This window comes from Oncorhynchus tshawytscha, linkage group LG22 (assembly GCF_018296145.1).
Source record: "Oncorhynchus tshawytscha isolate Ot180627B linkage group LG22, Otsh_v2.0, whole genome shotgun sequence".
NCBI lineage: Eukaryota > Metazoa > Chordata > Actinopteri > Salmoniformes > Salmonidae > Oncorhynchus > Oncorhynchus tshawytscha.
In genome coordinates, this window is record NC_056450.1 from 582,629 (window position 1) to 650,608 (window position 67,980).

Consider the following 67,980-nt stretch of genomic DNA (forward strand, 5'->3'; position numbering starts at 1 on the left):
ATTAACCGCTCCAGGATCCTCCCATCTAGATCAACCCCTTCAGGATCCTCCATGGTGCTCCAATCTACATCAACCACTCCAGCCTAATTCAATGGTGTTCCCATCTAGGTCAACCCCTCTAGGATCCTCCCATCTAGCGCAACCCTTCCAGCCTCTTCCATGGTACTCCCATCTAGCTCAACCACTCCAGGCTCCTCCCATCTAGCTCAACCTCTCCAGGCTTCTCCCATCTAGCTCAACCTCTCCAGGCTTCTCCATAGTGCTCCCATCTACATCAACCACTCCCGCCTCCTCCATGGTGCTCCCATCTAGATCAACAACTACAGCCTCCTCCATGGTGCTCCAATCTAGATAAACCACTACAGCCTCCTCAATGGTGCTCCCATTTAGCTCAATGTCTCCAAGCTCCTCCCATCTAGCTCAACCCCCCCAGGATCCTCCATGGTACTCCCATCTAGCTCAACCCCTCCAGGATTCTCCATGGTGCTCCCATCTAGCTCAACCTGTCCAGCCTCCTCCACGATGCTCCCATTTAGCTCAACCCCTCCAGGATCCTCCATGGTGTTCCCATTTGGCTCAACCCCTCCAGGCTCCTCCATGATGCTCCCATCTAGTTCAACCCTTCCAGGATCCTCCATGGTGCTCCCATCTAGCTCAACCCGTCCAGCCTCCTCCACGATGCTCCCATCTAGCTCAACCCCTCCAGGCTCCTCCCATCTCGCTCAACCCCTCCAGGTTCCTCCCATCTAGTTCAACCCCTCCAGGCTCCTCCACGATGCTCCCATCTAGCTCAACCCCTCCAGGCTCCTCCCATCTAGCTTAACCCCTCCAGCCTCCTCCATGGTGCTCCCATCTAGCTCAACACCTCCAGGTTCCTCCCATCTAGTTCAACCCCCAACCTCCTCCATAGTGCTCCCATCTAGCTCAACCCCTCCAGGCTCCTCCCATCTCGCTCAACCACGCCAGGATCCTCCATGTTGCTCCCATCTAGCGCAACCACTCCAGGATCCTCCCATCTAGCCTCCTCCATGGTGTTCCCATCTAGCTCAACCCTTCCAGCCTCCTCCATGGTGCTCCCATCTAGCTCAACCCCTCCAGCCTCCTCCACGATGTTCCCATCAAGCTCAACCCCTCCAGGAACCTCCAGGCTCCTCCCATCTAGCTCAACCCCTCCAGCCTCCTCCATGGTGCTCCCATCTATATCAACCACTTCAGGCTCCTCCATGGTGCTCCCATCTATATCAACCACTTCAGGCTCCTCCATGGTGCTCCCATCTAGCTCAACCCCTCCAGGCTCCTCCATGGTGCTCCCATCTAGCACAACCCCTCCAGCCTCCTCCACGATGCTCCCATCTAGCTCAACGCCTCCAGCCTCCTCCATGGTACTCCCATCTAGCTCAACCCCTCCAACCTCCTCCATGGTAGTCCCATCTATCTCAACCACTTCAGGATCCTCCACGATGCTCCCATCTAGCTCAACCTCTCCAGGCTCCTACATGGTGCTCCCATCTAGCTCAACCCCCCAGCCTCCTCCATGGTACTCCCATCTAGATCAACCCCTCCAGGCTCCTCCATGGTGCTCCCATCTAGCTCAACCCCTCCAGGCTCCTCCATGGTGCTCCCATCTAGCTCAACCCCTCCAGGCTCCTCCATGGTGCTCCCATCTAGCTCACCCCTCCAGGATCCTCAATGGTGCTCCCATCTAGCTCAACCCCTCCAGGATCCTCAATGGTGCTCCCATCTAGCTCAACCCCTCCAGGATCCTCCCATCTAGCTCAACCATTCCAGGCTCCTTCAGAAACTCATCCCCTAAAGAAAAAGACAGTCACGTGCTCTTTGCTATCTGACAGTGTGGTGCTCCGATCTAGCTCAACCCCTCCAGGCTCCTCCATGGTGCTCCCATCTAGCACAACCCCTCCAGGATACCCCATGGTGCTCCCATCTAGCTCAACCACTTCAGGATCCTCCATGGTGCTCCCATCTAGCTCAACCCCTCCAGCCTCCTCCATGGTGCTCCCATCTAGCTCAACCCCTCCAGGCTCCTCCATGGTGCTCCCATCCCATCTCCAGGCTCCTCCATGGTGCTCCCATCTAGCTCCTGCCTCCTCCATGGTGCTCCCATCTAGCTCAACTCCTCCATGCTCCTCCATTCTAGCTCAACCCCTCCAGCCTCCTCCACGATGCTCCCATCTAGCTCAACCTCTCCAGGCTCCTACATGGTGCTCCCATCTAGCTCAACCCCCCAGCCTCCTCCATGGTACTCCCATCTAGCTCAACCCCTACAGGCTCCTCCATGGTGCTCCCATCCATCAACCCCTCCAGGCTCCTCCCATCTAGCTCAACCCCCAGCCTCCTCCATGGTACTCCCATCTAGCTCAACCCCTCCAGGCTCCTCCATGGTGCTCCCATCTAGCTCAACCCCTCCAGGCTCCTCCCATCTAGCTCAACCCCCAGCCTCCCATGGTACTCCCATCTAGCTCAACCCCTCCAGGATCCTCCATGGTGCTCCCATCTTGCTCACCCCTCCAGGATCCTCAATGGTGCTCAAATCTATCTCAACCCCTCCTGCCTCCTCCATGGTACTCCCATCTAGCTCAACCCCTCCAGCCTCTTCCATGGTGCTCCCATCTAGCTCAACCCCTCCAGGCTCCTCCCATCTAGCTCAACCACTCCAGGATCCTCCCATCTAGCTCAACCACTCCAGGTTCCTTCAGAAACTCATCCCCTAAAGAAAAAGACAGTCACGTGCTCTTTGCTATCTGACAGTGTGGTGCTCCCATCTAGCTCAACCCCTCCAGGCTCCTCCATGGTGCTCCCATCTAGCACAACCCCTCCAGGCTCCTCCCATCTAGCACAACCCCTCCAGGCTCCTCCCATCTTGCACAACCCCTCCAGGATACTCCATGGTGCTCCCATCTAGCTATCTGACAGTGTGGTGCTGGATGCCACTCCAATGCTTGATAAAGCAGGCAGAGGTAACACTTCCCTTAGAGTGGATTGTGGTGGGGCCTTTTCATAACTAGAAGATGAGAAATTACATTTTTATTTCACGCATATCCCATTATTATATCACATATCTAGTTGCTAATGTATGTCACAAAACCTAGCTAGTGAGCTTATTTGTCAGCTCTCTACCAAGCTACAAAATGTTAACTAGCTAGCTAATATTGTTTCAGTAATGTTCTGTAATAACGTTAGTTACTTGTAAGTCTCAAAAATGTGAGGCAACTATACTGCCGAGCACCATTACAGCTGCTAACGTTACAGCAGAGCGCCATTACAGTTCTATCACTCTCAAACAGAGAAATGCACAAGAAACGTTAGCTAGCCACCCCAAGAAAACAATGTGTCATGTAAAATGTAAGTAGGTTCTAAATTATCGTAACTCTCAAAATACACATATTTATGTCTATATCTTCACTGGTTTTAGATCATAAATACCATGTACACCTTAGTTATTTATCAAGACAGCCATATAATTTAGATAGCATAAAGCTAACCCAGATTCTCCATTTACAACCATCACAGCTAACATTAGCTAGCTAGCTAGCTACTGTGTAGCTTCCGCAACATCTTGGTAACATTACTTGTCAAGCAGAAAACAGGTAATCCCTGCATTAGACTTCAGCCCTTTTAGGGCCATAACTTCTCTCCAACGATAAAAAATGTTACCTATGTTTACTCTGGTTTTCCCCCGAGCCTTATCATTTAGTCGCTTGGCTAAACCTCTCCTTGTTTTGGCCCTGTATCCGCAACCAGTGGGACTGGACACTTGTCTAAGAAATCCGCCTCTGTTGATTGCGCTCTGAAGAAGAGGACCATGCTTCCGAGTGACGCTGCTCAAAGAGGGAGGGTGCAGTCCTCCAATTCAAAAACAAGAGATGCGAGGCCTTTTGTTGACCAATAGGAAAACTGAAATTCTGAAAGCAATTTTTTAAAGGGCCCAAAGCATTGTTTTTGTATATTTGCTTTGTGAAACACTATCATTCCACTATTAGTGCAGATATATTTAGAGACATTTTATTACATTATAATGCAAGAAAATCTACATAATGCTCCTTTAATGTGCTGGAAATTCCAAACTTTTTCATAGTCAATTTACACACAGAGCTGACATACCCTTACCCCATCAAACATGCCACCTGGGGTCTTTTCACAGTCCCCAGGTCCAGAAATGTACAGTATTATACAGAGCCATGAGTGCATGGAACTCCCTTCCATCTCACATGGCGCAAGTGAACTGCAAACCTGTTTACAAAAAATTCATAAAGCAAAGGCACAACCCCTGTCCCCCATGTGACCTACTTGTGTGTATGTACAGTATTTGTAACTGATAGATGAACACACACACTTCATGTTAATGTTTTTAAACACATGTCAATTGTAAGGTATTTTGTCCATATTGTCATGTGTAGGACCCCAGTAAGACTAGTTGTTGCCATGGTTGACAGCTAATTGGGATCCTAAAACATCTCAATCAAATCAAACATTATGTTCAGCATTTTTCAACACGTGACATTCGAACGCTAGTGTAGATTTACAGTTACATTGTTTACGAACAATTGAGTAATTTTTTGGGGGGGGCGTTCTGATGCTGTACGACAGCTGAACTAAAGTCATTAGGCATTTATAAGTAAAATTCTTCAAGAATCAATGGGTATATATCATTCATTTCACAGGATGTACCAATCGCAGATTGGCCCTTTGAAGTGGTTGTATGCATGATTTGAGAATCATGGCAAGTGGGCGGGGTAGGTCTATTCATTTATTTATTTAATACATATTCTCAATAGTTCACTATCTGTCCATTGTTTTCTAAGCCATACACACATTTGTCCCAGGACAATTTTGGCAATACAGAGAAAAAAGATAGAGAGAATGAGCAATTGGGTTATTTGAGGTTCATTGAAGGCTACATGACAAATGCAAGGGACATTTCATATAAAAAGCACACAGGTTTTATTGCATATCAATTTCATGTATAAATTCTTCATAACATTGGAAAGATTACATTTGGTATACATTTCTATCATCAGAATCATATCATTTCAATAACATTTCTTCAATAATCACAAGCATTAAAAAAACTGCAATTTCAGAATTGATCCATGTTATTCTACAATCCTTTCATTTTTTTTATTACATCTCTCTGCCACAAGCTTTTTTATAGTCATTTAAGAACCACCTGCACAATACATTTGTATTGTATTGATTTGAAGTCAAACCTACTAACCCAACCACGTACAATAAGTGCATCTACAGATTCATTTCTTTTTAAAATTTCACTTTTAAATTTAAGATGCACATTTCACAAATGGACATCATTATGACTGCTAAACACATCATGCACAATATATATTTTTTATAAACATTAACAGAGGTGATACAACTCAGATTCAAATGAAACGAGCACCATCCATTTAACCCATTTCTTTTCATTGAATGTTTTGGACATAATGCAACATTGTTTGTGAAAATACTATACCCTGGTTAGCTGAAAACATAATGAAAACGATGAGCGCGCTTCAATGGGGCAGACGTCTTGTGTGTTGTGATTCTGGATGGCCACATAGCTAGCTAGCAACAATGACAAGAAGCTGACATGTGAATCGTGGGTAACTCGTTTCAGCTAGTTTTACCTTGTTCTTGATACCATGTCTTTGTTTTGAGGTGTTTTGATTGATGACACTTCTATGTTAATATGGCAAAAAAAATGCTAGCTAGCTAAGCAACAACTGTAACTATGTATTTGAGAGACAACAATGTGATCTTTGACTTCAATGTGGATCCATAACAGCGCACACTTATTACAGTAGTACATTTCCACAAACTTCAAAGTGTTTCCTTTCAAATAGTACCAAGAATATGCATATCCTTGCTTCAGGTCCTGAGCAACAGGCAGTTAGATTTGGGTATGTTATTTTAGGAAAACATTTTTAAAAAGGGGCGGATCCTTAAGAGGATTTATGCAGCAAAACTAGTATCACCCTGCCACCTGCTGACAAAAGAAATGATTACAGTGCTTCAATTAGATGTAGATTTTTTTTCCCAAGGTCATCATTATTTTAAGTGAGGCCAGTCAGGTTTACTCCTCACAGTACAGTAAATGTGTTATGCTGGGTGTTAAAACCCCTTACAGACAATAAATACATCTCAGACACAGCTGAAGTAAGGGGTGAATTATCAAGCTATTTTTTCATTTTTTATTTAACTAGGCAAGTCACTAGAGTCAATACAACTTACAGAACCATTTGACCCTGAGAGTAAAGCTACTTCAAGTAAGGTGGGTTAGCCTCGTGGTTAGAGTGTTGGACTAGTAACTGGAAGGTTGCAAGTTCAAACCCCTGAGCTGACAAGGTACAAATCTGTTGTTCTGCCCCTGAACAGGCAGTTAACCCACTGTTCCTAGGCCAGCATTGAAAATAAGAATTTGTTCTTAACTGACTTGCCTGGTTAAATAAAGGTAAAAAAAAAAAGTCAGTGCTATCCGGGATCCTTACCTTAGCCATTTTACATTTCAATGGGGTCCCAAGGATTCCGGATAGCACAGACCCTTCAACTAAAGAGTGGAAATATGATGGCATGGTACACTGTAGTTGGACACTATCTGACAAACAACGTCTATTTCATCTATGATGGGGCTGAGATGTTCTTTTCTACAACCACATGGTCACATTTAAAAATAAGAATTCCTACAAAATGGAAACCATTCACGCAGAATCGGAGCACTGATAAACTGGTTAAGTTAACATGTTGATGGGATTTATTGTAGAGTAAAAGTGATTTGCTCAAACTTAGGATAAATTACAAGCTAACAATACAATGCCCTGGCATCCAAATCACCTGACAATCATAGTAAAGGCTGCAATTTCCAAAATAGCCAATGTAAGAATTCAACCACCTTGAACACAAAACACTCAGCATACTGGTTGCATTTGTTCAACTGAAGCGAGAATCATCAAACCACACGATAGACACAACATTGCAAACATGATCTAAATCAGTGGTTCCCAACCTTTTCCAGTTATTGTACCACCAACTGAATTTTGCTCTGCCCGTAGTACCCCTGAAGTACCCCTTCATGTGCATTTTACCAGTAGGCCCATAGTCTCCTCAAGTACCCCCTGTGGATAGACCAAGTACCCCACAGGGGTTCTAGTACCCCTGGTTGGGAACCACTGATCTAAACAACCTAGAACTACCATGTCACTATAAATAAAAGCATCCGATTGGCACACTGGTCTTTACACAAAAAAGCATTGAAACCGAGACTCACAATCTCACTTGCGTTTCGATTCAATTTCATTCCTTCAGCAACAAGTAAAAGAGAGAGAGAAAAAAAACACTTTTTCAGTTGTCACTTGTCTCCAATCGTGACCCCAAAATGTTTACCCAAATAAATAGAATCCACCCAGTCTTTAAATGAAATATAGAAGAAAGTAATCACATCATCTTTGACAGCTATGAAAACCCTTGGAAAAGAAATGCTTGTCAGGGAACAAATCCTTTTCTACGGGTTATTTGGCACATACCACTCTTGCCATGAACGTCCAGGTTATTTTGTACATCATACAACAATATCACACAATTTTGGCCCTTCACTATTTATATATTTATATTAACATTTGAGCACGGAGGTGCCTAAAAAGAGACAATACTGTTTATCAAAAAGCAAAACACAAAATGGAATCAAGTTAACAAATGAGCAAAAGAGGGGAAAATACATTATCCCCTACTCTAACCAATGGTTGTCAATGTAAAATCTCTTGCTCACCAGGCGAGACTTTGTCCTCTGTAATGCACATTATATGTTGGGGGTGGGTCAACCTCCATGATATCATCGTCCTGTACTTTCTTTATAAACCAGAGTGCCGTTTCCTGCTGTAACACTCAGCATTGTGGTATTACTGATTTCAAACAGGAATGGAGAGTGTGAAGTCATTTGATAAGATGAGGAGGATGGGGGGAGTTCTTTGGGTGAATGAGCTAGTACTCCCCCATTATGTGTTGATACTTTTGCTCCTCCCACCGAGTGAGAAGAGCGCCCCCCTATGGACATGCAATGCACATATTCCAGACCTACTGTCACTGTATATGAAGCTATTGAGAAATTGCTGTTGTAGACTGTGTCTAGATAAACGTTTTGCTCCCCTAGTAATGCAGTGGCATACTGAAACGTGACTGTCTCTGAGAGTTCAACTAGAGGGCTTCGCTGGAATGGAGTGGGGTGGTCCTTCCTGGGACGTCCTTCACCCCTCTACACGGGTGGAGCAGTGCTACTTTGATCTCTGCCTGTGAGTGTCTATCTTAGAGGCCCCCCCGTACACACTCACACACACACAGAAGGGCAGGAGCCACAAATCCTCTCTCTTCTCAGGCCAGGACTATGTGTTGTTGAGTTCTCCTCCGCAGTAGGCTTCATCCCTCCTCCTAACTCTCTTAGATGTGTCTGAGTGGGTAAAAACTGCTCGTCTCGGACGGCCCCCCTCCCATGCTCAGCCAGGCATCCAGTGAGTTCTGGGAGGATGCGTGCAAAGGGTTGTTCTCCGACAGAGAAAGCATCATTACATAAGCCTGGAGGAGACAGAGAAACAACAAAAAGACACCACCGTTGTTCAGAAACCACTTTGTGAGTCTCCGAGTTAATTGTTAGCCAATCAAACGTGGGTGTCATTATTGTCAATAAAACCCAAGAGCTGTTCCGTCTCGGATTAGGAGCATCACTTTAACCATTGCAACATGTCTTGGCATGCAAGAGGTCAAAGGTGAGAGAGCACTGTGATGCTGCTGCTTGGAGAGTAGTTAGATGAGAGGTTTAGAAAAGAGGGAGAGAGTTAATAGCTCAGTTAGTAGGTAAGCTAGGAGAGGGGAGAGCATGTCAATGAGAATAAATACTTGTTGTTATTCACGGACTTTCATCCCGACACTCCATAAAGCCACATTGAACAACCTGGCATCGTGTTTTGGCCTGGTTGTCATGCATTTTCCTCATTGTCTTTTTGTATTTCCCCTTACCGAACTCAAGCCTTTGGAAGGACGTTCAAAATTATTTGCCACTTGCTGTCTCCATCCTGGTAGCCCAGTGGTTAGCCGATCAACAGTAATCGGTTACTGTTGGACTAGTAACCGAAAGATTGCTGGATTCAATCCCCGAGCTGACAATGTAAAAATCTGTCGTTCTGCCCCTGAGCAAGGCAGTTAACCCACTGTTCCCCGGGCGCCGAAGATGTGGATGTCGATTAAGGCAGCCACCCATACCTCTCTGATGCAGAGGTGGGTAGGCCCTCCAGGTCTAATAGCCCACCATCCTCCTCTATACACCATTGTTGGCCTTCTGCAGGTCCAGACCGTTGGGGAGGCAGGGTAGGCCCTCCAGGTCTAATAGCCACCATCCTCCTCTATACAACATTGTTGGCCTTATGCAGGTCCAGACCGTTGGGGAAGCTGGGTAGGCCCTCCAGGTCTAATAGCCCACCATCCTCCTCTATACACCATTGTAGGCCTTATGCAGGCCCAGACCGTTGGGAAGCAGGGTAGGCCCTCCAGGTCTAACATTCCACCATCCTCCTCTATACACCATTGTTGGCCTTATGCAGGTCCAGACCGTTGGGGAAGCTGGGTAGGCCCTCCAGGTCTAATAGCCTACCATCCTCCTCTGTACACCCGCAGCAGCACCGGGGGAAGGGGAGGGGAAGAGCAGGGAGGAAGGATAAAGGGGAGGGGTAAGCTGAGAGGAGAGGGGATGATGGAGTAAGTAAATAGAGAAGACGGGGGAGGGAGGGATAAAGATAGGGACGGGGTAAGGAGAGGTTGTGGAGGAGGAAGGGGAAGGTGCAGTGAGGGAGGGGGGGGTTGTCCTCAGTTAGCCTAACCAATACTATCTTGTAACTCGATGGATGGACTTTTGATGGTGCATGCATGAGGGACAGATGGATGGACGGATGGATGGAGACGGACGAATGGGATAGATGGTATGGATTTGTTGTCTGAAAACAGTTCACACTACTACCGCTGAAAACCAACTTGACTGAAACCCCACTAGAGAACCTGCAAAGGGCATGATTGTTTTCCTCGTCGGTTTTGTGCATCGAAAGGCAAAGCTGGCACTAAACCAAGGAGCTAACCATGCTCAGTGTGGGGAGAGATGGTAAAGTACCAACACCAGTATTTCTGTGTTAATATTTCAGAAGAACATATGCATTCTTTGACATCCAGAATGGTGAAACAATGTATTCTGGGGGAAAATAGAGCCACAGTATTACCAACCCAAACACAGTGGGGAACACTGCTTTCAGTGAAAGGCTTTATAAAATAATACAAATATTTATAATGATATTATTCTTTTCAATAATGTTCTGAATCAATCTATTCGGTTTTAGTTAGGAAGTAAAGGGTTAACACTGAAGAGAAAAAATATCCAATCAGGAATTTTCTTTGGTGGTTTCTGGGGAAATAAGTCTACCTAGCTAAGTAAGCCATTAGCTAGGCCATTAGATGCTTGATATAAGGAATCTGGCATTTTAATGTTTCAGGGCAAAGTTTTGGAGTGACAGTGGAATCAACCAATCACATTGACTTGCAATGGGTGGGACCATTTTTACAAAAACTTATGGAAACTTTTTCTTTCTCAAAGGCCAACAGGCCACTGTCCAATAGTGAGCAGTGGTGTTCCCACGGTCTACCTAGCTAACTGTTGTTGTAGGCTAGTTTGCAGCAGCTGCAGCAGATGTTATCAAAGAGGATTTTGTTGCTAATTTGTTAGCTTGTCCCTTTTCAAGAATAACTTTCAACAAGAAGTTACATTTTAAATGATCATCATCTGGTGAGTGGAACTGGTGTTTTAATTGCAGCTCGCATGCTGTTTGTTAGCCATCTCTGACAGTAACGTGAAAACCTAAACAGTCTATCTTGTGCTAACACACACAGAGACATGAACAATCATGAACAATCATGAACAATCATGAACAATCATGAACAATCATGAACAATCATGAACAATCATGAACAATCACCCACAAACACCCACAAACACACAGTGAAACCCGGGCTACCTAAATATGGTTCCCAATCAGAGACAACGATAATCACCTGACTCTGATTGAGAACCGCCTCAGGCAGCCATAGACTTTCCTAGACAACCCTACTCAGCCACAATCCCAATACCTACTAAAACCCCAATACAAAAACACACCACAAAATAAACCCATGTCACACCCTGGCCTGACCAAATAAATAAAGAAAACACAAAATACTAAGACCAGGGCGTGACAGGTTGTGTTTTTGTATTATGATTGTGACCTAATACTAAGCTTATCCTTTCCATCGGCCCTATGCAGTGGTGTAGAGGTGCCTGGAGAAGTGGGTCCTGTGTGAAGGAAAGGCGCCCTGTGTGAAAAATCCTATGTTTTCCTATAGATTATTCAGATGTACACTCTCAAAATGACACCAAAAAAATTATAATAATAATCCTTAAACCATTTTTGAGGACGGGGAAAAATCGAAAATATATATTTTTGGAGGGTCTAGTTACCCTTTAAATCAATTGAGCAAAACAAATGCCCTCCCCATTGATACAAATGGGCATTATATCATTCTGTCAGGTAGGCCAACATTATGTTCAACATTTTAATTGGGAAGGTTTTTGGAGAAAGCCTTTAGAAATGTTCATGCAAACAGTGGATGATGACTGAAATGGCCATTGAAAATAGCCTACGAACCAAGATGAGGGACCAACCTTATTCAATAGGTTTGCATACCCATTGTTGCCTTAGCGAGCGTTTATTGGTAGAAGGTGGAACATCTTTCCTACCTACCAGCTACCGATGTCATTCTTCTGTGAGCTGCTCCATGCCACAACCTTTTGAGAGCTGCACTCTTGCTGCTATTTGCACGTGTGAATATATTTCATGTGCTTTGCGACTGTGTAGGCTTTTTTGTGCATCATTTCTTTGATACGCAACAGTAGGGAGGAAGAAGTGAGTATAGGCAATGCCCACTGAAAAAAAGGTGGCTAAACCTGCACTACATCACTGGCCCTTTGTGTTTCAGAGAAAGTGCGCTCTTTGACCTACTTGAGTGTGCTGTCCATTCAGCATCAAGACCTTGTCACACACTGAAGGCCCAATAGGCTCAACACTGGGGAAACAGGTATATCATTTTTTTTTATGAGTAGGCAAGTCTGTTAACAATTTCTTATTAACAATGATGGTCTAGGAACAGTGGGTTAACTGCCTTGCTCAAGGGCAGAACAACAGATTGTTTACCTTGTCAGTTCAGGGATTTGATCTAGCAACCTTTCAGTTGCTGGCCCAATGCTCTAACCGCTAGGCTACCTGCCCCATCTCCCCTGACTAATAAGGGCAGGTAGTGTAGTGTGCAACTTTTTAACAATTTCCCCCATTCTTCCTTACCAGCGAGTCAAGGAAATTCAAACAAAGTTTGAAGATATTTTTCAACTAAAGTAAAGGACAGTTGTAGATATGTGGTAGTCGTGGAGTAGGGGCCCGAGGGCACACAGTGTGTTGTGAAATCTCTGAATGTATTGTAATATTTAAAAAATTGTATACTCAGGTAGATTAGCTGCTGCCTTGGCAGGAACTAATGGAGATCCATAATAAACCCCAGGAAGAGTAGCTGCTGAATTGGAAGGAACTAATGGAGATCCATAATAAACCCCAGGAAGAGTAGCTGCTGAATTGGAAGGAACTAATGGAGATCCATAATAAACCCCAGGAAGAGTAGCTGCTGAATTGGAAGGAACTAATGGAGATCCATAATAAACCCCAGGAAGAGTAGCTGCTGAATTGGAAGGAACTAATGGAGATCCATAATAAACCCCAGGAAGAGTAGCTGCTGAATTGGAAGGAACTAATGGAGATCCATAATAAACCCCAGGAAGAGTAGCTGCTGATTTGGAAGGAACTAATGGAGATCCATAATAAATACACATACAGTAATGTTACGGGTAAAGTAGGAATCCCAGGTTTCAATAGACAATAAGATATTCATGTTTTAAGAAAAGAGTGTATGTATTTCTAAAAAAAAAAAATATTTGTCACATGCTCCGAATACAACAGGTGTAGGTAGACCGACCTTACGGTGAAATGCCGAATACAACAGGTGTAGGTAGACCCTACGGTGAAATGCCGAATACAACAGGTGTAGGTAGACCTTACGGTGAAATGCCGAATACAACAGGTGTAGGTAGACCTTACGGTGAAATGCTGAATACAACAGGTGTAGGTAGACCTTACGGTGAAATGCTGAATACAACAGGTGTAGGTAGACCTTACGGTGAAATGCCGAATACAACAGGTGTAGGTAGACTCTACGGTGAAATGCCGAATACAACAGGTGTAGGTAGACCTTACGGTGAAATGCCGAATACAACAGGTGTAGGTAGACCATACGGTGAAATGCCGAATACAACAGGTGTAGGTAGACCTTACGGTGAAATGCCGAATACAACAGGTGTAGGTAGACCCTACGGTGAAATGCCGAATACAACAGGTGTAGGTAGACCTTACGGTGAAATGCCGAATACAACAGGTGTAGGTAGACCCTACGGTGAAATGCCGAATACAACAGGTGTAGGTAGACCTTACGGTGAAATGCCGAATACAACAGGTGTAGGTAGACCCTACGGTGAAATGCCGAATACAACAGGTGTAGGTAGACCATACGGTGAAATGCCGAATACAACAGGTGTAGGTAGACCTTACGGTGAAATGCTGAATACAACAGGTGTAGGTAGACCCTACGGTGAAATGCCGAATACAACAGGTGTAGGTAGACCTTACGGTGAAATGCCGAATACAACAGGTGTAGGTAGACCTTACCTTACGGTGAAATGCCGAATACAACAGGTGTAGGTAGACCTTACGGTGAAATGCCGAATACAACAGGTGTAGGTAGACCTTACGGTGAAATGCCGAATACAACAGGTGTAGGTAGACCTTACGGTGAAATGCTGAATACAACAGGTGTAGGTAGACCTTGAAATGCCGAATACAACAGGTGAAATGCCGAATACAACAGGTGTAGGTAGACCTTACGGTGAAATGCCGAATACAACAGGTGTAGGTAGACCTTGAAATGCCGGTGAAATGCCGAATACAACAGGTGTAGGTAGACCTTACGGTGAAATGCCGAATACAACAGGTGTAGGTAGACCTTACGGTGAAATGCCGAATACAACAGGTGTAGGTAGACCTTACGGTGAAATGCCGAATACAACAGGTGTAGGTAGACCATACGGTGAAATGCCGAATACAACAGGTGTAGGTAGACCTTACGGTGAAATGCCGAATACAACAGGTGTAGGTAGACCTTACGGTGAAATGCCGAATACAACAGGTGTAGGTAGACCCTACGGTGAAATGCCGAATACAACAGGTGTAGGTAGACCTTACGGTGAAATGCCGAATACAACAGGTGTAGGTAGACCTTACGGTGAAATGCTGAATACAACAGGTGTAGGTAGACCTTACGGTGAAATGCTGAATACAACAGGTGTAGTAGAACTTACGGTGAAATGCCGAATACAACAGGTGTAGGTAGACCTTACGGTGAAATGCCGAATACAACAGGTGTAGGTAGACCTTACGGTGAAATGCTGAATACAACAGGTGAAATACAACAGGTAGACCTTACGGTGAAATGCCGAATACAACAGGTGTAGGTAGACCTTACGGTGAAATGCTGAATACAACAGGTGTAGGTAGACCTTACGGTGAAATGCTGAATACAACAGGTGTAGGTAGACCCTACGGTGAAATGCTGAATACAACAGGTGTAGGTAGACCTCACGGTGAAATGCTGAATACAACAGGTGTAGGTAGACCTTACGGTGAAATGCTGAATACAACAGGTGTAGGTAGACCTTACGGTGAAATGCCGAATACAACAGGTGTAGTAGACCTCACAGTGAAATGCTGAATACAACAGGTGTAGGTAGACCTTACGGTGAAATGCCGAATACAACAGGTGTAGGTAGACCTTACGGTGAAATGCTGAATACAACAGGTGTAGGTAGACCCTACGGTGAAATGCTGAATACAACAGGTGTAGGTAGACCTTACGGTGAAATGCTTACTTACAAGCCCTTAACCAATAATGCAGGTCTAAGAAAGAAAAAGGAAAAAAATGAATAAAAGTAACAAATAATTAAAGAGCAGCAGTAAAATAACAATAGCGAGGCTATATACAGGGGGTACCGGTACAGAGTCAATGTGTGGGGGCACTGATTAGTCAAGGTAATTGAAGATATATGTACATGTAGGTGGAGTTATTGGGGGAGGGGGGAAATACAAATAGTCTGGGTGGCCATTTGATTAGATGTTCAGGAGTCTTATGGCTTGGAGGTAGAAGCTGTTTAGAAGCCTCTTGGACCTAGACTTGGCGCTCAGGTACCGCTTGCCGTGCGGTAGCAGAGAGAACAGTCTATGACTAGGTTGGCTGGAGTCTTTGACAATTTTTAGGGCCTTCCTCTGACACCGCCTGGTATAGAGGTCCTGGATGGCAGGAAGCTTGGCCCTGGTGATGTATTGGGCCGTACACACTACCCTCTGTAGAGCCTTGCGGTCAGAGGCCGAGCAGTTGCCGTACCAGGCGGTGATGCAACCAGTCAGGATGTTCTTGATGGTGCAGCTGTAGAACCTTTTGATTTTTTTGGCCGGTAGAAGCGGTTTTATGCAATGAATGAATGGAAGCTGATCTTTTTTTGTTTTTATTGCGCTGGTCTTGGCTGTCCGAGACCGAGTCAAGACCAAGTAAAATCTTCCTGACACCAAGACAAGACCAAGTCAAATCTTCCTGACACCAAGACAAGACGAAGACACTCTATGTGATCTTGAGACAGGTACAACGCTGACCGACACTGATAGGGACAGAAAGATAGGTACAACACTGGCCGACACTGATAGGGACAGAAAGACAGGTACAACACTGGCCGACACTGATAGGGACAGAAAGACAGAAAGACGGGTACAACACTGACCGACACTGATAGGGACAGAAAGACAGGTACAACACTGACCGACACTGATAGGGACAGAAAGACAGGTACAACACTGACCGACACTGATAGGGACAGAAAGACAGGTACAACACTGACCGACACTGATAGGGACAGAAAGACAGGTACAACACTGACCGACACTGATAGGGACAGAAAGACAGGTACAACACTGACCGACACTGATAGGGACAGAAAGACAGGTACAACACTGACCGACAATGATCGGGACAGAAAGACAGGTACAACACTGACCGACACTGATAGGGACAGAATGACAGGTACAACACTGACCGACACTGATAGGGACAGAAAGACAGGTACAACACTGACCGACACTGATAGGGACAGAATGACAGGTACAACACTGACCGACACTGATAGGGACAGAAAGACAGAAAGACAGGTACAACACTGACCGACACTGATAGAGACAGAAAGACAGGTACAACACTGACCGACACTGATAGGTACAGAAAGACAGAAAGACAGGTACAACACTGACCGACACTGATAGGGACAGAAAGACAGGTACAACACTGACCGACACTGATAGGGACAGAAAGACAGGTACAACACTGACCGACAATGATCGGGACAGAAAGACAGGTACAACACTGACCGACACTGATAGGGACAGAAAGACAGGTACAACACTGACCGACACTGATAGGTACAGAAAGACAGAAAGACAGGTACAACACTGACCGACACTGATAGGGACAGAATGACAGGTACAACACTGACCGACACTGATAGGGACAGAAAGACAGGTACAACACTGACCGACACTGATAGGGACAGATAGACAGGTGGCGATGGAATGGGACTATGAGAGTTCTATCTGCATCCCAACACTCTATCACCATCTAACTCTCATTGAACTCATTGTACTGCCATCGTAGGGAGGGCAGATCATGCATGGCAGGTCGTGCAATATTGAACTGTATAAGTCGTGTTAGTTGGAATGGGAGGAGACAGGGGTGGCCGTTGTGATTGGGTGGATTTGTTTGTGAAGGTGTGGTGTGCTGTATGTGACTGCATGACTTTGTCTGTAGTTGTGTCTGTCCCTACAGTATGTCTCTATTCTACCACTACCTGCTGGTCTGATGATGGTAGTTGTGTCTGTAACTTGGTCAGAAGTCTGTAACAGGAAAAACATACCAGTAGTTGTGTCCGTAACTATGTCTTTGGTCTATTAGACAGGACATTGTGTCTGTAAAAAAAGCTTGTATTCTGCCAGACAAGACATACCTGCGGGTGTGTTTGTAGCTTATAGCCAACGGTGTGGCTTCCTCCGATCCCTCCCCCTCTTCATCTTCGTATGCCCCCGGTGTGACCATGGTGATCGGGGAGGGGGATTTGGGCGCTTCGTCCTGAAATTTCTCCACCAGGCTGCCTTCTTCCTCCTCCTCTTCATCATCTCCCTCCACCTCCTCCTCCTCTAGCCCCCGGGAGCTGGACAGGCCGTGGCTCGACGGACGCTCCTCCTCCTTCAGGCTGCCTTTGTCCTCCTCTTCATCATCTCCCTCCGCCTCCTCCTCCTCTAGCCCCCGGGAGCTGGACAGGCCGTGGCTCGACGGACGCTCCTCCTCCTTCAGGCTGCCTTTGTCCTCCTCTTCATCATCTCCCTCCACCTCCTCCTCCTCTAGCCCCCTGGACAGGCCGTGGCTCGAGCTGGCTGCCTTTGTCCTCCTCTTCATCATCTCCCTCCGCCTCCTCCTCCTCTAGCCCCCGGGAGCTGGACAGGCCGTGGCTCGACAGACGCTCCTCCTCTGTAAGTTCTGACCTGCAACAACGAGAACCGTGAGGTCAGTGGCTGTACAATATATATTGTATTGATTTAGCTCTTTATTCATAGTTTACAAAAATGTGTTCCATTCATTCATACCCACAAAAATGTACAGTATTTTATCCTTGAAATGTCTTGGTTTATATGAAACCCTCATTGGGTGTAATCTGTGGAACAATATCATTGCATCCAAATAGTCTAAGTCCTTTTTCTCTCCTTGCTTCCTTTCCTTCATCTGCACTGATGTGAAAGAGCTAACTGGTCATCAAAAGCAGCCAATGTAGACTTACTGTTTACTGTTCCCACCCATTCTGTCTTGGCCAGATGAGCGGAGATGAGGGAGAGGAGACGGGGAGACGAGGGCCTTCCCCCAAACCCACCTCGCCTCCATTAGGACTTTGATTGGGATTTATAGGCCCACTGCCCTACCTGCCTCAGTGGGCCACTGGCCAGGCATCCCTGCTGTTTGTCTATCTGTCAATAGGCAATGAGTCATACTTTGCAGAGCCATAACTGAGCTGTCAGGAGCTCTGTTGACAGCGAGCAGAGACCCAGTCCAAGCAAACAAACATGCATGTTGACAATCGGTGAGAAACAGAGCCGAATGAACAACTGGCTATTTCCTAACACGCATACTGGACAAGAGGGCCAAGCTCAAAGGGCTCCTTCGGGCCCCGATTCTAGAGGCTGTGTATGTGTGTATGTGTGGGGAGGTGGGCTGCTCTGCAAACAGGCCATCAGCACACCAGACATTGCAACCTGCTGCCCTTCACATTTTTAAGCCCCCTGGTCTCTGCAGCTTATCGCCTCATGATGTCATTTCCTCAGGGTGAGCCCTCCGAGAAGCCGCTGCCACAGAGCGGAGGGCAGATGGACATCAAACTAGATGGGGTACTTTCCTGGAGTAAGCGGGACAGAGGGCTGTTCTCCTCTTTCAATCTAGATTAAATATCCTACAATCAAATTGGCAGGGGCTGTGTGTAATGGGGGGGTGTATAGGGAGACAAGCACGGCTCTGACGCAGAGCCCTCCATTGTGTCACTTAGTCTAAACACATCAGCAGTATGTTTGTGTTAGCGGCCTGCAGTTTTTCCTCCTTTAAAAGTTGTCATACTGCAGAACACCCTGCCTGCTGCAGCATTCTGTGGCACGTCATTTAATTCTCAGCCATGTTTTCTGTGACTGCAAGTCATTGCTAGTTTGACCAGCAGAGGGCATCTTTGAGAAGCATTTGATAGTCTTCCATATTGCACCATGCGGGCTTTAGAATGGTCAAAGGAAGTCTGAGCAGTGGGCCATCGTGTACAATGGTGAAGAGTCTTTGCAGTGTGTAGATGGTGCAGGTATCATTGCCAGAATGATCCAGCTTCGTTGCATTGCTCGGCAAAAATCCTCTGTTCCTGCTCCCTTGTCCCTCGTCTACATTGATACAAATCAGAACTTGATAAGGTACTAAGATGTATAATGTCTCCATCAAATCTAAGAAGTTATTTTATCTTTTTTATTCTTACTTATTCCTAGACACATTTTCAATGATGTATGAAATGGGAGTTGTTCTTCATCAACTGGTAATACATAAATAATGAAGCAGGTTAATAGGTTCAACATTTCACTTTTCATTCCAATGTGGTTTTTTCAAGATACAACAGGCAAGTATATTATTTTGTGTACATATTGCATATTTCCCATCACCTGATGAACAACCACAGTACCAGTCTGGTGTTAATCTTTCTGTGCTGTATTGACGTATCCTGAAAATGACATCTGCTGCTTTAGATTCAACGGTCATCTGTTATTCAAATGTAGAGATTGCCAGATGTTCACTGTCCCAGGAACAGGCCGTGGAAGCTTTATTGCTGGCAAAATGTCCATAACCAGAGGTAATTAAACTGTTCTGTGTTGTTTTTATCTCTTCCTCTCTGCCTGTCTTGTTGTACATGGAACCTACATGGAACCTGTCTCATCCACCTCTTCTGTGTGGGATGCACAGGTTGTCTGGGAGGAAGATATGTGTTCCTACCTCATCTGTCTGGGATATGTGTTCCTCATCTGTCTGGGATATGTGTTCCTACCTCATCTGTCTGGGATATGTGTTCCTACCTTCTGTCTGGGATCCACCTCTCTGTCTGGGATATGTGTTCCTACCTCATCTGTCTGGGATATGTGTTCCTACCTTATTTGTCCGGGATATGTGTTCCTACCTCTTCTGTCCGGGATATGGATATGTGTTCCTACCTCATCTGTCTGGGATATGTGTTCCTACCTCATCTGTCTGGGATATCTGTCTGTGTTCCTACCTCATCTGTCTGGGATATGTGTTCCTACCTCATCTGTCTGGGATATGTGTTCCTATATGTGTCCTACCTCATCTGTCTGGGATATGTGTTCCTACCTCATCTGTCTGGGATATGTGTTCCTACCTCTTCTGTCTGGGATATGTGTTCCTACCTCTCTGTCTGTCTACCTCATCTGTCTGGGATATGTGTTCCTACCTCATCTGTCTGGGATATGTGTTCCTACCTCTTGTCTGGGATATGTGGGATATGTGTTCCTACCTCATCTGTCTGGGATATGTGTTCCTACCTCATCTGTCTGGGATATGTGTTCCTACCTCATCTGTCTGGGATATGGATATGTGTTCCTACCTCATCTGTCTGGGATATGTGTTCCTACCTCTCTGTCTGTCTGGGTCTGGGATATGTGTTCCTATATGTGTTCCTACCTCATCTGTCTGGGTCTGGGATATGTGTTCCTACCTCATCTGTCTGGGATATGTGTTACCTCTCTGTCTGGGATATGTGTTCCTACCTCATCTGTCTGGGATATGTGTTCCTACCTCATCTGTCTGGGATATGTGTTCCTACCTCATCTGTCTGGGATATGTGTTCCTACCTCATCTGTCTGGGATATGTGTTCCTACCTCATCTGTCTGGGATATGTGTTCCTACCTCATCTGTCTGGGATATGTGTTCCTACCTCATCTGTCTGGGATATGTGTTCCTACCTCATCTGTCTGGGATATGTGTTCCTACCTCATCTGCGGGACAGATCTACAGCATTTCAGAGAGTTGGAATAATCACCCTTTAAGTACAGAGGGGAACCTGACACCTCACCAGCTGTGGCATTTCGGAATGCTCCAAACACCTGTGCACAGTTTTGTTTTTGCCTTAGCACTACACAGCTGATTCAAATGATCAAGTCATCATCAAGCTTCAAGTGGTATTTACACCTGCATTGCTTGCTGTTTGGGCTTTTAGGCTGGGTTTCTGTACAACACTTTTAAGGTATCAGCTGATGTAAGAAGGGCTATATAAATAGATTTGATATTAATTTGTGATCTGGTAATGTAAAAGTCTAATAATGACATTATCTTCTATGGTTTGTCCTCATGTGTCTGTTTTTCAGCATAAAGTATTCTTTGGCCACTTAGTGTGGACACCAGGTGAGACCACACACACACACAGTAACAGTCTCTCTCCATCCATCCCCCCTTCTCCCTAAATCCTCTAGGTTATATCAGCTGTGTCGGTGAACCCCTCCCGCATCTGAATTGGCTGACACAGAGTGCACAGCATGATCAGAGGTGAGAGGTCACTTGGTTGGGTCAACAGGAAGTATTATTAAAGAGATGCTTTACATTGAAATACAGACAGATGTTGTAGTCCCAGAGTTAATGATCCAAGGTCAGTTTGCATTTCACCTCCTGATGATTATGATGACTGACCGTGTTAGAATAAAAAAAAACAAGGCTTAATCATGCTCTCTATCTGTCACTCGTCTGCAGGTATGTTTTGATATGCGAGTGGAAGCCAGTCCCGTCATCGCCACCTCACCCGCTCTTAAGATAACCTTTTGGGCCAACTGGGGGCCCAAGGCTGGTTAGGAGACACCGCTAGAGACACTGTATTTGTGATGAACTGAGAGAATATTAGGGTAGCACTGTAATTCATTAATCATATGCTGTCTGTCTCTGTTCTTACTTCTCTCCCCACCTCGTCTTTCTTCCTCGTTTTATAATGCAAACCATATGTGCATTGAAATACAGATTGAACTTGTATTTATAATAGAATATTACAATTATTATAATGTATTTATAACACCTGGATAATGAACTTCTTTCAATAAAGCGTTTCACATTCTCCACTGGTGAAATTAAGTATCTCATTGAAATACTATCCTGTGTCCTCAGATGAAAGGAGTTAGATATGCGTAGGTTTTTTATTCTTTATATATGAATTACAAATCAGCCTTTACTTAAATCATGTTTCTAGTCTATTGCATAGTTACAATGTGTAATCATTGGTCCCAGGAGCAGGAGTGGTAAACACTGTTGAAGTGTATAATTGTAATATGTACATGCAGACACCGCATCATTCAAAGAATGGAGTTTGATACTCCTGGTATTGGATATGAGTGAAAAATAATTTAATTCATACCTGAGTATCTCATTGAAATACTATCCTGTGTCCTCAGATTAATGCAGATGAAGGGAGTTAGATATACATAGGAAGTGTGGTGTACTGTTTTTTTTCTGTATATATGAATTAAAAATCAGCCTTTACTTAAATCATGTTTCTAGTCTATTGCATAGTTACAATGTGTAATCATTGATGTCCCAGGAGTGGTAAACACTGTTGAAGTGTATAAAAAAATCCAGAAAATCACATTGTAGGATTTTTAATGAATTTATTTGCAAATTATGGTGGAAAATAAGTATTTGGTCAATAACAAAAGTTTATCTCAATACTTTGTTATATACCCTTTGTTGGCAATGACAGAGGTCAAATGTTTTCTGTAAGTATTCACAAGGTTTTCACACACTGTTGCTGGTATTTTGGTCCATTCCTCCATGCAGATCTCCTCTAGAGCAGTGATGTTTTGGGGCTGTTGCTGGGCAACACGGACTTTCAACTCCCTCCAAAGATTTCTATGGGGTTGAGATCTGGAGACTGGCTAGGCCACTCCAGGACCTTGAAATGCTTCTTACGAAGCCACTCCTTCGTTGCCCGGGCGGTGTGTTTGGGATCATTGTCATGCTGAAAGACCCAGCCACGTTTCATCTTCAATGCCCTTGCTGGTGGAAGGAGGTTTTCACTCAAAATCTTGATCTTGCGTGGAGCCCCAGATCGAGGGAGATTATCAGTGGGCTTGTATGTCTTCCATTTCCTACTAATTGCTCCCACAGTTGATTTCTTCAAACCAAGCTGCTTACCTATTGCAGATTCAGTCTTCCCAACCTGGTGTAGGTCTACAATTTTGTTTCTGGTGTCCTTTGACAGCTCTTTGGTCTTGGCCATAATGGAGTTTGGAGTGTGACTGTTTGAGGTTGTGGACAGGTATTTTATACTGATAACAAGTTCAAACGGGTGCCATTAATACAGGTAACGAGTGGAAGACAGAGGAGCCTCTTAAAGAAGAAATTACAGGTCTGTGAGAGCCAGAAATATTGCTTGTTTGTAGGTGACCAAATACTTATTTTCCACCATAATTTGCAAATAAATTCATAAAAAATCCTACAATGTGATTTTCTGGATTTATTTCTTCTCATTTTGTCTGTCATAGTTGAAGTGTATCTATGATGAACAATACAGGCCTTTCTCATCTTTTTAAGTGGGAGAACTTGCACAATTGGTGGCTGACAAAATACTTTTTTGCCCCACTGTATATATATATTTCACCTTTTTTAACCAGGTAGGCCAGTTGAGAACAAGTTCCCATTTACAACTGCGACTTGGCCAAGATAAATATCATGCGTGGTAATAACTACAGTACATGTAGTTAACTTAAAATAACTTTATTGTGCCAAGGATGCAAGTCCTATATGCATGTACTGTAGTGCGACACAAACAACACAGAATTACACATGGAATAAACAAACATACAGTTAATAACACAATAGGAAAAAAAGTCGATATACAGTGAGTGCAAACGAGGTAAGATAAGGGCGGTAAGGCAATAAATAGGTCATAGTGGCGAAATAATTACAATATAGCAATTAAACACTGGAGTGATAGATCTGCAGAAGATGACTGTGCAAGTAGAGATACTGGGGTGCAAAGGAGCGGAAAAAAATAACAGTATGGGGATGAGGTAGATTGGATGGGCTATTTACAGGTGCAGTGATCTGTGAGCTGCTCCGAAAGCTGGTGCCAGCCACCACCCCACAACTTTAGAGGAGGAACCACTGTAGGTCCATCAGTTTTATCTGGTAGATAAATGCCTCAGCCACCACCCCACAACTTTAGAGGAGGAACCACTGTAGGTCCATCAGTTTTATCTGGTAGATAAATGCCTCAGCCACCATCCCACAACTTTAGAGGAAGAACCACTGTAGGTCCATCAGTTTTATCTGGTAGATAAATGCCTCAGCCACCACTCCACAACTTTAGAGGAGAAACCACTGTAGGTCCATCAGTTTTATCTGGTAGATAAATGCCTCAGCCACCACCCCACAACTTTAGAGGAGGAACCACTGTAGATCCATCAGTTTTATCTGGTAGATAAATGCCTCAGCCACCACCCCACAACTTTAGAGGAAACCACTGTAGGTCCATCAGTTTTATCTGGTAGATAAATGCCTCAGCCACCACTCCACAACTTTAGAGGAGGAACCACTGTAGGTCCATCAGTTTTATCTGGTAGATAAATGCCTCAGCCACCACCCCACAACTTTAGAGGAGGAACCACTGTAGGTCCATCAGTTTTATCTGGTAGATAAATGCCTCAGCCACCATCCCACAACTTTAGAGGAAGAACCACTGTAGGTCCATCAGTTTTATCTGGTAGATAAATGCCTCAGCCACCACCCCACAACTTTAGAGGAGAAACCACTGTAGATCCATCAGTTTTATCTGGTAGATAAATGCCTCAGCCACCACCCCACAACTTTAGAGGAGAAACCACTGTAGATCCATCAGTTTTATCTGGTAGATAAATGCCTCAGCCACCGCACCAGAACTTTAGAGGAGGAACCACTGTAGGTCCATCAGTTTATCTGGTAGATAAATGCCTCAGCCACCACCCAGAACTTTAGAGGAGGAACCACTGTAAGTCCATCAGTTTATCTGGTAGATAAATGCCTCAGCCACCACCCCACAACTTTTGAGCGAAGAAACGCCCAGTCCAGCTCTATCTGCCCCCCATACACACTTTTCTACTGTTTCTGCCCCTCACAATCTCTTCCACTGTCCCAGTCCCCTCCTCCCCACCCCTGTGCCCCATACACACATCTCCAGCTATCTCAATCATCACCCAACCTCACAGGCTAGACAGTGTCCAGAGGAGAAAAAGACAATAGAGTGAGACAAGTGACTAGATCAACTTGACTTAATTCACAAACACTTTGTGGGGAGGAGACGCATGAGTGCACAGATAGGCATACACACAGCTGTATGTCTCTGTTCAATGGGGGGGAGTGATGTGTGTGTGCGCACATGCATGTGTGTGCATGCACGTGTGTGTGCATGCCTGCGTGCACATTTGTGCATGCATGCCAGTGTCTACGTGCCTGCATGTGAGCGTGTGTGTGTCTGTGACGGACAGAAAACAGAGCACTTATTTTGAATTACAGATATTAAAATGCCAGGCTTGCATATTCTGGATGGTTCTGCACTATTGATCGCAGATGGCAGAAAAGCTAAATTACCCTTGAGCTCTGTTGGCTTTTATGTCTCTTGTCTACTGACCAGGGAAGAGGGAGGGTGGGAGACATGAAAGAGAGAGAGAGACAGAGATTGAAAGAGATAGAGAGAGAATAGACAGAGACAAAGAAAAAGAGTGCGATGTGGAGAAAGACAGGAGCGGGAAAAGAAAAGTTGAAAAACAAGCAGCCCTCTGTTATTGGCATGAAGACGGGTTAGCGAAATCAAGGAGGAACCATTACTTGACATCTAAAGAATCCAACTTGTTTGGCTTATTGGAGAAGACAGCTTGCATATTTCCCCCCACACATCTGTCAAAGCTACTGCCTTGGAACCTGGGTCGTATTTATTAGACTCTGAAGAAAACGGACTGAAACAGGGAGGGACTATAAGAAATGCTTGTTTTCATTTGCAAAACATTTGCTGCAGTGTGCATTAATGAACACGACCCTGCCTAAGCACTAGCCTCTAGCGCTACCTGAAACTGCAAGGCCATAGACTATAGGCTGGTGATGCTTTAGTCTGTAGAGGAGAGGAGAGCAGGCCAGAAGCTCTGGTAAACCTGGCCTTGGTTATAGCGGAACAGCCTGGGCAGTTTATTTCAGTTGAGGTGAGTCGTTGAGAACAGGCAGAGTAGAGGAGGGGGCACTGGGGGCTGTGCTTACTGTACTGGACTCCCCCTAAAGCCTGTTTGAGCAACATCTGACAGGGGAGCAGAGTTAGTTCTGTCAGGAAGGCAGAGTGACACCCTAATAACTGTATAGTCTACTCCCTAGAAGCCAATCCAAATATTCATTGAAAACAATCAATGTGAGTTAAATGTATTTGGGTGTTGATGTGTGTCATAAGGTACGTTAACGGAAGTGATTCTGTGAACAACACTCATGTAATGATGAGTAACTTTTAAGACGCCCAGAGCTAATACCTTGGCTTTAACTGCACCGACAGGGGTGTGTGTGTGTGTGTTTGCATGTGTGTGTTCCCCCTACCTCTTGTCTGTGGAGCTGGATGCCTGGTTCATCTCACTGTTGGAAATGAAGTTGTGGATTTCCGAGAAGTAAGAGTCCTCTTTCTCATCTAAAAGTGCATGGTGATCTGGCTCGGAGTTGGGAGAGGAAATGTTGTTTCCTAGGTTGGAGAGGATCCCAGAGTGTTGACTCACTGTTAGCAAGGCGCGCGCACACACACACACACACACACACACACACACACACACACACACACACACACACACACACACACACACACACACACACACACACACACACACACACACACACACACACACACACACACACACACACACACACACACACACACACACACACACACACACACACACACACACACACACACACACACACACACACACACACACACACACACACACACACACACACACACACACACACACACACACACACACACACACACACACACACACACACACACACACACACACACACACACACACACACACACACACGCACACACACGCACACACACACACACACACACACACACACACACACACACACACACACACACACAACACACACACACACACACACACCACACACACACACACACACACACACACACACACACACAACAAAACCATTAGTAACAGCATATAAAGATATAATCAACATCAGGAATAGGGAACTACACTCGATGAGATGCGTAATGTGTTTAGTTCAAGTCTACTCACCCCTTGCACAGTTGTTACATTTTGCTGCCTTAAAAAAACTAAAAAGGGATTACATTAGATTTTTTTCCTACACATCAAGTGAAAGAAAAAGTATAGAACATTGTCTTTATTGTGTATGTCTTCACATGCCACAGTTAATACCTGGTTGAAGTAACTTTGGCAGCAATTACAGCTGTAAATCATTTTTAATAACATTCTGTCAACTCTGCATAACACTAAGGGCAACATGCATTGTCTTCAGAAAGTATTCCCACCAGTGGAGGTTACTCAGAGGAGGAAGGGGAGGACCATCCTCCTCTGTGAAAAATCATAAAACATTTAAAAATGGATCCATTTTTAGTTAAAACTAAAGTAAATATATTGTCACCAAATAATTGATTAAAACACACTGTTTTGCAGTGAAGGTCTACAGTAGCCTCAACAGCACTCTGTAGGGTAGCACCATGGTGTAGCCGGAGGACAGCTAGCTTCTGTCCTCCTCCGTACAAAACCCAGGAGGCTCATGGTTCTCACTCCCTTCCATAGACTTACACAGACTATTAGAGCTCTTGCAGCATGAATGGACATGTTGTCCACCCAATCAAAGGATCAGATAATTAATCTAGTACTGAAAGCATAAGCTACAGCTAGCTAGCACTGCAGTGCATACAATGTGGTGAGTAGTTGACTCAAAGAGAGACAAAGACAATAGTTAAACAGTTCTGAACAAATTCTTTCTTCCAAAATGAAGGAGAAACTTTCAGTTTCACTTACTTAGCTAGCAAATGTAGCTAGCTAGTTTAGCCTACTCAAACATGGCAGCCACATTGTATTGTGAGAAAACCAATCTATTTAATCAAGTGAGAAAACCAATTTATTTCATCCATTTTGAATTCAAGCTGTAAAACAATGAAATGTTGAATAAGTCAAAGGGTATACATATTTTATGAAGGCAGTGTACATGTAACTGCCAAAATAATGGAAATACTTGGTGAATGAGGGTTCAAATCAAATCAAATTTATTTATATAGCCCTTCGTACATCAGCTGATATCTCAAAGTGCTGTACAGAAACCCAGCCTAAAACCCCAAACAGCAAGCAATGCAGGTGTAGAAGCACGGTGGCTAGGAAAAACTCCCTAGAAAGGCCAAAACCTAGGAAGAAACCTAGAGAGGAACCAGGCTATGTGGGGTGGCCAGTCCTCTTCTGGCTGTGCCTGGTGGAGATTATAACAGAACATGGCCAAGATGTTCAAATGTTCATAAATGACCAGCATGGTCGAATAATAATAAGGCAGAACAGTTGAAACTGGAGCAGCAGCACAGTCAGGTGGAAGTTGAAACTGGAGCAGCAGCATGGCCAGGTGGACTGGGGACAGCAAGGAGTCATCATGTCAGGTAGTCCTGGGGCATGGTCCTAGGGCTCAGGTCAGTTGAAACTGGAACAGCAGCATGGCCAGGTGGACTGGGGACAGCAAGGAGTCATCATGTCAGGTAGTCCTGGAGCTCAGGTCCTAGGGCTCAGGTCCTCCGAGAGAGAGAAAGAAAGAGAGAAGGAGAGAATTAGAGAACGCACACTTAGTTTCACACAGGACACCGAATAGGACAGGAGAAGTACTCCAGATATAACAAACTGACCCCAGCCCCCCGACACATAAACTACTGCAGCATAAATACTGGAGGCTGAGACAGGAGGGGTCAGGAGACACTGTGGCCCCATCCGAGGTCACCCCCGGACAGGGCCAAACAGGAAGGATATAACCCCACCCACTTTGCCAAAGCACAGCCCCACACCACTAGAGGGATATCTTCAACCACCAACTTACCATCCTGAGACAAGGCTGAGTATAGCCCACAAAGATCTCCGCCACGGCACAACCCAAGGGGGGCGCCAACCCAGACAGGATGACCACAACAGTGAATCAACCCACTCAGGTGACGCACCCCCTCCAGGGACGGCATGAGAGAGCCCCAGTAAGCCAGTGACCCAGCCCCTGTAATAGGGTTAGAGGCAGAGAATCCCAGTGGAAAGAGGGGAACCGGCCAGGCAGAGACAGCAAGGGTGGTTCGTTGCTCCAGAGCCTTTCCGTTCACCTTCCCACTCCTGGGCCAGACTACACTCAATCATATGACCCACTGAAGAGATGAGTCTTCAGTAAAGACTTAAAGGTTGAGACCGAGTTTGCGTCTCTGACATGGGTAGGCAGACCGTTCCATAAAAATGGAGCTCTATAGGAGAAAGCCCTGCCTCCAGCTGTTTGCTTAGAAATTCTAGGGACAATTAGGAGGCCTGCGTCTTGTGACCGTAGCGTACGTGTAGGTATGTACGGCAGGACCAAATCAGAGAGATAGGTAGGAGCAAGCCCATGTAATGCTTTGTAGGTTAGCAGTAAATCCTTGAAATCAGCCCTTGCTTTGACAGGAAGCCAGTGTAGAGAGGCTAGCACTGGAGTAATATGATCAAATTTTTTGGTTCTAGTCAGGATTCTAGCAGCCGTATTTAGCACTAACTGAAGTTTATTTAGTGCTTTATCCGGGTAGCCGGAAAATAGAGCATTGCAGTAGTCTAACCTAGAAGTGACAAAAGCATGGATTCATTTTTCTGCATCATTTTTGGACAGAAAGTTTCTGATTTTTGCAATGTTACGTAGATGGAAAAAAGATGTCCTTGAAATGGTCTTGATATGTTCTTCAAAAGAGAGATCAGGGTCCAGAGTAACGCCGAGGTCCTTCACAGTTTTATTTGAGACGACTGTACAACCATTAAGATTAATTGTCAGATTCAACAGAATATCTCTTTGTTTCTTGGGACCTAGAACAAGCATCTCTGTTTTGTCCGAGTTTAATAGTAGAAAGTTTGCAGCCATCCACTTCCTTATGTCTGAAACACATGCTTCTAGCGAGGGCAATTTTGGGGCTTCACCATGTTTCATTGAAATGTACAGCTGTGTGTCATCCGCATAGCAGTGAAAGTTTACATTATGTTTTCGAATAACATCCCCAAGAGGTAAAATATATAGTGAGAACAATAGTGGTCCTAAAACGGAACCTTGAGGAACACCGAAATTTACAGTTGATTTGTCAGAGGACAAACCATTCACAGAGACAAACTGATATCTTTCCGACAGATAAGATCTAAACCAGGCCAGAACTTGTCCGTGTAGACCAATTTGGGTTTCCAATCTCTCCAAAAGAATGTGGTGATCGATAGTATCAAAAGCGGCACTAAGGTCTAGGAGCACGAGGACAGATGCAGAGCCTCGGTCCGATGCCATTAAAATGTCATTTACCACCTTCACAAGTGCCGTCTCAGTGCTGTGATGGGGTCTAAAACCAGACTGAAGCATTTCGTATACATTGTTTGTCTTCAGGAAGGCAGTGAGTTGCTGAGCAACACCTTGGTTCTGGCAGCTCTTATGGTGCAGGTTGCATTTTCCTGTCATGGTTTAGGTCCACTCAACCCCTTAGAGGGCAAGGCAAACACCAATAAATACACAGCCATTCTGAGTGATCACCTTCAACCTATGGTGAATCATCTCTAACCTGATGGGAGTTGATAGCAATGCCTCCATCCACAGGGCACCAGCAGTCACTGAATGGTTTGATGAGCATGGGAATTATGTAAACCATATGCCATGGCGATCTCAGAACATTTATTGGAGATTCTAAGGCAGCGTTATCCACCACCATCAAAAAAACACCAAATTAAGGAATTTCTCGTGGAAGAATGTCACATCCCTCCAATAGAGGTCAAGGTGCATTGAAGCTGTTCTGGCGGCCCAACGCCCTATTAAGACACTTTATGTTGGTGATTCCATTACTTTAGCAGTTACTTCCGTTTCCGTTGTTTTTGTTAAACTGAGTAAATTTGGTTGGGAATCACTGATGGACAGCAATATTCAAACCTTTATAGTCAGGACTGAAATAGTCAGACAACACCTCTTAAACAGCCATTCTGCTGTGTCTTTAAAATGTAATTGGCCTGATGAAAAATGGAACTCTATCTAACTATGTTAGGTATTCAGATTAGATTAGATTATTTAGTCACATGCGCAAAGTCGCAGATGTAGGTGCAGTGTACATGTAAGGGATCTCTTCCTCCTCTTCTGAGGAGGAGTAGCGAGAAGGATCGGAGGACCAAAACGCAGCGTGGTAAGTGTCCATAATTTAATGAAGCAAAATGAACACTGAACAAAAACAATAAACAACAAACGACCAGTCCCGTAAGGTGAATGACAAACACTAAACAGGAAATAAACACCCATGAAACCCAGGTGGGAAAAGGCTACCTAAGTATGATTCTCAATCAGAGACAACTAACGACACCTGCCTCTGATTGAGAACCATACTAGGCCGAACACAAAAACCAACATAGAAAAACAAACAGACTGCCCACCCCAACTCACGCCCTGACCATACTAAAACAAAGACAAAACAAAGGAACTGTAACGGTTTTCTAGGTGTGAAGGAGAGTCGGACCAAAATGCAACGTGTAGATTGCGATCCATGTTTAACAACAAATGTAAAACACGAATCAATACAAAAACTACAAAAAACAACAAACGTGGAAACGTAACGAAAACCGAAACAGCCCTATCTGGTGAAAACACAGAGACAGGAACAAAGACACTAAGGACAATCACCCACACCAAACTCAAAGAATATGGCTGCCTAAATATGGTTCCCAATCAGAGACAACGATAAACACCTGCCTCTGATTGAGAACCACTTTAGACAGCCATAGACTTATCTAGAACACCCCACTAGCTACAATCCCCCATATATACACACCACATACAAAAACCCATGCCACACCCTGGCCTGACCAAATAAATAAAGATAAACACAAAATACTTCGACCAGGGCGTGACAGAACACCTCCCCTAAGGTGCGGACTCCCGAACAAATAGGGAGGGTCCGGGTGGGCGTCTGTCCATGGTGGCGGCTCCGGCGCGGGACGTGGACCCCACTCAATTAATGTCTTAGTCCCCTCTCCTCGCGTCCCTGGATAGTCCACCCTCGCCGCCGACCATGGCCTAGTAGTCCGCACCCAGAAACCCACTGGACTGAGGAGCAGATCGGGACTGAGGGGCAGCTCGGGACTGTGGGGAAGCTCAGGAGTGAGAGGAAGCTCAGGAGTGAGAGGAAGCTCAGGAAGCTCAGGAGTGAGAGGAAGCTCAGGAGTGAGAGGAAGCTCAGGCATGTAGATAAATCTACCAGATCCTGGCTGGCTGGTGGTTTCGGCAGATCCTGGCTGACTGGCAGATCCCGGCTGACTGGCAGATCCTGGCTGACTGGCAGATCTGGCAGATCCTGGCTGACTGGCGGATCTGGCAGATCCTGGCTGACTGGCGGATCCTGGCTGACTGGCGGATACTGGCCGACTGGCAGATCCTGGCCGACTGGCAGTTCTGGCAGATCCCGGCTGACTGGCGGATCTGGAAGAGTCTGGTTGACTAGCAGATCTGGAAGAGTCTGGTTGACTAGCAGATCTGGAAGAGTCTGGTTGACTGGCAGATCTGGAAGAGTCTGGCTGACTAACGGATCTGGAAGAGTCTGGCTGACTGGCAGATCTGAAGAGTCTGGCTGACTGGCGGATCCTGGCAGACTGAAAGATCTGGCTGCTCCATGCTGACTGGCGGCTCTGGCTGCTCCACGCTGACTGGCGGCTCTGGCTGCTCCATGTAGGGTGACAGCTCTGGCGGCTTCTTACAGACTTGCAGCTCTGGCGGCTCGTTGCAGACTGGCAGCTCCTTGCAGACTGGCAGCTCCTTGCAGACTGGCAGCTCCTTGCAGACTGACAGCTCCTTGCAGACTGACAGCTCTGGCTGCTCCATGCAGACTGACATCTCTGGCTGCTTCATGCAGACTGACATCTCTGGCTGCTCCATGCAGACTGACAGCTCTGACTGCTCCATGCAGACTAACAGCTCTGACTGCTCCATGCAGACTGACAGCTCTGACTGCTCCATGCAGACTGACAGCTCTGACTGCTTCATGCAAACTGACAGCTCTGGCTGCGCTGAACAGGCGGGAGACTCCGGCAGCACTGTAGAGGAGGAAGGCTCTGGCTGCGCTGAACAGGCGGAAGACTCCGGCAGCGCTGTAGAGGAGGAAGGCTCTTGCTGCGCTGAACAGGCAGGAGACTCCTGCAGCGCTGTGTCGGAGAAAGGCTCTGACTGCGCTGAACAGGCGGGAGACTCCGGCAGCGCTGGAGATGAGGAAAGCTCTAACAGAGCTAGATAGGCGGGAGACTCCGGCAGCATAGGAGAGGAGAAAGGCTCCGACAGCGCTGGAGAGGCGAGGCGCACTGTAGGCCTGATGCGTGGTGCTGGTACTGGTGGTACTGGACCGAGGACACGCACAGGAAGCCTGGTGCGGGGAGCTGCTACCGGAGGGCTGGGGTGTGGAGGTGGTACTGGATAGACCGGACCGTGCAGGCGCACTGGAGCTCTTGAGCACCGAGCCTGCCCAACCTTACCTGGTTGAATGCTCTCGGTCGCCCTGCCAGTGCGGCGAGGTGGAATAGCCCGCACTGGGCTATGCAGGCGAACCGGAGACACCGAGCGCAAGGCTGGTGCCATGTAAGCCGGCCCAAGGAGACGCACTGGGGACCAGATGCATAGAGCCGGCTTCATGGCATTTGGCTCGGCGCTCAATCTAGCCCGGCCGATATGCGGAGCTGGAATATACCGCACCGGGCTATGCACCCGCACTGGGGACACCATGCGCACCACTGCATAACACGGTGCCTGCCCGGTCTCTCTAGCCCCCCGGTAAGCACAGGGAGTTTGCGCAGGTCTCCTACCTGGCGTAGCCCTACTCCCTGTGAGCCCCCCCCCCAAGAAATTTTTGGGGCTGACTCTCGGGCTTCCTTGCCAACCGTGCTCCCTCATATCGCCGGCTCCTCTCTCCGGCTACCTCTGCTCTCCTCGCTGCCTCCACCTGTTCCCAATGGAAGGCGATCCCTTTCCGCCAGGATCTCCTCCCATGTATAGCAACCCTTGCCATCCAATATATCGTCCCCTGTCCAATCCTCATTACGCCGCTGTTGCTGCCTTTGTTGCTTCTCCTGTGGCTCCTGCCTGTTGACACGCCGCTTGGTCCCGTTGCGGTGGGTGATTCTGTAACGGTTCTCTTGTGGTGAAGGAGAGTCGGACCAAAATGCAGCGTTTAGATTGCGATCCATGTTTAACAACAAACGTAAAACACGAATCAATACAAAAACTACAAAAAACAACAAACGTGGAAACGTAACGAAAACCGAAACAGCCCTATCTGGTGAAAACACAGAGACAGGAACAAAGACACTAAGGACAATCACCCACACCAAACTCAAAGAATATGGCTGCCTAAATATGGTTCCCAATCAGAGACAACGATAAACACCTGCCTCTGATTGAGAACCACTTTAGACAGCCATAGACTTATCTAGAACACCCCACTAGCTACAATCCCCCATATATACACACCCCATACAAAAACCCATGCCACACCCTGGCCTGACCAAATAAATAAAGATAAACACAAAATACTTTGACCAGGGCGTGACAGAACACCTCCCCTAAGGTGCGGACTGAACCCGAACAAATAGGGAGGGTCCGGGTGGGCGTCTGTCCATGGTGGCGGCTCCGGCGCGGGGCGTGGACCCCACTCACTTAGTCCCCTCTCCTCGCGTCCCTGGATAGTCCACCCTCCACCATGGCCTAGTAGTCCGCACCCAGAAACCCACTGGACTGAGGAGCAGATCGGGACTGAAGCTCGGGACTGTGGGGAAGCTCAGGAGTGAGGGAAGCTCAGGAGTGAGAGGCTCAGGAGTGAGAGGAAGCTCAGGAAGCTCAGGATGAGAGGAAGCTCAGGAGTGAGAGGAAGCTCAGGCATGTAGATAAATCTACCAGATCCTGGCTGGCTGGTGGTTTCGGCAGATCCTGGCTGACTGGCAGATCCCGGCTGACTGGCAGATCCTGGCTGACTGGCAGATCTGGCAGATCCTGGCTGACTGGCGGATCTGGCAGATCCTGGCTGACTGGCGGATCCTGGCTGACTGGCGGATACTGGCCGACTGGCAGATCCTGGCCGACTGGCAGTTCTGGCAGATCCCGGCTGACTGGCGGATCTGGAAGAGTCTGGGACTAGCAGATCTGGAAGAGTCTGGTTGACTAGCAGATCTGGAAGAGTCTGGGGACTGGCAGATCTGGAAGAACTGGCTGACTGGCTTTCTGGAAGAGTCTGGCTGACTGGCAGATCTGGAAGAGTCTGGCTGACTGGCAGATCCTGGCAGACTGAAAGATCTGGCTGCTCCATGCTGACTGGCGGCTCTGGCTGCTCCAGAAGCGGCTCTGGCTGCTCCATGTAGGGTGACAGCTCAAACTTTCTCCATGCAGACTGACAGCTCTGACAAAACATGCAGATGCAGCTCTGGTCCTTCATGCAAACAAACAGCTCTGGCTGCTGCTGAACAGACGGGAGACTAACTGTAGAAGGAAGGTCTGTACGCTGAACAGGCGGAAGACGCTCAAATAAAACTCGGACCTCGGCGTTACTCTGGACCCTGATCTCTCTTTTGAAGAACATATCAAGACCATTTCAAGGACAGCTTTTTTCCATCTACATAACATTGCAAAAATCAGAAACTTTCTGTCCAAAAATGATGCAGAAAAATTCATCCATGCTTTTGTCACTTCTAGGTTAGACTACTGCAATGCTCTACTTTCCGGCTACCTGGATAAAGCACTAAATAAACTTCAGTTGGTGCTAAATACGGCTGCTAGAATCCTGACTAGAATCAAAAAATTTGATCATATTACTCCAGTGCTAGCCTCTCTACACTGGCTTCCTGTCAAAGCAAGGGCTGATTTCAAGGTTTTACTGCTAACCTACAAAGCATTACATGGGCTTGCTCCTACCTATCTCTCTGATTTGGTCCTGCCGTACATACCTACACGTACGCTACGGTCACAAGACGCAGGCCTCCTAATTGTCCCTAGAATTTCTAAGCAAACAGCTGGAGGCAGGGATTTCTCCTATAGAGCTCCATTTTTATGGAACGGTCTGCCTACCCATGTCAGAGACGCAAACTCGGTCTCAACCTTTAAGTCCTTACTGAACTCTTCAGTGGGTCATATGATTGAGTGTAGTCTGGCCCAGGAGTGGGAAGGTGAACGGAAAGGCTCTGGAGCAATGAACCGCCCTTGCTGTCTCTGCCTGGCCGGTTCCCCTCTTCCCACTGGGATTCTCTGCCTCTAACCCTATTACAGGGGCTGAGTCACTGGCTTACTGGGGCTCTCTCATGCCGTCCCTGGTAGGGGTGCGTCACCTGAGTGGGTTGATTCACTGATGTGGTCATCCTGTCTGGGTTGGCGCCCACCCTTGGGTTGTGCCATGGCGGAGATCTTTGTGGGCTATACTCAGCCTTGTCTCAGGATGGTAAGTTGGTGGTTGAAGATATCCCTCTAGTGGTGAGGGGGCTGTGCTTTGGCAAAGTGGGTGGGGTTATATCCTTCCTGTTTGGCCCTGTCTGGGGGATGTCCTCGGATGGGGCCACAGTGTCTCCTGACCCCTCCTGTCTCAGCGTCCAGTATTTATGCTGCAGTAGTTAATGTGTCGGGGGGCTAGGGTCAGTTTGTTATATCTGGAGTACCTCTCCTGTCCTATTCGGTGTCCTGCGTGAATCTAAGTGTGCGTTCTCTAATTCTCTCTTTCTCTCTCTCTCGGAGGACCTGAGCCCTAGGACCATGCCCCAGGACTACCTGACATGATGACTCCTTGCTGTCCCCAGTCCACCTGACCGTGCTGCTGCTCCAGTTTCAACTGTTCTGCCTTATTATTATACGACCATGCTGGTCATTTATGAACACTTGAACATCTTGGCCATGTTCTGTTATAATCTCCACCCGGCACAGCCAGAAGAGGACTGGCCACCCCACATAGCCTGGTTCCTCTCTAGGTTTCTTCCTAGGTTTTGGCCTTTCTAGGGAGTTTTTCCTAGCCACCGTGCTTCTACACCTGCATTGCTTGCTGTTTGGGGTTTTAGGCTGGGTTTCTGTACAGCACTTTGAAATATCAGCTGATGTACGAAGGGCTATATAAATAAATTTGATTTGATTTGGTTTGTAGGTGTCCTGGAGGCCAAACAGTGGTGCGTTCGGCTGAGCGTACCACCCTCTGGAGTGCCTTGGGGTCAGCATTTTTCAGAAGGCGTTCCTGTAACTTTTACCTCTTCTACCTTTCATATGGGTTTTGATCCTAACAAACTCCCCAGTCCTTGCCGGTGACAAGCTTATCCGTAACATGATGCTGCCACCACAATACTTGCAAATACAGAAGTTTCCCATCATTGCATTCACTCTGCATTACTGGCCGGTATGACAAAGTAAAAAGGTCTATGTTGAAACATGTATTTCAAATCATCCATTATGTTTGCAACAAGGCCCTTATGCAATACTGCAAGACAACAAGGCAAATAAATTAACTTCAAATAAAAACGTCAGGTTTGGGTCAAATGCATCACATCTCAGAGTGAAACCCTCTGTATTTTCAAGTAATATGGTGGCAGCATCATGTTATGGGTATGCTTGTCTGTCAGGATCAAAATAAATATGATAGGAGCAAAGCCTAGGTCAAAAGGAAAACCTGCATGTCTTCTAAATACCCTGGCATAGAGTTTTATTTTTCAGTTGAACAATTACTAAAAATATAATGTCAAAGACACTCAGATTCCGAGAGGTTTTGAGTGTTTCTGAGGGGTCCCATTTAAATCCTGAGTTAAATCAGAGACAAGGTTTACATGTTGCTGTCCATAAATGATTCCAACCAAATTTACTGAGCTTGCGGAATTTTGACAAAAACAATGGATATAATGTTGCTTTAACAGTTGTGCAGAGTTGGTAGAATCTTATTCAAAATGATTTACAGCTGTAAGGTGCTTCAACAAAGTATTCCGTGGTGTGAAGACATACACAATCAAGACATTTTCATTTTTTATTCATTTCACTTTGAAAATGTGGAGCAGGTTGTGTATCCAATTTAATCCCTTTTTAGGTTTTATTTAAAGGAAGTAAAATAAATGTGACAACTTTGCAAGGGGTGTGTAAACTTTCACTATGCCCTGTAGTTAAAGTTAATGTACTGTATGTACATGTTAATGTTGTCAACATAGTCAATGTTATCATTTACAGTACGCTCACCAGCAGTCAAAGAAAATAGGTAAATGCTATTTTCTTTGAGGCTGTGAATAACAAGCATGTACTGTATGTTAAAGGGACATTCAACTCCAAAACCAATGTTTGTCAGGTCCTGTTAGATCTGGAAATTATACTTATCTTTTCCATTCATTTGAGGTTATAATGACATATCGCTGGATCTACAAAACAGGTGGCCTTGGACATAAGATGTTTGAAAATATCTGATAAACTTGGTAACACAGCTGATCTAGGGGGAGGGGTTCATTAGGTGAACAGGGACCTACCGGGCAGGTTCTCATGCTCATGCTTCTTTAGAGTTGATGGTATAACACAGCTGATCTAGGGGGAGGGGTTCATTAGGTGAACAGGGACCCACCGGGCAGGTTCTCGTGCTCATGCTTCTTTAGAGTTGATGGTATAACACAGCTGATCTAGGGGGAGGGGTTCATTAGGTGAACAGGGACCCACCGGGCAGGTTCTCGTGCTCATGCTTCTTTAGAGTTGATGGTATAACACAGCTGATCTAGGGGAGGGGTTCATTAGGTGAACAGGGACCCACCGGGCAGGTTCTCGTGCTCATGCTTCTTTAGAGTTGATGGTATAACACAGCTGATCTAGGGGGGAGGGGTTCATTAGGTGAACAGGGACCCACCGGGCAGGTTCTCGTGCTCATGCTTCTTTAGAGTTGATGGTATAACACAGCTGATCTAGGGGAGGGGTTCATTAGGTGAACAGGGACCCACCGGGCAGGTTCTCGTGCTCATGCTTCTTTAGGTTGATGGTATAACACAGCTGATCTGGGCCGAGGCGGTTCATTAGGTGACACAGGGACCCAGGGCTTCTCCTCATGCTTCTTTAGATTGATGGTATAACACAGCTGATCTGGAGGTTGGAGGGATGCTGAACTCGTGCTCATGTCTTTAGTATGGTTACACCTGGGGGAGAGAGAGAGAGATTTCATATATTTCTGTATTTGCTTTGGTAATGGAAGATTAAAGTGAATCTAACTGAATTGAAAGAGAAAGAGAGAAAGAAATTGAAAAGTATAGAGAGAACGAGAAAGAACGGGGGAGGAGAGGGAAGCAGAAAGAGAGAGAAAGGAGAAGACAGGTAGAGGGGTAAGACAGGCAGAGAGAAGGGAAGCAGAGAGAGAGAGAGAGTAGAGGTAGAGAAAGAAGGAAGGGAGAAGGAGTGAGCTTGGGAGGTAGAGGGGTAAGACAGGCAGGGAGAAGGAGTAGGCTTGGGAGGTAGAGGGGGCTAAGACAGGCAGGGAGAAGGAGTAGGCTTGGGAGGTAGGGGGTAAGACAGGCAGGGAGAAGGAGTAGGCTTGGGAAGTAGAGGGGTAAGACAGGCAGAGAGAAGGGAAGCAGAGAGAGAGAGAGAGTACAGGTAGAGAAAGAAGGAAGGGAGAAGGAGTGAGCTTAGGAGGTAGAGGGGTAAGACAGACAGGGAGAAGGAGTAGGCTTGGGAGGTAGAGGGGTAAGACAGGCAGGGAGAAGGAGTAGGCTTGGGATGTAGAGGGGTAAGACAGGAAGGGAGAAGGAGTGAGCTTGGGAGATAGAGGGGTAAGACAGGCAGGGAGAAGGAGTGAGCTTGGGAGATAGAGGGTTAAGACAGGCAGGGAGAAGGAGTAGGCTTGGGAGATAGAGGGGTAAGACAGGCAGGGAGAAGGAAGGAGCTTGGGAGATACAGGGGTAGGACAGGCAGGGAGAAGGAGTGAGCTTGGGAGGTAGAGGGGTAAGACAGGCAGGGAGAAGGAGTGAGCTTGGGAGGTAGAGGGGTAAGACAGAAAGGGAGAAGGAGTGAGCTTGGGAGGTAGAGGGGTAAGACAGGCAGGGAGAAGGAGTGAGCTTGAGAGGTAGAGGGGTAAGACAGGCAGGGAGAAGGAGTGAGCTTGGGAGATAGAGGGGTAAGACAGGCAGGGAGAAGGAGTAGGCTGGGAGATAGAGGGGTAAGACAGGCAGGGAGAAGGAGTGAGCTTGGGAGGTAGAGGGGTAAGACAGGCAGGGAGAAGGAGTGAGCTTGGGAGGTAGAGGGGTAAGACAGGCAGGGAGAAGGAGTGAGCTTGGGAGGTAGAGGGGTAAGACAGGCAGGGAGGGAGTGAGCTTGGGAGATAGAGGGGTAAGACAGGCAGGGAGAAGGAGTAGGCTGGGAGATAGAGGGGTAAGACAGGCAGGGAGAAGGAAGGAGCTTGGGAGGTAGAGGGGTAAGACAGGCAGGGAGAAGGAGTAGGCTTGGGAGGTAGAGGGGTATGACAGGCAGGGAGAAGGAGTGAGCTTGGGAGGTAGAGGGGAAAGATAAATAAACTGAACATTGGTAAAGAAAGGAGAGGTCTAGGTCTACCTGCTCTGCCTAGTCCTACCTGCTCTGTCTAGGCCAACCTGCTCTGTCTAGGCCAACCTGCTCTGTCTAGGCCAACCTGCTCTGTCTAGGACTACCTGGTCCGTCTAGGCCTACCTGTTTTGTCTTGACCTACCTGCTCTGTCTAGGTCTACCTGCTCTGTCTAAGCCTACCTGCACTGCCTAGGTCTACCTGCTCTGTCTAGGTCTACCTGCAGTGTCTATGTCTACCTGCTCTGTCTAGGTCTACCTGCTCTGTCTAGGTCTACCTGCTCTGTCTAGGACTACCTGCTCTGTCTAGGACTACCTGCTCCGTCTAGGACTACCTGCTCCGTGTTTTACTACCTGTTCTGTCTTGACCTACCTGTTTTGTCTTGACCTACCTGCTCTGTCTAGGTCTACCTGCTCTGTCTAGGACTCCCTGCAGCCACCTGCTCTGTCTAGGCCTACCTGCTCTGTCTAGGCCTACCTGCTCTGTCTAGGGCTACATGCTCTGTCTAGACTTACCTGCTCTGTCTAGACCTGCCTGCTCTGTCTAGGACTACCTGCTCTGTCTAGGTCTACCTGCTCTGTCTAGGACTACCTGCTCTGTCTAGGACTACCTGCTCCGTCTAGGACTACCTGCTCCGTGTTTTACTACCTGTTCTGTCTTGACCTACCTGTTTTGTCTTGACCTACCTGCTCTGTCTAGGTCTACCTGCTCTGTCTAGGACTCCCTGCAGCCACCTGCTCTGTCTAGGCCTACCTGCTCTGTCTAGGCCTACCTGCTCTGTCTAGGGCTACATGCTCTGTCTAGACTTACCTGCTCTGTCTAGACCTGCCTGCTCTGTCTAGGACTACCTGCTCTGTCTAGGTCTACCTGCTCTGTCTAGGTCTACCTGCAGCCACCTGCTCTGTCTAGGCTTACCTGCTCTGTCTAGGACTACCTGCTCCGTCTAGGACTACCTGCTCTGTCTAGGACTACCTGCTCTGTCTAGGTCTACCTGCAGCCACCTGCTCTGTCTATGTCTACCTGCAGCCACCTGCTCTGTCTAGGCCTACCTGCTCTGTCTAGGCCTACCTGCACTGTCTATGTCTACCTGCTATGTCTATGTCTACCTGCTATGTCTATGCCTACCTGCACTTCCTAGGTCTACCTGCTCTGTCTAGGCCTACCTGCACTGCCTAGGTCTACCTGCTCTGTCTAGGTCTACTTGCTCTGTCTAGGTCTACATGCTCTGTCTAGGTCTACCTGCTCTGTCTAAGTGTACCTGCTCTGTCTAGGTGTACCTGCTCGGTCTAGGTGGACCTGCTCTGTCTAGGTCTACCTGCTCTGTCTAGGTCTACCTGCTCTGTCTAGGTCTACCTGCTCCGTCTATACCTACCTGCTCTGCCTAGGCCAACCTGCTCTGTCTAGGACTACCTGCTCCGTCTAGGCCTACCTGTTTTGTCTTGACCTACCTGCTCTGTCTAAGCCTACCTGCACTGCCTAGGTCTACCTGCTCTGCCTAGGCCTACCTGCTCTGTCTAGGTCTACCTTCTCTGTCTAGGTCTACTTGCTCTGTCTAGGTCTACCTGTAGTGTCTAGGTCTACCTGCTCTGTCTAGGTCTACCTGCTCTGTCTAGGCCTACCTGCTCTGTCTAGGCCTACCTGCTCTGTCTAGGCCTACATGCTCTGTCTAGACTTACCTGCTCTGTTTAGACTTACCTGCTCTGTCTAGACCTGCCTGCTCTGTCTAGGACTACCTGCTCTGTCTAGGTCTACCTGCAGCCACCTGCTCTGTCTAGGCTTACCTGCTCTGTCTAGGACCACCTGCAATGTCTAGGCCTACCTGCTCTGTCTAGGACTACCTGCTCTGTCTAGGCCTACCTGCTCTGTCTAGGTCTACCTGCTCTGTCTAGGTCTACCTGCTCTGTCTAGGTATACCTGCTCTGTCTAGGTCTACCTGCTCTGTCTAGGTCTACCTGCTCTGTCTAGGTCTACCTGCTCTGTCTAGGACTACCTGCTCTGTGTAGGCCCACCTGTTCTGTCTTGACCTACCTGTTTTGTCTTGACCTACCTGCTCTGTCTAGGTCTACCTGCTCTGTCTAGGACTCCCTGCAGCCACCTGCTCTGTCTAGGCCTACCTGCTCTGTCTAGGCCTACCTGCTCTGTCTAGGCCTACCTGCTCTGTCTAGGCCTACATGCTCTGTCTAGACTTACCTGCTCTGTTTAGACTTACCTGCTCTGTCTAGACCTGCCTGCTCTGTCTAGGACTACCTGCTCTGTCTAGGCCTACATGCTCTGTCTAGACTTACCTGCTCTGTTTAGACTTACCTGCTCTGTCTAGACCTGCCTGCTCTGTCTAGGACTACCTGCTCTGTCTAGGTCTACCTGCAGCCACCTGCTCTGTCTAGGCTTACCTGCTCTGTCTAGGACCACCTGCAATGTCTAGGCCTACCTGCTCTGTCTAGGACTACCTGCTCTGTCTAGGCCTACCTGCTCTGTCTAGGTCTACCTGCTCTGTCTAGGTCTACTTGCTCTGTCTAGGTATACCTGCTCTGTCTAGGTCTACCTGCTCTGTCTAGGACTACCTGCTCTGTCTAGGCCTACCTGTTCTGTCTAGACCCACCTGCTCTGTCTAGGCCTACCTGCTCTGTCTAGGCCTACCTGCTCTGTCTAGGCCTACATGCTCTGTCTAGACTTACCTGCTCTGTCTAGACCTGCCTGCTCTGTCTAGGACTACCTGCTCTGTCTAGGCCTACATGCTCTGTCTAGGCCTACATGCTCTGTCTAGACTTACCTGCTCTGTTTAGACTTACCTGCTCTGTCTAGACCTGCCTGCTCTGTCTAGGACTACCTGCTCTGTCTAGGTCTACCTGCAGCCACCTGCTCTGTCTAGGCTTACCTGCTCTGTCTAGACCTGCCTGCTCTGTCTAGGACTACCTGCTCTGTCTAGGACTCCCTGCAGCCACCTGCTCTGTCTAGGCCTACCTGCTCTGTCTAGGCCTACCTGCTCTGTCTAGGCCTACATGCTCTGTCTAGGCCTACATGCTCTGTCTAGCACTTACCTGCTCTGTCTAGGACTACCTGCTCTGTCTAGGACTACCTGCTCTGTCTAGGTCTACCTGCAGCCACCTGCTCTGTCTAGGCTTACCTGCTCTGTCTAGGCCTGCCTGCTCTGTCTAGGACTACCTGCTCTGTCTAGGTCTACCTGCAGCCACCTGCTCTGTCTAGGCCTACCTGCTCTGTCTAGGACCACCTGCAATGTCTAGGCCTACCTGCTCTGTCTAAGGACTACCTGCTCTGTCTAGGCCTACCTGCTCTGTCTAGGTCTACCTGCTCTGTCTAGGTCTACCTGCTCTGTCTAGGTCTACCTGCTCTGTCTAGGTCTACCTGCTCTGTCTAGGTCTACCTGCTCTGTCTAGGTCTACCTGCTCTGTCTAGGACTACCTGCTCTGTCTAGGCCTACCTGTTCTGTCTTGACCTACCTGTTTTGTCTTGACCTACCTGCTCTGTCTAGGTCTACCTGCTCTGTCTAGGACTCCCTGCAGCCACCTGCTCTGTCTACGCCTACCTGCTCTGTCTAGGCCTACCTGCTCTGTCTAGGCCTACATGCTCTGTCTAGACTTACCTGCTCTGTTTAGACTTACCTGCTCTGTCTAGACCTGCCTGCTCTGTCTAGGACTACCTGCTCTGTCTAGACTTACCTGCTCTGTTTAGACTTACCTGCTCTGTCTAGGACTACTTGCTCTGTCTAGGTCTACCTGCAGCCACCTGCTCTGTCTAGGCTTACCTGCGCTGTCTAGGCCTACCTGCTCTGTCTAGGTCTACCTGCTCTGTCTAGGTCTACCTGCTCTGTCTAGGTCTACCTGCTCTGTCTATACCTACCTGCTCTGCCTAGGCCAACCTGCTCTGTCTAGGTCTACCTGCAGCCACCTGCTCCGTCTAGGTCAACCAGCAGCCACCTGCTCTGTCTAGGTCTACCTGCTCTGTCTAAGCCTACCTGCACTGCCTAGGTCTACCTGCTCTGTCTAGGCCTACCTGCTCTGTCTAGCCCTACCTGCTCTGTCTAGGTCTACTTGCTCTGTCTAGGTCTACCTGCTCTGTCTAGGTCTACCTGCTCTGTCTAGGTCTACCTGCAGTGTCTTGGTCTACCTGCTCTGTCTAGGCCTACCTGCTCTGTCTAAGACTACCTGCTCTGTCTAGGACTACCTGCTCCATCTAGGCCTACCTGTTCTGCCTTGACCTACCTGCTCTGTCTAGGTCTACCTGCTCTGTCTAGGACTCCCTGCAGCCACCTGCTCTGTCTAGGCCTACCTGCTCTGTCTAGGCCTACATGCTCTGTCTAGACTTACCTGCTCTGTCTAGACCTGCCTGCCCTGTCTAGGACTACCTGCTCTGTCTAGGTCTACCTGCTCTGTCTAGGCTTACCTGCTCTGTCTAGGACTACCTGCTCTGTCTATGTCTACCTGCAGCCACCTGCTCTGTCTAGACCTGCCTGCTCTGTCTAGGACTACCTGCTCTGTCTAGGTCTACCTGCTCTGTCTAGGCTTACCTGCTCTGTCTAGGACTACCTGCTCCGTCTAGGTCTACCTGCAGACACCTGCTCTGTCTAGGTCTACCTGCTCTGTCTAGGCCTACCTGCACTGCCTAGGTCTACCTGCTCTGTCTAGGACTACCTGCTCTGTCTAGGCCTAACTGCACTGCCTAGGTCTACCTGCTCTGTCTAGGTCTACTTGCTCTGTCTAGGTCTACCTGCTCTGTCTAGGTCTACCTGCTCTGTCTAAGTCTACCTGCTCGGTCTAGGTCTACCTGCTCTGTCTAGGTCTACCTGCTCTGTCTAGGTCTACCTGCTCAGTCTAGGTCTACCTGCTCTGTCTAGGTCTACCTGCTCTGTCTATACCTACCTGCTCTGCCAAGGCCAACCTGCGCTGTCTAGGACTACCTGCTCCGTCTAGGCCTACCTGTTTTGTCTTGACCTACCTGCTCTGTCAGGGTCTACCTGCTCTGTCTAAGCCTACCTGCACTGCCTAGGTCTACCTGCTCTGTCTGGGTCTACCTGCTCTGTCTAGGTCTACCTGCTCTGTCTAGGTATACCTGCTCTGTCTAGGTATACCTGCAGTGTCAAGGTCTACCTGCTCTGTCTAGGTCTACCTGCTCTGTCTAGGTCTACCTGCTCTGTCTAGGTCTACCTGCTCCGTCTAGGCCTACCTGCTCCGTCTAGGACTACCTGCTCCGTCTAGGCCTACCTGTTTTGTCCTGACCTACCTGCTCTGTTTAGGTCTACCTGCTCTGTCTAGGACTCGCTGCAGCCACCTGCTCTGTCTAGGCCTACCTGCTCTGTCTAGGCCTACATGCTCTGTCTAGACTTACCTGCTCTGTTTAGACTTACCTACTCTGTCTAGGACTACCTGCTCTGTCTAGGACTACCTGCTCTGTCTAGGTCTACCTGCAGCCACCTGCTCTGTCTAGGCTTACCTGCTCTGTCTAAGACTACCTGCTCTGTCTAGGCCTACCTGCTCTGTCTAGGACTACCTCCTCTGTCTAGGACTACCTGCTCTGTCTAGGACTACCTGCTCCGTCTAGGACTACCTGCTCTGTCTAGGTCTACCTGCAGGCACCTGCTCTGTCTAGGACTACCTGCTCTGTCTAGGTCTACCTGCAGCCACCTGCTCTGTCTATGTCTACCTGAAGCCACCTGCTCTGTCTAGGCCTACCTGCTCTGTCTAGGCCTACCTGCACTTCCTAGGTCTACCTGCTCTGTCTAGGCCTACATGCTCTGTCTAGGCCTACCTGCTCTGTTTAGACTTACCTGCTCTGTCTAGGCCTACCTGCACTTCCTAGGTCTACCTGCTCTGTCTAGGCCTACCTGCTCTGTCTAGGCCTACCTGCTCTGTCTAGGCCTACCTGCTCTGTCTAGGCCTACCTGCACTGTCTATGTCTACCTGCTATGTCTATGTCTACCTGCTATGTCTATGCCTACCTGCACTTCCTAGGTCTACCTGCTCTGTCTAGGCCTACCTGCACTGCCTAGGTCTACCTGCTCTGTCTAGGACTACCTGCACTGCCTAGGTCTACCTGCTCTGTCTAGGTCTACCTGCTCTGTCTAAGTGTACCTGCTATGTCTAGGTGTACCTGCTCTGTCTAGGTGTACCTGCTCGGTCTAGGTGGACCTGCTCTGTCTAGGTAGGTCTACCTGCTCTGTCTAGGTCTACCTGCTCTGTCTAGGTCTACCTGCTCCGTCTATACCTACCTGCTCTGCCTAGGCCAACCTGCTCTGTCTAGGACTACCTGCTCCGTCTAGGCCTACCTGTTTTGTCTTGACCTACCTGCTCTGTCTAAGCCTACCTGCACTGCCTAGGTCTACCTGCTCTGTCTAGGCCTACCTGCTCTGTCTAGGTCTACCTGCTCTGTCTAGGTCTACCTGCTCTGTCTAGGTCTACCTGCAGTGTCTAGGTCTACCTGCTCTGTCTAGGTCTACCTGCTCTGTCTAGGTCTACCTGCTCTGTCTAGGTCTACCTGCTCTGTCTAGGACTACCTGCTCTATCTAGGACTACCTGCTCCGTCTAGGCCTACCTGTTCTGTCTTGACCTACCTGTTTTGTCTTGACCTACCTGCTCTGTCTAGGTCTACCTGCTCTGTCTAGGACTCCCTGCAGCCACCTGCTCTGTCTAGGCCTACCTGCTCTGTCTAGGCCTACCTGCTCTGTCTAGGCCTACATGCTCTGTCTAGACTTACCTGCTCTGTTTAGACTTACCTGCTCTGTCTAGACCTGCCTGCTCTGTCTAGGACTACCTGCTCTGTCTAGGCCTACATGCTCTGTCTAGACTTACCTGCTCTGTTTAGACTTACCTGCTCTGTCTAGACCTGCCTGCTCTGTCTAGGACTACCTGCTCTGTCTAGGTCTACCTGCAGCCACCTGCTCTGTCTAGGCTTACCTGCTCTGTCTAGGACTACCTGCGCTGTCTAGGCCAACCTGCTCTGTCTAGGACTACCTGCTCTGTCTAGGACTACCTTCTCTGTCTAGGACTACCTGCTCCGTCTAGGTATACCTGCTCTGTCTAGGTCTACCTGCTCTGTCTAGGTCTACCTGCTCTGTCTAGGTCTACCTGCTCTGTCTATATCTACCTGCTCTGCCTAGGCCAACCTGCTCTGTCTAGGTCTACCTGCAGCCACCTGCTCCGTCTAGGTCAACCAGCAGCCACCTGCTCTGTCTAGGTCTACCTGCTCTGTCTAAGCCTACCTGCACTGCCTAGGTCTACCTGCTCTGTCTAGGCCTACCTGCTCTGTCTAGCCCTACCTGCTCTGTCTAGGTCTACTTGCTCTGTCTAGGTCTACCTGCTCTGTCTAGGTCTACCTGCTCTGTCTAGGTCTACCTGCAGTGTCTAGGTCTACCTTCTCTGTCTAGGCCTACCTGCTCTGTCTAGGACTACCTGCTCCATCTAGGCCTACCTGTTCTGTCTTGACCTACCTGCTCTGTCTAGGTCTTACTGCTCTGTTTAGGACTCCCTGCAGCCACCTGCTCTGTCTAGGCCTACCTGCTCTGTCTAGGCCTACCTGCTCTGTCTAGGACTACCTGCTCTGTCTAGGTCTACCTGCAGCCACCTGCTCTGTCTAGGCCTACCTGCTCTGTCTAGGCCTATCTGCTCTCTCTATGTCTACCTGCTATGTCTATGTCTACCTGCTATGTCTATGCCTACCTGCACTTCCTAGGTCTACCTGCTCTGTCTAGGCCTACCTGCAATGCCTAGGTCTACCTGCTCTGTCTAGGACTACCTGCTCTGTCTAGGCCTACCTGCACTGCCTAGGTCTACCTGCTCTGTCTAGGTCTACTTGCTCTGTCTAGGTCTACCTGCTCTGTTTAGGTCTACCTGCTCTGTCTAAGTCTACCTGCTCTGTCTAGGTCTACCTGCTCTTTCTAGGTCTACCTGCTCTGTCTAGGTCTACCTGCTCTGTCTAGGTCTACCTGCTCTGTCTAGGTACCTACCTGCTCTGTCTAGGCCTACCTGCTCTGCCAAGGCCAACCTGCTCTGTCTAGGACTACCTGCTCCGTCTAGGCCTACCTGTTTTGTCTTGACCTACCTGCTCTGTCTGTCCTGCTCTGGGCTACCTGCTCTGTCTAGGTCTACCTGCTCTGTCTAGGTCTACCTGCTCTGTCTAGGTCTACCTGCTCTGTCTAGGTCTACCTGCAGTGTCTAGGTCTACCTGCTCTGTCTAGGTCTACCTGCACTGTCTAGGTCTACCTGCTCTGTCTAGGTCTACTTGCTCTGTCTAGGTCTACCTGCTCTGTTTAGGTCTACCTGCTCTGTCTAAGTCTACCTGCTCGGTCTAGGTCTACCTGCTCTGTCTAGGTCTACCTGCTCAGTCTAGGTCTACCTGCTCTGTCTAGGTCTACCTGCTCTGTCTATACCTACCTGCTCTGTCTATACCTACCTGCTCTGCCAAGGCCAACCTGCTCTGTCTAGGACTACCTGCTCCGTCTAGGCCTACCTGTTTTGTCTTGACCTACCCGCTCTGTCAGGGTCTACCTGCTCTGTCTAAGCCTACCTGCTCTGTCTAGGTCTACCTGCTCTGTCTAGGTCTACCTGCTCTGTCTAGGTCTACCTGCTCCGTCTAGGCCTACCTGCTCTGTCTAGGACTACCTGCTCCGTCTAGGCCTACCTGTTCTGTCTTGACCTACCTATTTTGTCTTGACCTACCTGTTTTGTCTTGACCTACCTGCTCTGTCTAGGTCTACCTGCTCTGTCTAGGACTCTGCAGCCACCTGCTCTGTCTAGGCCTACCTGCTCTGTCTAGGCCTACCTGCTCTGTCTAGACTTACCTGCTCTGTTTAGACTTACCTGCTCTGTCTAGGACTACCTGCTCTGTCTAGGACTACCTGCTCTGTCTAGGTCTACCTGCAGCCACCTGCTCTGTCTAGGCCTACCTGCTCTGTCTAGGCCTACCTGCTCTGTCTAGGACTACCTGCTCTGTCTAGGACTACCTGATCTGTCTAGGACTACCTGCTCCGTCTAGGACTACCTGCTCTGTCTAGGTCTACCTGCAGGCACCTGCTCTGTCTACGACTACCTGCTCTGCCTAGGTCTACCTGCAGCCACCTGCTCTGTCTATGTCTACCTGCAGCCACCTGCTCTGTCTAGGCCTACCTGCTCTGTCTAGGCCTACCTGCACTTCCTAGGGCTACCCGCTCTGTCTAGGCCTACCTGCTCTGTCTAGGCCTACCTGCTCTGTCTAGGTCTACCTGCTCTGTCTAGGTCTACCTGCTATGTCTATGTCTACCTGCTATGTCTATGTCTACCTGCTATGTCTATGCCTACCTGCACTTCCTAGGTCTACCTGCTCTGTCTAGGCCTACCTGCACTGCCTAGGTCTACCTGCTCTGTCTAGGACTACCTGCACTGCCTAGGTCTACCTGCTCTGTCTAGGTCTACTTGCTCTGTCTAGGTCTACCTGCTCTGTCTAGGTCTACCTGCTCTGTCTAAGTCTACCTGCTCTGTCTAGGTGTACCTGCTCTGTCTAGGTCTACCTGCTCTGTCTAGGTCTACCTGCTCTGTCTAAGTCTACCTGCTCTGTCTAGGTGTACCTGCTCTGTCTAGGTCTACCTGCTCTGTCTAGGTCTACCTGCTCTGTCTATAGCTACCTGCTCTGCCTAGGCCAACCTGCTCTGTCTAGGTCTACCTGCTCTGTTTAGGTCTACCTGCTCTGTCTAGGTGTACCTGCTCTGTCTATAGCTACCTGCTCTGTCTAGGTCTACCTGCTCTGTCTATAGCTACCTGCTCTGCCTAGGCCAACCTGCTCTGTCTAGGTCTACCTGCAGCCACCTGCTCTGTCTAGGACTACCTGCTCTGTCTAGGTCTACCTGCAGCCACCTGCTCCGTCTAGGTCAACCAGCAGCCACCTGCTCTGTCTTGGCCTACCTGCTCTGTCTAGGCCTACCTGCTCTGTCTAGGTCTACCTGCAGCCACCTGCTCTGTCTAGGTTTACCTACTCTGTCTAGGTCTACCTGATTTGTCTAGGACTACCTGCTCTGTCTAGGCCTACCTGCTCTGTCTAGACTTACCTGCTCTGTCTAGGACTACCTGCTCTGTCTAGGCCTACCTGCTCTGTCTAGGCCTACCTGTTTTGTCTTTACCTACCTGCTCTGTCTAGGTCTACCTGCTCTGTCTATACCTACCTGCTCTGTCTAGGCCTACCTGCTCTGTCTAGGACTCCTGCTCTGTCTAGGCCTACCTGCTCTGTCTAGGACTACCTGCTCTGTCTAGGAGTACCTGTTCTGTCTAGACTTACCTGCTCTGTCTAGACCTACCTGTTCTGTCTAGGACTACCTGCTCTGTCTAGGACTACCTGCAGCCACCTGCACTGTCTAGGACTACCTGCTCTATCTAGGCCAACCTGATCTGTCTAGGCCAACCTGCAGCTACCTACTCTGTCTAGGACTACCTGCAGCCACCTGCTCTGTCTAGGTCTACCTGCTCAGTCTAGGTCTACCTGCTCTGTCTAGGTCTACCTGCTCTGTCTATACCTACCTGCTCTGTCTAGAACTATCTGCTCTGTGTAGGACATCCTGCCCTGTCTAGGCCTACCTGCTCTGTCTAGGCCTACATGCTCTGTCTAGGAGTACCTGTTCTGTCTAGACTTACCTGCTCTGTCTAGACCTACCTGTTCTGTCTAGGACTACCTGCTCTGTCTAGGACTACCTGCAGCCACCTGCACTGTCTAGGACTACCTGCTCTATCTAGGCCAACCTGATCTGTCTAGGCCAACCTGCAGCTACCTGCTCTGTCTAGGTCTACCTGCAGCCACCTGCTCTGTCTAGGCCTACCTGTTTGTCTTTACCTACCTGCTCTGTCTAGGTCTACCTGCTCTGTCTATACCTACCTGCTCTGTCTAGAACTACCTGCTCTGTCTAGGACATCCTGCTCTGTCTAGGCCTACCTGCTCTGTCTAGGCCTACATGCTCTGTCTAGGTCTACCTGTTCTGTCTAGACTTACCTGCTCTGTCTAGACCTACCTGTTCTGTCTAGGACTACCTGTTCTGTCTAGGACTACCTGCAGCCACCTGCACTGTCTAGGACTACCTGCTCTATCTAGGCCAACCTGATCTGTCTAGGCCAACCTGCAGCTACCTACTCTGTCTAGGACTACCTGCAGCCACCTGCTCTGTGTAGGTCTACCTGCTCAGTCTAGGTCTACCTGCTCTGTCTAGGTCTACCTGCTCTGTCTATACCTACCTGCTCTGTCTATACCTACCTGCTCTGCCAAGGCCAACCTGCTCTGTCTAGGACTACCTGCTCCGTCTAGGCCTACCTGTTTTGTCTTGACCTACCTGCTCTGTCAGGGTCTACCTGCTCTGTCTAAGCCTACCTGCACTGCCTAGGTCTACCTGCTCTGTCTAGGTATACCTGCTCTGTCTAGGTATACCTGCAGTGTCTAGGTATACCTGCAGTGTCTAGGTATACCTGCTCTGTCTAGGTCTACCTGCTCTGTCTAGGTCTACCTGCTCTGTCTAGGTCTACCTGCTCCGTCTAGGCCTACCTGCTCCGTCTAGGACTACCTGCTCCGTCTAGGCCTACCTGTTCTGTCTTGACCTACCTATTTTGTCTTGACCTACCTGTTTTTTCTTGACCTACCTGCTCTGTCTAGGTCTACCTGCTCTGTCTAGGACTCGCTGCAGCCACCTGCTCTGTCTAGGCCTACCTGCTCTGTCTAGGCCTACATGCTCTGTCTAGACTTACCTGCTCTGTTTAGACTTACCTGCTCTGTCTAGGACTACCTGCTCTGTCTAGGACTACCTGCTCTGTCTAGGTCTACCTGCAGCCACCTGCTCTGTCTAGGCTTACCTGCTCTGTCTAGGACTACCTGCTCTGTCTAGGCCTACCTGCTCTGTCTAGGACTACCTGCTCTGTCTAGGACTACCTGCTCTGTCTAGGACTACCTGCTCCGTCTAGGACTACCTGCTCTGTCTAGGTCTACCTGCAGGCACCTGCTCTGTCTACGACTACCTGCTCTGCCTAGGTCTACCTGCAGCCACCTGCTCTGTCTGTGTCTACCTGCAGCCACCTGCTCTGTCTAGGCCTACCTGCTCTGTCTAGGCCTACCTGCACTTCCTAGGTCTACCCGCTCTGTCTATGCCTACCTGCTCTGTCTAGGCCTACCTGCTCTGTCTAGGCCTACCTGCTCTGTCTAGGTCTACCTGCTCTGTCTAGGTCTACCTGCTATGTCTATGTCTACCTGCTATGTCTATGTCTACCTGCTATGTCTATGCCTACCTGCACTTCCTAGGTCTACCTGCTCTGTCTAGGCCTACCTGCACTGCCTAGGTCTACCTGCTCTGTCTAGGACTACCTGCACTGCCTAGGTCTACCTGCTCTGTCTAGGACTACCTGCTCTGTCTAGGCCTACCTGCACTGCCTAGGTCTACCTGCTCTGTCTAGGTCTACTTGCTCTGTCTAGGTCTACCTGCTCTGTCTAGGTCTACCTGCTCTGTCTAAGTCTACCTGCTCTGTCTAGGTGTACCTGCTCTGTCTAGGTCTACCTGCTCTGTCTAGGTCTACCTGCTCTGTCTATACCTACCTGCTCTGCCTAGGCCAACCTGCTCTGTCTAGGTCTACCTGCAGCCACCTGCTCTGTCTAGGACTACCTGCTCCGTCTAGGTCAACCAGCAGCCACCTGCTTTGTCTAGGCCTACCTGCTCTGTCTAGGCCTACCTGCTCTGTCTAGACCTACCTGTAGCCACCTGCTCTGTCTAGGTTTACATACTCTGTCTAGGTCTACCTGATTTGTCTAGGACAACCTGCTCTGTCTAGGCCTACCTGCTCTGTCTAGACTTACCTGCTCTGTCTAGGACTACCTGCTCCGTCTAGGCCTACCTGCTCCGTCTAGGCCTACCTGTTTTGTCTTTACCTACCTGCTCTGTCTAGGTCTACCTGCTCTGTCTATACCTACCTGCTCTGTCTAGAACTACCTGCTCTGTGTAGGACATCCTGCTCTGTCTAGGCCTACCTGCTCTGTCTAGGCCTACATGCTCTGTCTAGGAGTACCTGTTCTGTCTAGACTTACCTGCTCTGTCTAGACCTACCTGTTCTGTCTAGGACTACCTGCTCTGTCTAGGACTACCTGCAGCCACCTGCACTGTCTAGGACTACCTGCTCTATCTAGGTCTACCTGCTCTGTCTAGGCCAACCTGATCTGTCTAGGCCAACCTGCAGCTACCTACTCTGTCTAGGACTACCTGCAGCCACCTGCTCTGTCTAGGTCTACCTGCTCTGTCTAGGTCTACCTGCTCTGTCTATACCTACCTGCTCTGTCTAGAACTACCTGCTCTGTGTAGGACATCCTGCTCTGTCTAGGCCTACCTGCTCTGTCTAGGCCTACATGCTCTGTCTAGGAGTACCTGTTCTGTCTAGACTTACCTGCTCTGTCTAGACCTACCTGTTCTGTCTAGGACTACCTGCTCTGTCTAGGACTACCTGCAGCCACCTGCACTGTCTAGGACTACCTGCTCTATCTAGGCCAACCTGATCTGTCTAGGTCTACCTGCTCTGTCTATACCTACCTGCTCTGCCTAGGCCAACCTGCTCTGTCTAGGTCTACCTGCAGCCACCTGCTCTGTCTAGGACTACCTGCTCTGTCTAGGTCTACCTGCAGCCACCTGCTCCGTCTAAGTCAACCAGCAGCCACCTGCTCTGTCTAGGCCTACCTGCTCTGTCTAGGCCTACCTGCTCTGTCTAGACCTACCTGTAGCCACCTGCTCTGTCTAGGTTTACATACTCTGTCTAGGTCTACCTGATTTGTCTAGGACAACCTGCTCTGTCTAGGCCTACCTGCTCTGTCTAGACTTACCTGCTCTGTCTAGGACTACCTGCTCCGTCTAGGCCTACCTGCTCCGTCTAGGCCTACCTGTTTTGTCTTTACCTACCTGCTCTGTCTAGGTCTACCTGCTCTGTCTATACCTACCTGCTCTGTCTAGAACTACCTGCTCTGTGTAGGACATCCTGCTCTGTCTAGGCCTACCTGCTCTGTCTAGGCCTACATGCTCTGTCTAGGAGTACCTGTTCTGTCTAGACTTACCTGCTCTGTCTAGACCTACCTGTTCTGTCTAGGACTACCTGCTCTGTCTAGGACTACCTGCAGCCACCTGCACTGTCTAGGACTACCTGCTCTATCTAGGTCTACCTGCTCTGTCTAGGCCAACCTGATCTGTCTAGGCCAACCTGCAGCTACCTACTCTGTCTAGGACTACCTGCAGCCACCTGCTCTGTCTAGGTCTACCTGCTCTGTCTAGGTCTACCTGCTCTGTCTATACCTACCTGCTCTGTCTAGAACTACCTGCTCTGTGTAGGACATCCTGCTCTGTCTAGGCCTACCTGCTCTGTCTAGGCCTACATGCTCTGTCTAGGAGTACCTGTTCTGTCTAGACTTACCTGCTCTGTCTAGACCTACCTGTTCTGTCTAGGACTACCTGCTCTGTCTAGGACTACCTGCAGCCACCTGCACTGTCTAGGACTACCTGCTCTATCTAGGCCAACCTGATCTGTCTAGGCCAACCTGCAGCTACCTACTCTGTCTAGGACTACCTGCAGCCACCTGCTCTGTCTAGGCCTACCTGTTTTGTCTTTACCTACCTGCTCTGTCTAGGTCTACCTGCTCTGTCTATACCTACCTGCTCTGTCTAGAACTACCTGCTCTGTGTAGGACATCCTGCTCTGTCTAGGCCTACCTGCTCTGTCTAGGCCTACATGCTCTGTCTAGGAGTACCTGTTCTGTCTAGATTTACCTGCTCTGTCTAGACCTACCTGTTCTGTCTAGGACTACCTGCTCTGTCTAGGACTACCTGCAGCCACCTGCACTGTCTAGGACTACCTGCTCTATCTAGGCCAACCTGATCTGTCTAGGCCAACCTGCAGCTACCTACTCTGTCTAGGACTACCTGCAGCCACCTGCTCTGTCTAGGTCTACCTGCTCAGTCTAGGTCTACCTGCTCTGTCTAGGTCTACCTGCTCTGTCTATACCTACCTGCTCTGTCTATACCTACCTGCTCTGCCAAGGCCAACCTGCTCTGTCTAGGACTACCTGCTCCATCTAGGCCTACCTGTTTTGTCTTGACCTACCTGCTCTGTCAGGGTCTACCTGCTCTGTCTAAGCCTACCTGCACTGCCTAGGTCTACCTGCTCTGTCTAGGTATACCTGCTCTGTCTAGGTATACCTGCAGTGTCTAGGTATACCTGCTCTGTCTAGGTCTACCTGCTCTGTCTAGGTCTACCTGCTCTGTCTAGGTCTACCTGCTCCGTCTAGGCCTACCTGCTCTGTCTAGGACTACCTGCTCCGTCTAGGCCTACCTGTTCTGTCTTGACCTACCTATTTTGTCTTGACCTACCTGTTTTGTCTTGACCTACCTGCTCTGTCTAGGTCTACCTGCTCTGTCTAGGACTCGCTGCAGCCACCTGCTCTGTCTAGGCCTACCTGCTCTGTCTAGGCCTACATGCTCTGTCTAGACTTACCTGCTCTGTTTAGACTTACCTGCTCTGTCTAGGACTACCTGCTCTGTCTAGGACTACCTGCTCTGTCTAGGCCAACCTGCAGCTACCTACTCTGTCTAGGACTACCTGCAGCCACCTGCTCTGTCTAGGTCTACCTGCTCTGTCTAGGTCTACCTGCTCTGTCTAGGCCTACCTGCACTGCCTAGGTCTACCACAATATTACACCACTACATATCTACAATACTAAATATATAGTACCACCATACCACAATTTTACACCACTACACATCTACAATACTAAATGTATAATACCACAATAATACACCACTACATATCTACAATACTAAATGTATAGTACCACCATACCACAATTTTACACCACTACACATCTACAATACTAAATGTATAATACCACAATATTACACCACTACATATCTACAATACTAAATGTATAATACCATAATATTAAACCACTACACATCTACAATACTAAATGTATAATACCACCATACCACAATATTACACCACTACAATACTACATGTATAATACCACCATACCACAATATTACACCACTACAATACTAAATGTGTAATACCACCATACCCCAATTGTCACAACTTCCCACGATGTTTGCTCCCCTACCTGTTCGGGCGGTGCTCGGCGGTCGTCGTCACCGTCCTACTAGCCTCTACCGATCCCTTTTTCGTTTGTCTGTTGGTTTTGTCTTATTAGTTTCACCTGTGTGTATTTTAGTTTAATTAGCGTCCTTATATATAGTAGGTTGTCCCGCCCTTGTTTTGTGCGGGATTGTTTTTTGTTACTCTGTTGTATGGTGGTTTTCGTGTGTGTATTCTCCGGACTATTTTGGTCCTGTGTTTGGGCTAGTCAATTGTATGCGCCCTGTGTGTTGGCGTGACCGTTTTTGTGCGCCGGAGAATACATTGACAATCTACTGAACCCTGCTCTCTGCGCCTGATTCCACCCACCACTCCCAGTATCTCGTGACAACAATATTACACCACTACAATACCAAATGTATAATACCACCATACCACAATATTACAACACTACAATACTAAATGTATAATACCACCACACCACAATATTACACCACCTCAATACTAAATGTATAATACCACCATACTACACCACTACGTATCTACAATACTAAATGTATAAAACCACAATATTACACCACTACATATCTACAATACTAAATGTATAATACCACCATACCACAATATTACAACACTACAATACTAAATGTATAATACCACCATACCACAATATTACACCACTACATATCTACAATACTAAATGTATAATAACACGATACCACAATATTACACCACTACAAATCTACAATACTAAATGTATAATACCACAATATTACACCACTACATATCTACAATACTAAATGTATAATACCACCATACCACAATATTACACCACTACAATAATAAATGTATAATACCATAATACCACAATAGTACACCACTACATATCTACAATACTAAATGTATAATACCACCATACCACTATATTACACCACTACACATCAACAATACTAAATGTATAATACCACCATACCACAATATTACACTACTACACATCTGTAATACTAAATGTATAATACCACCATACCACAATATTACACCACTACATATTTACAATACTAAATGTATAATACCACCACACCACAACATTACACCACTACACATCTACAATACTAAATGTATAATAACACAATATTACACCACTACACATCAACAATACTAAATGTATAATACCATTATACCACAATATTACACCACCACATATCTACAATACTAAATGTATAATACCACCATACCACAATATTACACCACTACACATCTACAATACTAAATGTATAATACCACCACACCACAATATTACACCACTACACATCTACAATACTAAATGTATAATACCACCATAACACAATATTACACCACTACACATCTACAATACTAAATGTATAATACCACCATAACACAATATTACACCACTACAATACTAAATGTATAATACCACCATACCACAACATTACACCACTACGTATCTACAATACTAAATGTATAATACCACAATATTACACCACTATATATCTACAATACTAAATGTATAATACCACCATACCACAATATTACACCACTACACATCTACAATACTAAATGTATAATACCACCATAACACAATATTACACCACTACAATACTAAATGTATAATACCACGACACCACAATATTACACCACTACATATCTACAATACTAAATGTATAATACCACCACTCCACAATATTACACCACTACAATACTAAATGTATAATACCACCATAACACAATATTACACCACTACACATCAACAATACTAAATGTATAATACCACCATAACACAATATTACACCACTACATATCTACAATACAAAATGTATAATACCACCACACCACAATATTACACCACTACACATCAACAATACTAAATGTATAATACCACCACTCCACAATATTACACCACTACACATCTACAATACAAAATGTATAATAACACAATATTACACCACTACATATCTACAATACTAAATGTATAATACCACCACTCCACAATATTACACCACTACAATACTAAATGTATAATACCACCATACCACAATATTACACCACTACACATCTACAATACTAAATGTATAATACCACCACTCCACAATATTACACCACTACAATACTAAATGTATAATACCACCATACCACAATATTACACCACTACATATCTACAATACTAAATGTATAATACCACCATACCACAATATTACACTACTACACATCTGTAATACTAAATGTATAATACCACCATAACACAATATTACACCATTACAATACTAAATGTATAATACCACCATACCACAATATTACACCACCTCAATACTAAATGTATAATACCACCATACCACAATATTACACCACTACACATCAACAATACTAAATGTATAATACCACCATACCACAATATTACACCACTACATATCTACAATACAAAATGTATAATAGCACCATAACACAATATTACACCACTACACATCAACAATACTAAATGTATAATACCACAATATTACACCACTACACATCTACAATACTAAATGTATAGTACCACCATACCACAATATTACACCACTACACATCTACAATACTAAATGTATAATACCACCATAACACAATATTACACCACTACACATCTACAATACTAAATGTATAATACCACCATAACACAATATTACACCACTCCATATCTACAATACTAAATGTATAATACCACAATATTACACCACTACACATCTACAATACTAAATGTATAATACCACCATAACACAATATTACACCACTCCATATCTACAATACTAAATGTATAATACCACAATATTACACCACTACACATCTACAATACTAAATGTATAATACCACCATAACACAATATTACACCACTACACATCTACAATACTAAATGTATAATACCACCATAACACAATATTACACCACTCCATATCTACAATACTAAATGTATAATACCACCATAACACAATATTACAATGTAGGTGTGTATAGAGTCCGTGTGCTAGAATTTTTGTGTGTCTGTGTGGTTGTCTCTTCATTGTCCCCACTGTTCCATAATGTGTATTTGATTTGTTTTTGAAATCTGATTCTACTGCTGCGTCAGTTACCTGATATAGAATAGAGTTCCAGGTAGTCATGGCTCTATGTAGTACTGTGCGCCTCCCATAGTCTGTTCTGGACTTGGGAATTGTGAAGAGACCTCTGGTGGCATGTCTTGTGGGGTATGCATGGGTGTCCGAGCTGTGTGCCAGTAATTTAAACAGAAAGCGTGGTGCACTCAGCTTGTCAATATTTCTTACGAAAACAAGTTGTGATGAAGTCAATCTCTCCTCCACTTTGAGCCATGAGAGATTGACATGCCTATTATTAATGTTATCTCTCTGTGTACTTTTAAGGGCCAGCCCTGCTTGCCCTGTTCTGAGACAGTTGTAATTATTTTAAATCCCTCTTTGTGGCACATGACTGAACAGTAATCCAGATGCGACAAAACTAGGGCCTGTAGGACCTGCCTTGTTGATAGTAATGTTAAGAAGGTAGAAACTAGGGCCTGTAGGACCTGCCTTGTTGACAGTGCTGTTAAGAAGGTAGAAACTGGGGCCTGTAGGACCTGCTTTGTTGATAGTAATGTTAAGAAGGTAGAAACTGGGGCCTGTAGGACCTGCCTTGTTGATAGTAATGTTAAGAAGGTAGAAACTGGGGCCTGTAGGACCTGACTTGTTGATAGTGTTGTTAAGAAGGTAGAAACTAGGGCCTGTAGGACCTGCCTTGTTGATAGTAATGTTAAGAAGGTAGAAACTGGGGCCTGTAGGACCTGCCTTGTTGATAGTGTTGTTAAGAAGGTAGAAACTAGGGCCTGTAGGACCTGCCTTGTTGATAGTGCTGTTAAGAAGGTAGAAACTAGGGCCTGTAGGACCTGCCTTGTTGATAGTGCTGTTAAGGAGGTAGAAACTAGGGCCTGTAGGACCTGCCTTGTTGATAGTAATGTTAAGAAGGTAGAAACTGGGGCCTGTAGGACCTGCCTTGTTGATAGTGTTGTTAAGAAGGTAGAAACTAGGGCCTGTAGGACCTGCCTTTTTGATAGTGTTGTTAAGAAGGTAGAAACTAGGGCCTGTAGGACCTGCCTTGTTGATAGTGCTGTTAAGAAGGTAGAAACTAGGGCCTGTAGGACCTGCCTTGTTGATAGTTCTGTTAAGAAGGTAGAAACTAGGGCCTGTAGGACCTGCCTTGTTGATAGTTCTGTTAAGAAGGTAGAAACTAGGGCCTGTAGGACCTGCCTTGTTGATAGTAATGTTAAGAAGGTAGAAACTGGGGCCTGTAGGACCTGCCTTGTTGATAGTGCTGTTAAGGCAGAGCAGCGCTTTATTATGGACAGACTTCTCCCCATCTTAGCAACTGTTCAATCAAAATGTTTTGAACCAGGACAGTTTACAATCCAGGGTTACTCCAAGCAGTTTAGTCATCTCAATTTCCACCATATTCATTACAATATTTTGTTAAGGTTTAGGGTTTAGTGAATGATTTATCTCAAATACAATGCTTTCAGTTTTAATAATTTGGAACCAAAAAAAGTGTCAAGAAGACTTGAGGCTGTTGTCACTGCAAAAGGTGCTTCAACAAAGTACTGAGAAAAGGGTTTGAATACTTATGCAAAATGTAATATTTACGTTTTTTATTTTTAATACATTTGCAAAAATGCCTACAAACTTGTTTTTGCTTTGTCATTATAGGGTATTGTGTGTAGATTGATGAGGGGAAAAACGTAACAAAATGTGGACAAAGTCAAGGGGTCTGAATACTTTCCAACAGCAGACTATGATCGATAATGTCAAAAGCTGCACTGAAGTCAACAAAACAGCCCCCACAGTCAATTTGTTTACTGTACTAGCATTACATCTGGTCAAACACATTTTTTTTCCAAAAGCTTACAAAGCATTCATGAAATAGGCTGATTGGTCTGCTATTTCAATCAAATCACATATTCTTGGTCACATACACTGCTACGCCATCTTGGATGAGCCTAGTAGTGAACTAGCGATACGCTAATGAGGGAAACAAATATGGGCATGAAGAACTGGACCGCTTTCTAGTTGTCTCTGGCATTGTTTAACCAAAGCTTTTTGCTGTGGGGAGATAGTATTCTTATGTCAGGGTTTATGATGCAACATACTGTAGAACAAAATGTTATCTGCAAATCAAATCAAATGAAATTTTATTTGTCACATACACATGGTTAGCAGACGTTAATGTGAGTGTAGCGAAATGCTTGTACTTCTAGTTCCGACCATGCAGTAATATCTACCAAGTAATCTAACAATTCCTCAACAACTACCTAATGCACACAAATCTAAAGGGGTGAATGAGAATATGTACATATAAATATATGGATGAGCGATGGCCGAGCGGCATAGGCAAGGTGCAATAGATGGTATAAAATGCAGTATATACATATGAGATGAGTAATGCAAGATATGTAAACATTATTAATTAAAGTGGCATTATTTAAAGTGGCATTGTTTAAAGTGACTAGTGATCCATTATTTAAAGTGGCCAGAGATTGGGTCTCAATGTAGGCAGCAGCCACTCAATGTCTACCATTCCAGTGTTTAATTGCTATATTGTAATTACTTCGCCACCTGCTCCTTTTCACCCCAGTATCTCTACTTGCACATTCATCTTCTGCACATCTACCATTCCAGTGTTTAATTGCTATATATTGTAATTACTTCGCCACCATGGCCTATTTATTTGCCTTAACTCCCTTATATTACCTCATTTGCACTCACTGTATATAGACTTTTTGTTTTCTTTTGTTCTACCGTATTATTGACTATGTTTTGTCTATTCCATGTGTAACTCTGTGTAACTCTGTATTGTTGTATGTGTCGAATTGCTGTGCTTTATCTTGGCCAGGTCGCAGTTGCAAATGAGAACATGTTCTCAACTAGCCTACCTGGATAAATAAAGGTGAAATCAAATAAAATAAATAATAAATTAGTGATGGCTGTTTAACAGTCTGAAGGCCTTGAGATAGAAGCTGTTTTTCAGTCTCTCGGTCCCAGCTTTAATGCACCGGTACTGACCTTGCCTTCTGGATGATAGTGGGGTGAACAGGCAGTGGCTCGGGTGGTTGTTGTCCTTGATGATCTTTTTGGCCTTCCTGTGACATCGGGTGCTGTAGGTGTCCTGGAGGGCAGGTAGTTTGCCCCCGGTGATGTGTTGTGCAGACCTCACTACCCTCTGGAGAGCCTTACGGTTGTGGGCAGAGCAGTTGCCGTACCAGGCGGTGATACAGCCCAACAGGATGCTCTTGATTGTGCATCTGTAAAGGTTTGTGAGTGTTTTTGGTGACAAATGTCAAATTTGTCAAATTTTTTCAGCCTCCTTCTTCATCACGCTGCCTGTGTGGGTGGACCATTTCAGTTTGTCCGTGATGTGTATGCCGAGGAACTTAAAACTTTCTAACCTCTCCACAACTGTCCCGTCGATGTGGATAGAGGGGTGCTCCCTCTGCTGTTTCCTGAATTCCACGATCATCTCCTTTGTTTAGTTGACTTTGAGTGTGAGTTTATTTTCCTGACACCACACTCCGAGGGCCCTCACCTCCTCCCTGTAGGCCGTCTCGTTGTTGTTGGTAATCAGGCATACTACTGTAGTGTCGTCCGCAAACTTGATGATTGAGTTGGAGGTGTGCTTGGCCATGCAGTCATGGGTGAACAGGGAGTACAGGAGGGGGCTGAGATCACACCCTTGTGGGGCCCCAGTGTTGAGGATCAAGGAAGTGGAGGTATTGTTTTCTACCTTCAGCATGTGGGAACAGAAGACTGGGATAGGGATTGATTATGTCCGTAACGTAATTATGTCCGGTCACCTTGCCATGATTAAAAGCAGTGGTTCACGCGTTCAGTTTTGCGCGAATGCTGTCATCAATCCATGGTTTGTGGTTGGGGAAGATTATAATAGTCACCATGGCTACAACATCACCGATGCAATTGCTAATAAACTCTCTCACCGAGTCAGCGTATACATCAATGTTGTTGTCCGACGCTATCAGGAACATATCCCAGTCCACGTGATCGAAGCAATCTGGCAGTGTGGAATCAGATTGGTTAGATTGGTCGGACCAGCATTGAACAGACCTGAGCACGGGGGTTCCTGTTTTAGTTTCTATCTATAGGCTGGGAGAAACACAATTTGAGTTGAATATTTGATTTGATCTGAGGGGAAACCTTTCAAGCTTTGGAATGAAGATGCAAGGGCTCTTTTCATTTTGTGTGTGTTTTGTGTGTGTGTGTTTTGTGTGTGTGTGTGTGTGTGTGTTTGTGTGTGTGTGTGTGTGTGTGTGTGTGTGTGTGTGTGTGTGTGTGTGTGTGTTTGTGTGTGTGTGTGTGTGTGTGTGTTGTGTGTTTGGTGTGTGTGTGTGTGTGTGTGTGTGTGTTTGTGTGTGTGTGTGTGTGTGTGTGTGTGTGTGTGTGTGTGTGTGTGTGTGTGTGTGTGTGTGTGTGTGTGTGTGTGTGTGTGTGTGTGTGTGTGTGTGTGTGTGGGGGGTGTATTTCCTTCATTATCTTAAGAGGACTTTCTGTGGATCCCACCAGCTTGCTCTGACCGTTACGATGGGGCAACACATTTTTATTTAATATTTAAGCAGGGAGTCATGCTGAGACCACAGTCTATGTTGCAGATGAGCCCTGCATGAACACATCCATAAACAACAATTACATGATACATATGTACTGTACACACATCAATTACACAAAACATGAAAAGCAAACACAAGACACAAAAAGCAAGACAAAATCATAAGAAACAAACACATACTTCAGTAAAAAGTCCCTCTAACATTCGCCTGAACTGCCCTGGAGGCACCAATTCCACCAACATTGAAGGTCAATAAAACTGAAAGCAGATTTCCCTAACTGTAGAGATGGAAGGGATCTCCAGGGTTAGCCATCCCTGAGTCCTGGTCTGGTATCTTATACTGTATGTCTGAAGCCATCTCCAGGGTTGGACCCTGAGTTCTGGTCTGGTATCTTATACTGTATGTCTGAAGGCATCTCCAGGGGTGGACCCTGAGTCCTGGTCTGGTATCTTATACTGTATGTCTGAATGCATCTCCAGGGTTAGTCATCTCTGAGTCCTGGTCTGGTATCTTATACTGTATGTTTGAAGGCATCTCCAGGTTTAGCCATTCCTGAGTCCTGGTCCGGTATCTTGTACTGTATGTCTGAAGGCATCTCCAGGGTTAGCCATCCCTGAGTCCTGGTTTGGTATCTTATACTGTATGTCTGAAGGCATCTCCAGGGTTGGACCCTGAGTCCTGGTCTGATAACTTACACTGTATGTCTGAAGGCATCTCCAGGGTTGGACCCTGAGTCCTGGTCTGGTATCTTATACTGTATGTTTGAAGGCATCTCCAGGGTTGGACATTCCTGAGTCCTGGTCTGATAACTTATACTGTATTTCTGAAGGCATCTCCAGGGTTAGCCATCCCTGAGTCCTGGTCTGGTATCTTATACTGTATGTCTGAAGGCATCTCCAGGTTTGGACCCTGAGTCCTGGTCTGGTAACTTATACTGTATGTCTGAAGGCATCTCCAGGGTTGTACCCTGAGTCCTGGTCTGGTATCTTATTTTTTATTTATTTTTTATTTCACCTTTATTTAACCAGGTAGGCTAGTTGAGAACAAGTTCTCATTTGCAACTGTGACCTGGCCAAGATAAAGCATAGCAGTGTGAACAGACAACACAGAGTTACACATGGAGTAAACAATTAACAAGTCAATAACACAGTAGAAGAAAAAAAAGTGTCTATATACATTGTGTGCAAAAGGCATGAGGAGGTAGGCGAATGATTACAATATTGCAGATTAACACTGGAGTGATAAATGATCAGATGGTCATGTACAGGTAGAGATATTAGTGTGCAAAAGAGCAGAAAAGTAAATAAATAAAAACAGTATGGGGATGAGGTAGGTAAAAATGGGTGGGCTATTTACCGATAGACTATGTACAGCTGCAGCGATCGGTTAGCTGCTCAGATAGCAGATGTTTGAAGTTGGTGAGGGAGATAAAAGTCTCCAACTTCAGCGATTTTTGCAATTCGTTCCAGTCACAGGCAGCAGAGAACTGGAACGAAAGGCGGCCAAATGAGGTGTTGGCTTTAGGGATGATCAGTGAGATACACCTGCTGGAGCGCGTGCTACGGATGGGTGTTGCCATCGTGACCAGTGAACTGAGATAAGGCGGAGCTTTACCGAGCATGGACTTGTAGATGACCTGGAGCCAGTGGGTCTGGCGACGAATATGTAGCGAGGGCCAGCCGACTAGAGCATGCAAGTCGCAGTGGTGGGTGGTATAAGGTGCTTTAGTGACAAAATGGATGACACTGTGATAAACTGCATCCAGTTTGCTGAGTAGAGTGTTGGAAGCAATTTTGTAGATGACATCGCCGAAGTCGAGGATCGGTAGGATAGTCAGTTTTACTAGGGTAAGTTTGGCGGCGTGAGTGAAGGAGGCTTTGTTGCGGAATAGAAAGCCGACTCTTGGTTTGATTTTCGATTGGAGAAGTACTGTATGTCTGAAGGCATCTCCAGGGTTGGACCCTGAGTCCTCGTCTGGTATCTTATACTGTATGTCTGAAGGCATTTCCAGGGTTGGACCCTGAGTCCTGGTCTGGTATCTTATACTGTATGTCTGAAGGCATCTCCAGTTTTAGCCATCCCTGGATGTATCCAGACTTCAAAGAGGACCTACTTTTAGCTGCCCCCTCTTGACATCGTATAGACATTTTTTTAGAGTTAATTTCCTGCAATTCTACACATTTTGCCAGAGGTAGTAGAGAAAATGCTGCTGTTTTAAGCCACATTTTCTGCAATTTTGTACATTTTGCCATTGGCCAGAGAAAAGATTTTGACTGAAATAACAAGAGAAAAACTGCTGATGCTCAACCAAATGTAGGAATTGTTACCTTGATATAGACGCTATCGCCATAGTCAATAACCGGAATGAATGTTGACTGAATGATTTGTTTTGTGCTATTTAATGAAGACAGGACCTGTTCCTATAGAAGAAGTCTATTTGGATTCTTCATGTCTTAACTCATCAGCTTTTTGAAAGAGCTTTTCGTCGATCCAGATGCCCAGACATGATCAATGAGGGCACCATCCATATAACATCAGATACATTTTTAAGGGATTTGGAAAATAACACATCATTTGTTTTACTTTGCTGAAGTACCAATTTAGGTTCAACAAAGGCTTTCTGCTGGGCAATAAAGCAGATTGAAGTTCTGGATACAGGTGAAAGTTATACTTTTTTTACAGATAAACCAATATTGTTAATGTAAATAATGAAAATAACCAGACCAAAATCGATCCCTGTTCGGTCTAGAAAACCTAATTTAACACCATCAGTAAATACACACTGTGTTCTCTCCTTTAAATAACTTTCGAACCAGCTACACGCAGCCTGGTCCGGGCCATTTGATGAAAGCCTCTGAATAAGTAATGAATTGCGCATTACCGCCTGAATGGGGTCTTTCAGTGGTCAGGTCTAAGCGGGGCCAATTTCAAAGCAGAAAGCATCCGTCTGATAGGATAAAAGATCTCAGGCAGGGAAATGGCTCTACGACAATGAAGCATGAGTGCCTGGCTATGAGGCCCAATTCTCTCTCTCTCCCTCTCTCTGTCTGTCTCTCTCTTTCTCTCTTGGTTGCTGTCTCACTCTCACATACATACACTGTCGCTCTCTCTTGGTTGCTCTTTTCCTCTCTCTGTCGCTGTAGGTCTCTTGTCTCTCTCTCTCTCTCTCTCTGTCTCTCTCTCTCTCTCTCTCGGTCTCTCTCTCTCCCTCTCTGCGCCGCTTTGGTGTTATTTGCATGAAAAGTGGCAGAGATAATGATGTCTGCTATTTGTTAGGGTAAATTGTTTCTAAATGAGGTAATAAGCAGATTGTTTGGACTGGGCGTGGGGACTGGGTCTCTCTCTCTCTCTCTCTCTCAATTCAATTCAATTCAAGGGGCTTTATTGGCATGGGAAACATGTGTTAACATTGCCAAAGCAAGTGAGGTAGATAATATATAAAGTGAAATAAACAATACAAATTAACAGTAAACATTACACATACAGAAGTTTCAAAACAATAAAGACAATCCAAATGTCATATTATATATATACAGTGTTTTAACAATGTACAAATGGTTAAAGGACACAAGATAAAATAAATAAGCATAAAGATGGGTTGTATTTCCCTCCC

The 67,980-nt window shown here is 46.7% G+C and overlaps 1 protein-coding gene across 1 annotated transcript; it reads right to left on the reverse strand.

The window, feature by feature from the left end:
• Nucleotides 1-4,942: 4,942 nt before the first annotated feature.
• On the reverse strand, nt 4,943-39,090 carry LOC121840429 (cilia- and flagella-associated protein 251-like). The gene is made up of 5 exons (XM_042303573.1): nt 39,064-39,090; nt 26,438-26,609; nt 17,701-17,804; nt 17,270-17,621; nt 4,943-8,574 (listed from the first exon to the last, which is right to left on the reverse strand). The coding sequence occupies exons 2-5, from the start codon at nt 26,467-26,469 to the stop codon at nt 8,565-8,567; spliced, it is 498 nt and encodes a 165-aa protein (XP_042159507.1). The 5' UTR covers nt 26,470-26,609; nt 39,064-39,090; the 3' UTR covers nt 4,943-8,564.
• Between the last annotated feature and the right edge of the window lie 28,890 nt (nt 39,091-67,980).

Bases quoted from the DNA above. Each gene is read 5' to 3' on its own strand.
- LOC121840429 (XM_042303573.1), bottom strand. From the start codon at position 26,469: ATGAACCAGGCATCCAGCTCCACAGACAAGAG. The intron at 17,805-26,437 runs GTAGGGGGAACA...TCGTTGTTGCAG, and splicing joins TCCAGCTCCACAGACAAGAG to GTCAGAACTTACAGAGGAGG. The intron at 17,622-17,700 runs GCAGCCAGCTCG...AGGAGGACAAAG, and splicing joins TGATGAAGAGGAGGACAAAG to GCAGCCTGAAGGAGGAGGAG.